We start from the raw sequence: 67,292 nt of genomic DNA on the forward strand, positions 1-67,292 counted from the left end.
AAGGACACCCCTGTACAGACCCTGCCAGCATTCCAGAGAGGCCAGCCAGCAGCTCAGGAGGAGGTGACAAGCGGCCCCCATCGGCCAGTGCCAGCGAGCTGGCACCCCCCTGGCCCAGGGCCCGAGCAGCCTGTCGGGGGCTGATATTCGAGCCTCCCAGCCTGGGCAAACCCTGGCCAGTGAGCGGAAGCTCCAGGGAGGCTGCCTCTGGCTGGAGACGGGGAAGCGCTTTCCAACAATTGTCTGAAAATAGAACGGCTGGCTCACGAGGAAATGAGTCCCCGTTGTCACGGGGAGGGGGCATGCAAGAGGGAAGAGCGCTGGGCAGGGAGGGGATCCAAGGCCTCTGACCCGAGAGGACCCGAATGCACCAGTCTCCCAGCCCCTGGCATCCCGTGTATCTGGGGATGCCGCCGAGAAGGTAGGGCAGGTGCAGGCACCTTGTCCCAAGGGAGCTGCCAGGAGGAGGTGGGTGCTGGGGAAGAGGGCCTCCTCCCCAGGCCTTGGGTGTGTTGGGCAAAGGACTGGCCGTGGGGAGACATTCTGGTCCCACCTGACAGTGGTGCCCCTCTCTAGGCCTCAGTTTCCCTGTGAGTTCTATGGGGGTCAGGCGAGCTGCTCTGGGAAGGCCTGCCATGCTCTGGCTTCCAGGATTCAGAAGCCCCCGCTCTGGGCCAGGTGTGGTGTCTCTCAACTGTGGTCCTAGCCAGGAGGATCACTCAAACCCAGGAGTCCGAACTGCAATGAGCTGTGATCGTTCCACTGCACTCCAGGCTGCGAGACATAGTAGACTACGTCTCTAAAAAAGAACAGCAGCCGCCGCACTGAAGACCCCTACACTGAGTGCCACACCTCTAGGGCCCAGGCTTGGTGCTGCTTCCAGCTGGGCCGAGGCTGCGTTTGAGCTGCCCACACATGGACTTTAGGGGAGAGGAAAAATGCATTCAACCTTGTTCTAGCATTTCTCTGTTTTTGAAAAATCACGAAGGTGCCGAATGTTCTTATCAGTCACAAAGTGCCGGGCAGACCAAAGCTGGGTGCCCCCAGAATGGGGGCCTCGGACCCCATGCCCAGTCCACGTCCACAGAACCCTGGGTTCCAGGGAACACAGTCTGAGAACCAGGACAGAGCAGAGAGGACTGAGGAGCAGGGAATCCTGTGTCCCCAATCCCACACGCCTGGCACCTCCTCCAGATTCCAAGGGTCTCCCTGAAAAAGCTGAGTCATGGTGGGGCGTGGAGGCTGTTTTCTGTTTTGGTGGCAGGTGGAAGTGCCAGGGCACCTTGTGACCAGTCAGCTTTGCTGGACAGAGGAGGGCAGAGGTCAAAGGCGTGGGCTGGGTGGGCCAGCCCTGGTTGGTCACAGCCAACACAGGGTGCCAGGCACAGCGTTTCCTCTGGGGCAAAGGGCAAGAGCCTTAGCTCCGCCCTGCTCCGGGTTGGTTGGGGCTGGAGGGGGCTGGGGGTTCCAGGGTGGGGCTAGGCGGGGGCTGGGAGGGGGCTGAGGAGACTGCAGAAGGTCAGGGGGAGCCTGGGTGGGGTACTAGTTGGGGGGCACCTCACCTCAAGTGCCCTGTCCTGGCCAGTCCTGATTCTACACTCTCTGTCTCTGTCCCCCAAACCATCAAAATGTCCCAAACACTGTCAGGCGGTTACATAGGATTTTGTGTCCTGGTTTGGAATTGTTCAAGTTTTCTGCAAAGAGCATATACTATGTTTGCAATGAGAAAAATAACCTCATGAAATTTTCTTTTTAAAAAGACCAAAAAAAAAAAAAAAAAAAGGCAAAGAAATGTCCCAGAAATTCCAACCTATGTCCCAATCTCAACAAAGTTCCCAGATGGTGTTTCTGTTACTGAGAAGTCCTGCCACAAAATCACACCAGACCCCATATCCTGACCCTTGGCTCAGAAATTACTCAGGGACAAATTCTCCCAGGTTGGATTGGTCCAGTGTGACTTTCTCAGGCTGAGGAAAGACCGGGGAGGGAGAAGAGAGTCCTGGTGTTTTGACATCAAGTGCAAATCTGCTGGGTTGACCAGGCTGAGCTGGGCAGTTCTTATAGGGGGGTGGGGGGTGTTCCACTGTGCAGCTGCAGACAGATGTGGTAGGCTGGCAGTGCCTCCAGGCTTCCTGCCTCACTCTGTGCTTATTGCTGCCCACAAGCTGGACCTCAGCGAAGGTCCACACGTGGCATGGGCTTCCTCACTACACGGAGCTGGGGTCCCAGAGCAAGAGGCCCGGGAGACAGAGCAGGGCAGAAGTCGTACTGCTAACCAACACAATACAATAGAAACATACATATTTGGTCTTTGTCCTGGGTTCCTGGCACAGGGAATGTCTTTTATTATTCCCAACAAGCCACTTATCTGAGTTTATGCTAAGAAGGTGGCTCAGGTTGGGGCCCTAGATAGCTCCAGGATGGGGCTGGAACCAACCACATGATTGGCGAGTTGGAACTTTCAGCTCTGCCCGAGTACGCACTCCCGGGATGGAGTTCAGTCATCAACAGCCCACGGTTCAATCGATCATGCCTGCGTGACAGACCTTGATACAGAACTCAGAACGCAGAGGGCAGGGAGCTTCTGGGGCGTACTGTGGTGCTGCAGGGCAGTGCACTGGAGAGTGCAGGGGTGCCGTGTGCCCACCTGCACCCTGCCTACGCAGCCCTTCCACTTGGCTGGTCTCGAATTATATCTTTTATAATAAACTGTAATCATAAGATTAGCCCTTTCCTGAGTCTGTGAAGTGTTCTATTACAGTGAATTGTCAAACCTGAGTGGGCAGGTCCTGGGAAGCCCACATCTGTCATCAGCCCCCTCCCAATCTCGGGCTCCAGCCCAAGGCTGGGGTCTCCACCATCAGCTCCGCTGCTTCTCAGGCTCGGACTCAGCTGAGCCACCCACCAGCCTTCCTGGGTCTCCCACCTGCAGAAGGGAGAGCTGCCGAATTGTGTGAGTCAATTCCTCCTCGTGAACCTCCCCATACACCTCTCTATACATCCTACTGCTTCTGTTTTCCTGGAGAACTCTGACTAATACAGTTGGTGTTTGGAAAAACCAAGCAATTGCCTTTCATGATCTGGTGTGGACGTCCCATGACATCACTTTCATTGTCCTCTGTTGGCCAAGGCTGTCATAAAGGTCTGCCCAGGTTCATGGGGAGAGGACCCAGACCCTGCCCTAGGAGGCATGGCAAGGTCACACTGCAGTGAGGACAGGAGGGACAGAGAGACTGTTACAACCATCTCTGGAAAATGCAACGTGCTGCCGTCGTGAAATGGTGACTTGGCTACAGTCACACTCTGGACCACAGACATCTGGGGACAAGCCCCATAACCAGCTGATGGACACATGGGCTGTTTCAGTTTAGAGCGACTATGAATGAGGCCAGAGTAAATATCTTTGTACATGTCTTTCATTTAGACCTGATGTCACCTGTGTACACAGATGCAGGCCATTGTCTTGGTTCTCTCATCCTCCTTAACTTGGAGACAAAGCTGTCACTGAGTTCTTCACAGGAGTCTAATGAATGCGTGCGAAGCACTGACCCAGTGACCGGCACACAAAAGCAACTCAATGTTGGCAGCTATTAGTCTCTAGGCTGCTGTTGTTGGGGATGAGGGGCAGGATGGCTGTCACGCCGTGACTTGCATTTTCCTAGAGCAGGTGTTTCAACCACAGCACTTGGTTGGGCAGTTCTTTGTTGTTGGGGCTGTCCTGAGCGTTGCACGGTGTTCAGCCGCATCCCTGGCCTCCACCTACTACCACATGCCTGTAGCAACTCCCTGCAAAGAAAATAAAAATTATTCAATGTTGCTCGTTAAAGATGGGAAGGCAGACTTCGCCCAAGGGGGTCTATCTCAGTAGGTACACAGGGGCCTACTGCAGTGGGGTTTGGTAGCAAGGGGGAGAGATCAGGCTCAACTCTACCCCGAACACAGCACAGGCAAGTAAAATTCACAGCGTAGGAGCAGGTGGGGGTCAGTGGATGGAAAATGACCAAGAGGAAACATCTGGGATGAGGCGGGGTTCTGGCTAAACTGACCTAACAGGACCCTTGCTGAAGGCAGGCTGGGGTGACCAGACACCACCCGGGGGGTGGAGGGTATCTCAGGCATCCAAGATGCTGTAACAAAGTACTTTAAACTGGGCAATTTATAAACAACAGAAGTTTATTGCTCACAGTCTTGGAGGCTGGGAAGTCCAAGATCAAGGTGCCAGCAGATTTGTTGCCCAGTAAGGGCCCGTTTTTCATAGATGGCACCTTTTTGCTGTACCCTCACATGGTGGGATGGGGAAAGAAGCTCCGTCAAAACCTACTTTTTTTACAGTCAAGGTCTTGCTCTGTCACCCAGGCTGGAGTACAGTGGCACGATCATAGCTCACTGCAACCTCAAACTCCTGGGCTCAAGAGATCCTCCTCGGCCGGGCGCGGTGGCTCATGCCTGTAATCCTAGCACTCTGGGAGGCTGAGGTGGGTGGATCGCTCGAGGTCAGGAGTTCGAGACCAGCCTGAGCAAGAGTGAGACCCCGTCTCTACCAAAAATAGAAAGAAATGATTTGGACAGCTAAAAATCTATATAGAAAAAATTAGCCAGGCATGGTGGCACATGCCTGTAGTCCCAGCTACTCGGGAGGCTGAGGCAGTAGGATCGCTTAAGCCCAGGAGTTTGAGGTTGCTGTGAGCTAGGCTGATGCCACGGCACTCACTCTAGCCTGGGCGACAAAGCGAGACTCTGTCTCAAAAAAAAAAAAAAAAAAAGAGATCCTCCTGCCTCAGCCTCCCGAAGTGCTAGGATTCAGGCTTGAGCCACTGTGCTTGGCCATAAATTTTATTTTTTATTGTGGTAAAATACACATAATGTAAAATTTACCATTTTAATCATTTTAAAGTGTCCGATTCAGTGGCATTTAACACATTCACATTGTTGTACAACCATCACCAATATCCATCTCCAAAACCTTTTCATCATTTAATGACTTCTTTTTAAAAATTTTAAATTCTGGATCCATTTTAAATGTATACTGGTATACGGTGTGGATACAGTGTGGACCCAACTTTAACTTGTTTCTAGTTATCAAGTGGTCCCAATGGCATATATTAAAAAGCCCATGTTCACCACACTGTATTAAGCCCATTTTAAAGTTCAGGAAACTGAGTCCAAGGTATGAAATGGAGAGACCCCCATCCCCTGCCAAAGGTCATGCCTGAGTGGGAGCTGCCCCTCTACCTCTGCCTGTTTTCACTCTTTCCACATCCTGCTCTCAAGGAGCTCACAGGAAGAGTAAGACAGTATTACTAATAACAAAAACTCAGCGTGAAAAAACTGTGGTCGGTTAGGGAAACGACACTATAGGAAACTGAACAATCCCTGACCCCAGAGCCAGAGTCCTGCCTCTAAGGACAGCGGGAGACACTTGGGGGTGTCATTCTGGAAACATCCCAGGAGGCGGGGCCAGTGGCTACTGCTGCTGGGATTGGTCCATTGGCAGTCGCTCATGCTGAGGTCATCACTCGCATCAGTGCGACTGGGTTGGGAGAGCATTTGGGAGCAGGATGGTGCAGGAGGGAGCCCACATTCTCCATGGCAAGAGGTCACAGGGCCATTTCGTAAACACTGAGCCACGCTGTGGCTGAGGACACGGAAGATCCACAGACTTCGCAGCACGTGCTCCTGTAGTGTCCCAGGATACGTGTGCCCTGTAAGCCCCTGAGCCCATGAAAACAGACTTTCCAAGACCCTTGGGCAGACTCTGTTCCTCTCCAGCCTGGCCGTGTGGCCTCTTTGTCCCCACTCAGGTGAGGGTGTGGCCTCATTAGGGAGTTCTGGGAGCAGGGTCCAGAAATGCAGCCAGGGGCTCACCCTCACATCCAAGTGATTCTGAATGGGTCACCCCCCCAGTCCATCCTCCACCGGTGAGAGGAAGAGGAGGTGGCTCCTCCTGATTCCTTGGCCAAGCGTGGGGTAACCCTGATGTGGCCCTGCCTTTGCTGGGCCTGTATGTCCCCACGGCAACCGTGAGCTGGGGCTTCAGATTGTGGCCTGTGTCCCCCCTCAACACCAAGGCTGTGGCCAATAGCCATTTGCCACCATTTTTATTGTTTTTATTTTTTAAATTTATTTTTTTCCTAGCAACCAGACAATGTGGGAACTGTTTCATCTTGTCTTTCATAAAGAGGAAAAATGGTTCTTGTTACCCATTTCTTGGTCAAACACGGGAAGTCAAAAGGCAGAGGATGGGCTGGTCAGTGGGGCCTGCCAGGCGCCCCTCCTCATTTGCAGGGCCCCCTGCCCTGCGCAGTGGGCTATGCGACCCCTGCCCGTTCCCCGCACCGCCCCCCGCCCGGTGACAAACCGCATGCCCTGTGACCTGGCCGAGATTTCCAAAGCACTGTTACCAGCGAGCAAACTCCCGCCTTCCGCCCGCGCAGAGCCCTGCGCACCCAGCAGACACCCTGGGACCGCCCGCGGAAGACGCGGCCCCAGCTGCGCGTGTGGCCTGCGCAGCTTGGGGCGCAGGCACCGGTGCCCGCGGCAGGCCCAGGATGCGGCCCCTCCTGACACCTGCGTAGATCCGAGCCCAGGTGCAGGTTCCGCGTTTGTACAGGTGCACTCGGCTGGTGCCGGCCCCGCCCGGCCGGGGAGGGGGCGTGACCTAACAGAGGGAGGGGCGGGGCCGCACGGGGGCGTGGCCGGCAGCGCCGGGAGGGGGCGTGGTGGAGGCGGGGAGTGGGCGTGACCGACATGGGCCGCTGGGTGGGCGGGGCGGGCCCAGGGGCGTGGCATGGCTGGCGGCGTAGGCGTGGCGGGCCGGCGGTGTGGGCGCGGCCCTCGGCGTGGGCGTGGCGTGGCCGGCGGCGGGGGCGGGGCGGGTGTGACGCGCGCCGACGCGATCCCGGAAGCGGAGTCAGATGCTGGGGAGCCCGGCGGGCGCGCTGGCGGGCGGGGGGACTTGTTGTTCTTCGCGAAGTCGGAGCCCGAGCGTCAGGCGGCGGCGGCGGCCCAGGGGCAGCGCGAGGGTGAGCGCGAGCGCGAGGAGAGCGCGTGCCCGGAAGGAGCCGCCGCGCGCGCCCGCGCCCCACGCGCGACGCCAGGTGAGCAGCGGCTGGCCTGGACTGGGGCCGCGGGGCCGCTGAGTCACGGCCGCCTGGGCGCAGGCCGGGCGGGGTCGGCGCGCCCGGGACCCCCGCCCCCCGCCGCGCACCTGCCCAGGTGGGCCGGGCCGGGGTCCTCTTGCCCCGCCCCTGAAGGTGCGGCGCTGCCCGCCCGGCGCCCACCCCAGACCCGCGGCCGGGAGTGCGGGGCGCGGCGCCACGTGCGGGGAGCGCGGAGGGGCCCGGCCGTCTGCACCTCGCCGCTTCCGCCCCGCGCTTCCGCGGCGGAGCCGGGCCTGCCCTCCTGCGTCCCGCCGTGACGGGCGCCGCTCCCGCCCGGGGGCAGGGTCCACGCCGCGCCGCGGGACGAGCGGGACCGCGCGGCCTCCCCGGAGGCGAGGGGCCGGGCTCAGAGTCCTGCGTCCCGCGGGGCCGAGCTGCGCGGGCACCGGAAGCGGTGGGTGGGGAGGCGGCAGGTGACAGTCTTGGCGGCCCGAGTCACTTGGCTCACGTGCGGACAGGGTGAGGGCTCCTCCGGCTCTGACCGTGTCGGTTCTCTGACCTCTGTCTAGTTCAGGAAACGCTCGAGGTGTGTTTCTGTACAGTCTCTGGAGCCGGGAGAGGGACCCCTCGTGCTCCTGGCTCTGAGTTGGGTCCACTTTGGGAGAAGCAGGTGGTCCTGCCCTGCTGACTTGTCGCGGGGTCTCCTGAATACCGGCAGACTCCCCCAGTCCGTGGAGCAGCAGCCTCTTTGTGATGTTAATGATTAGGGTGCAGCCTCTGTTAATGATTAGGGTGGTGCTTACTCTCCACGCGCTCTTGTAGCCTAGGCAGGATCGGATCCGCTAGCCATTCATTCTGCGATGGACCGACAGACAACCCCTCTGTTCTGCCAGGCGCCTGGCCGGGCGGGATGCTCCAGAAACGCCGAAACTGCCACATGACATACCTGATAGAAATCTGTGTGGTTTGGCTTGGACTCAGCTCTTCCCTCACCTTTGGTTGACCAGGGTGGGCTGTGGGAATCTCTTGATTGGGGAGGCTTCGCTGTGACAGCAGCGCTGTAAAGGCATCTCCATGCGGTGCAGGCCTGGGCTGCGATGCCTCTGGAGCTGCACTCAGCAAGCACGATGTTTCCAGGGACGTGGAGCTTTAGAAAAGGTGCTAATCTAAGCAGGTGGATGGGGTCTAGAAAGGTGTAGGTGGGCTGTGCAGGTGCGTGGGACATAGCTACAGCCCATTACGTTGTGGGCATCCAACACTATTTATGAGAACTTCCCTCCTTAGGTAACCCAATAGGAATGTCTGGGAACTTGACCTTTTAGAGGGAGTCAACTTTTATAACTTAAAACTAGACCTCTCATTATTCCAGAATAAAACATTTATTAAAGCAAAAACCAAACCTGGCTTCTCTGGAGCACAAGTGCCATTTGTACTTGAACTTAGCCTGGGCTTGGCAGGACTGGTTCCAAGTTTAGTACTGCTTACTCCCCAGGTGGTTGCTAGAATCAGGACTTGGAAGAGGGGACTTGTGGAAGGCGGCTCCCACGAGGGTCCAGCCCTTTCTCCAGCCCCCGCTAGGCTGCTGTTGAGTAAGACGTTTTCCTGGCCATTGCTTGTCCTCCGAGGTGCGTGCTTTCGCTCTCAGGGCTCTGTGACGGTGGGAGGGTTTGTTTACAGTCTCAGAGCTGTTTGCCATCCGGCCCTAGAAGAAGTTATGCCTGTTTCTGTCCCGGCCGTTTCTGAGTCTAAAGGTTTCGGGAGTGGACTTTCTGGGTTTCGGGTCCAGTCCACACGGGAAATGGAAATCCGGCCAGCTGGGAGAATTCTCTGTGTGGCTCCTCGGAGCAGTAAACAGTGACTCACCGCTCTGCTCCCCACCCTCCCTGTTCCCTGCGAGTGGAAGATGCGTTTCTCCGGTATTTACTTTTGCTTTTTATAAGTCACAGACTCGTCATGTTTCCGCTTTCTTACAGTTTCAGGAAATTGAAAGTGTCACCTTAAAATTGTAGAATTTTGGAGCAGGTAGAAAACCTGAGGGGTCACACAGTCCACCCTGACTGCCCATGTTAGGTGGGGAAACTGAGGCCCCAAGGGTTCACTCACCCGGCCTGAGGTCGCAGAGGTGGATGGCTGGGAGTTGGGGTCTGGCCCAGCGCTTGCCGTCTAGCGAGGTGCTGGGGTGGGGGTAGCTCTCCGGCTCCCCTCTTCCTGCCTGGCTTCCCGGACCCCAGTGCTGGGCCGGCTTCTGTGTTAGGCGGCAGGAGCTGGCGTAGGGAAAACACGTTCCCTGCCTGGAAGGAGCTCACCGTGCAGTGAAGCACCACCTGTCCACAGAAGGATCTAGAATCAGGTAGATGTGTAGAGGGCACTTGCTTTTCACAAGGAGGATATGCCCAGCGTAGAAGCCTGAAATGGCAACGGGGCAGGGAGTGGTGGCTCAGGAGAGACTTGAGACTTCCACCCACCTGTGGGACCAAGATTGAGGCACCAAGACCAGAGTGAGGGTGTCTGGTATGGCCAAAGCTGTGGTCCAGACAGGAGAAGCTGGATGAGTGGATTAGAAGGAGAGACAAGGGGTTGGGGTGATGGTGCATGAGTGGTATAGTGGAGGGCTGATGTCCCCTGAACTCTGGACTCAGAGGGGAGGATGGGGAGTATCTGGGTCGCTGGGCTTTTCCAGGGGATATCCCTGCTGGATGTGGAGGCTGGAGCTGGGGCTAGAACAGAGCCCTTAGCCCTGACGAGAGCCGCAGGCAGGGGGACCACTCAGCGAGCTGGGACGTGGGGAGGGCTGGGGGGTGGGGGTGTGGTCTGCAGCTTGCTGTCAGCCACAGCAGCTGCCTGAGTCACCTCTGGATGTAGCTGGGATGACACAGCTTCCTCAGCCTGCAAATGCAAGGTGACCAGACGTTCTCCAAGCAGGGCAGACAGTCGTGGCTTGCCGGAGGGCGGCTGGCCAGGGCCAGGCTGCAGGCTGGTGTGGCCCCGGCTGGGGGGTGTTGAGTGGGGTGCTGCAGGACGCATCCTGCAGGCTGAGGGGCAGGAGGGGCGGTGGGGAGCCTTCCTAGTCCGGGATATCTCCTCAGTAGGATGAGTCATCAGCCCTTCTTGGGGACCAGTTTGGGAGGGCCCTCTGGGTACCAGTGCCACCTCCGCCCCACCCATCCCCCGGGCCCACAGGAGGGGTACCCATTTTGTGTCCCTTGTCAAAAGCCTCCTGGCAGAAGCAGCCATGTCCTCGGCGGTTTCTGGTTTTGTGGATTTGCATCTGTGGCAGGAATTGCTGCGAGGAGGGCAGTTGCTGCCTCGCTGCCTGGATTTTTGAACCTGCTCCTCTTGGACAGAACTTCCGCCTTCCTCCCACCACTGCTCCATCTTCCCGTATCCGACGTCACCTGTGGGGAACAGGAGTGGGAAGGGGTGCTCCCAGGAGGCCTGGAGGCGGTGGGGGTGTGGCGTTGCAGTCCCCAAGAACTGGCGCCTCGAGGGGAGCCCACCTGTGCTAGCTTCAGAGAATGGGATGGCTGGTCTGGGTCAGTCACTTACCTAGGAATGAATGAGAGCCCTTTGAAACTGTGAGATGTCCTCTCTCCTGGGTAATCCATCCCTGGAGCCGTCCAGGCAGGCTCTGGCCAGCTCTCCACCTGTCTTTGTACAGAAGAGGTCCCCTCCTGGGCCCAGAAGGGTCTTTCTCGTTGTGTGCCAGCACACAGAGAGATTTCGGAGCTGTAAACCCCCCAACGAGCTCAGTCAGAACAGCAGATGACAGCGACTACTTGCTGGGATTTAAAAAGGGAAAAACAAGCCTCTGGCTCACCTGTTTTCTGAAAGGGCAGTTTCTGGACTGGTGCCGCCAGCTACATGCCCTGCCCTCCGGGGTACCCAGGCACCGATTCTGAGTCCCTGCCACGCCCTTCCTGGGCAGAGCAGCCCAGCCCTGTGCCTCGTGGGTCCCTGCGGCACCGGCTCCCGAGTTTGTCCCACGTGGCAGACGAAGAGTGGACTCGATGAGGCTGCTGGTGTGTGTGTGCTGCCTGTTCCAGAGGAAATGGTTTTTCCTGTTGAGCCTTGTTTCGAGGGACATCCCATTGACGTTTCTGGCTTTGGGTTGAAAACCCTACGTCTTCAATTAGAAAAACAGTCACCTAGCGGGTGTTCCAAGTCACAGGTGCCGACCGAGGCCACTCTGGGGCAGCGTGTGTTCAGGGATGTGGGACGTGACGCTGTTGTCTCACGCAGATCGGCGAGTGTGCACCTCGGAGACTCAGACCCGCTGTTGCAGGATCCCAGCCTTGGCACTGGCCGCTAAACCTCTCTGGTGACTTTACTGAAATTCAGGGGACCTCACAGGGCATCGGGGCCCACGAAAGGCCTCGCTGAGATCTGTTCACTGATGGGTGAGGCGTGTGCCGAGTGGGCTCTGTGGAGCCGACTGGCTGCCCGGGCAACAGTGCTCTTGGGGAACACAGGAGCTGGGAAGCACCTTCTCGGCTGTTCTGTGACAGAGGCGTGCGCTGCTGCCGGCGGCCTCCTAAGGCGCGTCTCCAGCCCGGCTCGGAGCAGGGTCCTTCGTGGGCGCTCTGGTGGCGCTGAGGCTGCTGGAGGTCTGGTGATTTACAAAACCCCTTTTAAAGCAGCTGTTTTTAAATGAGTTGCTTTACAAACTTTCTCACACGTGCAAAGCTCTCCTCTGAATTTCTTTCCAAAAGTAGATTATCACTTTTCTTGCGTTTGGTGTTGGAAGCGACTTCAGGTCGGTGCCAGGTGGGCTCGTGTTGGGTGTTTTGGGTAGAGGTTAGTACCAGTGTCAACCTTTCCACGCGCCAGGTTCACAGAAGCAGCGCCCTGCCCGACCCGCCCTCTGCGCCTGGCACCAGCCTGAAGGGCAGGACCCCGGTCTGGGGCATCTGGGCCCCGACTTGGCTGGGGCCGTCCTGCCTCACCTTTCTGAGCCTACAGGTGTCTGATTCTTGGGCTCTGGTACAGGTGCGCCCGGGCCCTGGGGGCATGGGGGAGCGCAGGCATCATCCACATCCTTAAGCTCGTGAAAGTGGTCAGCTGACCCTCATGGGGGTCACTGGTGGGGGCCTGAGCCCCCGTCCTAGCCTCCTGGTCACCTCGGCATCCCATCTCCTTAATGGAAAGATCTCTGCACTGAACTTTGCCCCCGGTGTCCAGCCAAGCTCAGGACGTCACCTGGGGGTCCAGCCAGTGGGCCCGTTCACTGGACCTCCCTTTTCCTCTTGGCTTTGCGAGGCAGGCGGTGGCCCTGTGGGCCCCAGGGAGCGGGTCCTCGCCGGGTGGGAGGGGCCTCGGGTGTGTGGGAATGTGAGCTCCGGCTCTGTAAACAGCTGGTGACTCACCGCATAGCTATGTCACTGGCCGCTGGGCCCTGTGCACTGACGTGCTCTGAGTGTGAGCTGGGAGAGCCTGAGGCCCTCCCCCTCCGACACAGAGACCTTCTGGTGCCCCCAGGCCCGCTCAGGTGTCAGGAGCCGGCTGGGGCCCAGCCCCCCAAGTGTCGGCTTCACCCCAGCCCGGGGTGGGAGTGTCAGACCCGTGGGGCGCTCGCTGGTTGGGTCTCTCCCAAATGACGGGGTTCACCGCAGCTTTCTCCCTCCCTGTGAGGGTCACCCCAGACCACTGCTTGCTGCCTCTCGGGGTCCCTGTGGGGAGTGCCCGGTCCCTCCTGCCCAGGAGCCCGGAGCCCACCAGAGGCCTCCGGAGTCCTGCTCTGCCGGCCAGTGCCGCGAGAATGCTGGGACCCTGTCTTGGTTTGCAGCCCTCTGGTCATGGCCAGTGGGGACGCGGCCCAGGGGCCCCCAGCAGAGGCCGGGCCAGAGGGTGGGGAGGGCCAGGCCAGGGCTCACCAGTGCAGGCCCCGGGTCCTGGGTGTGCAGCAGGTGCAGTGGGGTTGTCCACGCAGGGGACTCGCACTGGGGGAGACGCTTCGCCGAGGGCTGCCCTCTGGACCTGAGGACCCCTCTCTGTGTGTTTCTCTGACGTCCCCTCTGCTCGGCTCATCTCGTCCTGCGCTTGGAGTGTGGGTAGTGGGCAGGGGGCTGGTGTGGACCCACCCACGGCTGTCTTGTGTCCCCCGCAGCCCCCTCCTCATGGGTGGGGGCGCCTGTGTTTGTTTACTGCCTGACGCCTCGTGATGTCTGAGCACAGGCCTGACCTGAAGTCCTCATTGCTTTTGGGCTTCTCCGTTTCCATGACGACTGTGGGGGGGCTGGCCACTTCCCAAGGTCGCCATGGCAACTATCAGAGGGGAATCATGCTTGGGATGGTTTGGCTGGGTTTTTCATGAATGATTAGAATGTGTGACACAATGCAGACGGAGACTGGGCAGGGCGGGCGAGGCGGGCGGGGGTGGCGGGGACAGCTCCCGCCAGACGGCCCGTTAGCTGGTGAGGCGGCGGCGGCTCCCCACCTCTGGCCGTGGCCTCTAGACCTGCTGTCCCCCAGGAGCCCCTGCCCATCCCTCAGGCCGCAGGGTCCTGGTGCGGGGGCCGTTTTTGTGGAGGTGGTGATGTCACAGCCGCAGCGCCCTTGGCCGTGGTAGGTGTCCCTCAGGCTGCAGAGAAGGTGGGGCTGGGGGGGTGGCAGGTGCTCTACCCTGGCCCATCTCTTGGGGTGAGGCTCCGCGAGGGCAGGGGCTCCCCTCTCAGGAGCCAGCTGGGTATGGAGTGATGGGCGCTCTGCCAGGCAGGGCCACCGTCCATTGGGGCCAGCTGTGCCCCTGGGTGCTGGGCAGGCTGTTCCCGGGAGGCCTTGCTGCTGGACACTTGGGTATCCAGGACAGAGCACCTTGAGCCTCTCGGGTGCAAGTGTCTCGTCTGAGTTCAGGAGGGGACTCACAGGAGGAAGCAACAATTGCTGACACCTGACGTCCACCCCACAGCCCTGGCAGCTCCAGCATGGGGAGGGCAGCAAGGGGCAGCGTGTGGCTGTCAGGCCCTTGTTGGGGGCCCTGGAGCGGGGGCCCAGCTGTTCTGTGGGCCCATGCTGATGCTGGAGTGAGGAACGCTGGGGGGGCCCCTCGCAGGGCTGGGGTATGGCAATGCCCCGTCTTGTTTTCCGGGTGCTGTGACCAGACAGCACGGGCCGAGGCGCTGAGTCTCCCTGGGGCAGCTCTGCTGAGAGAGGAGCCGCCTGTCCCCAGCCTGCCAGTGCCTAACCAAGCTCGCTTCCGTGTGCTCTTTTATGTCTTTCTAGTGACGATTTCCAAGCAGTTCCGTCCTGGTGACCGTGCCCAGGTTATGACGACTAATCCCAAACCAAACAAGGCATTAAAGGTAAGGCTCTGGGCGGCTGCTCTGGGCAGGGCCGTCACTGTCCCCGACACAGGCCTGGGAAAGGTTCTCTCAACCCCGGAGCCGTTTCCTTCCCAGGCTGCCCTCAGGATGTGATAAGAGCCTCCCTGTCACCAGGACTAGGGGGCACTGTCGGCTGGGGGGTGTCAGTGGGAGGGGGGGTGACAGAAGTGGGGACTCTGGCCCTGGGAGACCCTGGCCCTGAAGTCCAGGGAAACGACTCCCAGGCTGAGGGGGTGGCAGGGTGGGTGCCCACTGGCTGGGGCTGCATCCGTGAGTCCCCAGGCCCAAGTTTGCACCCAGCATTGGGTGGCAGTGTGGCCTCTGGTGACCGGGGCTCTCTGGCTCTGTCTGTGCTGGTGCTTGCTGCCTCCTGGCCCTGTCAGTGTCACATGTATGGACAGTAACCAGGATGGACCGAGGTCACTGCTGCCCTCCTACAGGGACAGCCCTAAACTCTATCCTGTTCTAAGAGGGTCGTGTGACGGTGGTAGTTGTCCTGGGGGCCTCCTGTGGCATGATGTCAGGCAGCCCGAGAGAGCGTGCAGAGGGTCACACTCAGGGCTTTCTGCCCTGGATGCCGGGCTCCTGACTACCGTGTTGGGTGTCCCTGTGGCTGCCAAGCTGTCCCCAGGCCTGGCCCTCCCAGTGGTGACCGGCTGTCTGGCCCGCAGGTCAAGAAGGAGGCGGGCGAGAACGCCCCGGTGCTCAGCGACGATGAGCTGGTGTCCATGTCGGTGCGCGAGCTGAACCAGCACCTGCGGGGCCTCACCAAGGAGGAGGTGACCCGCCTGAAGCAGCGCCGGCGCACGCTCAAGAACCGCGGCTACGCGGCCAGCTGCCGCATCAAGCGGGTGACGCAGAAGGAGGAGCTGGAGCGGCAGCGCGTGGAGCTGCAGCAGGAGGTGGAGAAGCTGGCGCGCGAGAACAGCAGCATGCGGCTGGAGCTGGACGCCCTGCGCTCCAAGTACGAGGCCCTGCAGACCTTCGCCCGCACCGTGGCCCGCGGGCCCGTCGCGCCCACCAAGGTGGCCACCACCAGCGTTATCACCATCGTCAAGTCCGCGGAGATCGCCCCCTCCGTGCCCTTCTCCGCCGCGTCCTAGTGCCTGCTGGGGCCGCGTGGGGGGCGGTGGGCCGGCGCCACCCGCGTGCCTGTCGGAGGGTCCTTGGGACCCAGACTGTCAACATCCAAGTCAAAGTGCGGCCCCCTGGGCCACGGCAGCTCGCGCCAGGGCGAGGTTGCAGGTGCGGGATGCGGAGCAGGCTCTGGGGAGCCCCCGCCGCACGCCACCCACACTCATGCGCACACGCGTGCACACACACTCACACGCCCTGCCCGTTCTCCCCCGCGTATGTGCCTGGTTTTGGGAGTTGGTGTCTCGCACCCGAGGGAGTCAGGATGTAGGGCGGGAAGGTCCTGGGAAGGGAGGTGCTGATGTCCCCTGCAGGGGCTGCCAGAAGCAGCAGCTGCCCTTGCAGCCTGGCTGGCAGGGGCTTGTCTTCCACGTCCTGTGGGCAGCCCGCCAGCCGCTGCCAGAGCCCCACTGCCCTGACCCGGCTCTGGCTGCCCCGAGAGGGGAGTAGACGGAAGGCGGTCGGCCCTTTGGTCTTCCAGCCATCCCTGTTGAGATGCACTGTGATCTGCTTCAGCCCTGAGCATGTGGCCTCCACCACTCGGGCATAGATGGGAGGGCTGCCCATGTGGGCTGGTGCCTGTGTATGCGCACATGCACGGGTGTACGCGTGTGCACCTGCATGCCTGTGTACAGGCCTGCCTGCCATCACTGCACCCGTGTGCCGGCAGCTCGGGGGGCCTTGGAAGAGCAGCTGGTCCCGTGGGGAGGGCCTGTGGGTACGTGTGCTGGGGGTGTGTGTGTACGTCATGGTCCTGTGTCGCCTGTGTAGGTGCAGTAGCCACCTCCCCGCAGGAGCCGGCCCGCTTGGTCACGAGCCTGTGGGCCATTCCTGGGTCTCAGTGCAGATAGGCAGGTCTCAGGCCGGTTTCCTCGGAGCTGCCTCTTGCCAGCTGTAGGGGGCGCGGGAGAGCGTGAGGGTCTTCCTGTGGCCTGGAGGGCAGGGCTGCTGCGGCCCAGGTGGGGCTGTGGCCTGAGGGATGCCAGTGGATGTGGAGGTGGAAGGGGGACGTCCTGTGTGGAGTGGGGGAGGAGGTGGGAGCAGTGCCCGGGAACATGAGAGGTGGGCCTGGGACGCAGGGAGGTCAGAGGGTGTGACGGGTGGGGAGGGCTGGACACTGGGCCAGGAGTGGCTTGGCAGCTCTGGCAGGAGGCAGGCTCTGCGACCCTGCGCCTTCTTCCTGGAGCTCACAGTGACTGTGTCTTGGCCGTCCTTGGGCTTCCTTTCCCAGGGAGCCCTGAGGGCTCTGGTGCCTGTGCATGGGAGCGGGTGGCCGTCCTGGGGCCCCCGGCTGGGGCGAGCTGGCGAGATGGAGCCCCAGCCACTGGCCAGAAGCCGCCACGTAGGAAAAGCTGAGGCGATGCCAGGACCCAGCCCCTGGTTCCCTCTGAGCCGTGCCCACCCAGGGAGACCCCAGCAAGCGGCACTGCCCCCTGTGGGTGTGAGCTGGGCAGGAGGGGGCAGGAGGGCAGAGGACGGGCGGCCCCAGGGCTGCGACACGATTCTGTCTGCTGTTAGAGCGACCAGGAAGCTGCAGGCCCAGCCGGCGCCAGGGCACACGGGGCCCTGCCGGTGCAGAAGGCCGGTGTTTCGAGACAAGGTGGTGACGCCACAGCCATGGTAGGTAATCCATATTGGATATCGATAAGGACCATGGGGAATATTTAAAGAGAGAAAGATAAAATATATATATATATATATAAAATTATATACACATTTTATCGTATAGATTTTTCGTAGCGATTTTCCTTTTCCAGTTTGATACTGTAAATCTTTATCAGAGCAGAGCCGCGGTGGGCGCTGGGCAGGCGGGAGTGGGGGCGGGTCGCCCTCCCTCCTGGCCTCTCGGAAGAGGCCGGTGCCCGCCGCCTCCCCCGTCTTCCGCAGCTGCACCGGCAGGTGTCGTGCTCAGAGCCACGGTGGGTTGCACGTCCCCTCCAGCCTTGGGGTTCTTGGTGTCCCTGTCTTATGGGACGTGGACAGGTGGGGGACCATCGCCGTGGGCTGGGGAGGGGGCACCCCACCCTCGGCTCTGCCTGCCCAAGATGGCGCGTTCTGCTCTTTTCTGATCATTGAGATTTCATTGTCATGATTTAATATATGGATTTTTTATTTAAGAAAAAAGACGAGGACCTCTTTGTCGTGTGGGTTTGTTTTCTATCTCTGTGCCTCAGGCTTCCAAAGAAGGAAGGTCTTGGCTTCTCCCAAGGCGGTCGGGACCCTCCGTGTCCCGCGTCTTCACCCAGTTTCTCCTGCCTCTGCTCCTCAGCGGTTTCATTTCAATATTTATTTTTGTGCTGCTTTTTACGTGATATAAATTATTGAGGAGAGATCACATGTGTGGACCCTCGCCTGGCACAGGCCCCCACCCGCCACCCTGCCCTGTCCCCGTGTCGCGGCTGCCACCTGATTTACTGCTGTACATCTTGCTGCTGTGACTGCTTTTGTACCTTTGCAATAAAGATTTTTCTGGTTTCAGATCCTTCTCATTGCCATGTTGGTGCTTTGGGCCGGGGCTTTCTTGGGCCAAGAACCCCCGTCCTGGGGGCTGCTGGGGTGTGCTAGGCCCCTGCATGTCCTCTTATGTCACCTGGAGAAGCAGCTCAGGATGGGTTTCCAGCACTTGCGACTGTGATGCCGTGACAGCCGTGGGAGTGGTGTCAGCCGGGCAGGATGCAGGTGGCTGTTGACGCCTCCACATCCTGGGCTCACTGCATGGCAGCGGGTTCCTGAGTGTCCCCACCTGCCCTGCCCAGAAGCCTCCTGTGCACTCATGTGGCCTCTCCTTTCCCGCTGGGTTTCCCAGGCAGGTGCGGGGGCCGGGCATCCCCTCACGGCTTTGTCTGGGGGACTCTGAAAGGAGCCCGTGGCAAGTGAGACAGGTATGTTGGGGAGCAGAGAGCAGAGCTCCGCACAGTGGCTAAGTGGTGGCCCCTTCTGAAGAGCCAGGGCCCGTCCTGACCTGTGCTGCCCCTGCCAGCCCTCATGGTGAGCACCCCCGCCCCACTGTCCTGTCCTCAGACCTGGGTTCACGGGGCAGGAATGCACTTTGGTGCCAGACCACTTGGGCTGAAATCCCAACTCTGTGTGTGACCTTGGGCTGGTTCCTTCCCTCTCTGAGACACAAGTTCCCATCTGTAAATGGTGTGTGAGCAGCGATGTGGACAAAAGGCGCCTCGGCAGATTGGGGTTTGAATCTGTGCTGGGGCCGCTGCGCCCCAAGCTCGTGACACCAGCAATGGCAATGACAGGTGTTTTCCCAGCTAAGCCAGATATCCCTGCAGCCAGCTCTGGGGACCTGGTCCCAGCCTGCCCGTCGAGGGGAGCTGTGGGCACAGAACCCCTGCCCAGCCTCGGGCTCCTGGAGGCTGTGGGCAGACAGGGGCGTGTCGCAGGAGACCCTGTCCTGGCCAGCTGCTCAGCTGCCGCAAGTCCGGGCCGGGGTCCCCCAGGGCTTCTGCCCTTGTGTGTGGATTGCTGGGGATTTTCTGTGGGGCATTTCACAGACGAGGCCAAGAGAGGTTACACCACTTGGCAGGAGCACGGGGCCTGCTCCTCGGCCCCTGGGTGGAGCCTGGAGAGCCCCTTCCTCATCATCTGTGTTCTCCATCCCTCCTCCCATGAGTGCACCCACAGCCCCCCAGGGAGGCGAGGTGGCAGCCTGGACCCCCCCCCGCCAGCCGCATTCCATCCGCACGTGGCAGGAGCACTGGGTGTCGCACTCAGCCCACATGGCTTTGGTGTTATGTTAGAAAGAAGGCAGTGGGGCCTCGTCCGCGGGGCACAGGTGTCTGGCAGGGTGGAGAGAGTGGGCCTGTGGAGCCAGCTCCCCGGTGCCCAAGTCCCTGTGCTGTGACCTCAGGCAACTTGCTGGATCTCTCAGCTTGGTCACCTTCCCGGCTGTCCTGAGAACCGAGCGCATGTCGGGTTCCTGGCTCGGTCTTTGCCACACACAGCGGGTGGTCAGTCGATGCCAACTTCTCCCCTCCCCAAAGCACGGGCCTCAGGCACCATCTGGCAAACGAGCCTGTCCTGTGGCACCTCAGCCCCTGCAGCCTGGAGCCCACGCGGCGTCTGGGCTTCCGGAAGGGCCATTGCACACTCGCCCTCTGTGCATAGCTCTGGGCAGCTCAGGCCCCAAAGGAGGGGCCCTCTCCAGCGCAGGGGCAGAGCAGGCCCCCACCCCCTAGCTCAGCAGCGCAGCCCGGTGTCCTGCCTGCCCCCCGATGCCCCCTACTGCAGCCTCCAGACCACCTGCTCCTCCTCAGCAGGTCTCACGGAGCACCAGACCCCAAACCCGCTGACCGGTGGAGACTCGGGCCTGGCCACAGGGCCCCTATGTCTCTGCCAGCTGCAGAGGGCGCGATAAGGCGGGTGGTGGGCTTCCCACCCCGGCATGGGGAGGGGCTCAGCCTGTCTTATCAGACGGCCCAGCTGGGCCCTGCAGAGGCCACCACCTCTAGTCCCCTGTGTCCTGAGGCCAGGGAGTGGCCCACTCTGCCCCTCAGAGATCCCAGTTTGTTTTCCCCTTTCTTGGGACCCTGGGAGTGGGTGGGCAGGTGGCAGGGGAGAGAGCTGGGGCCGCGTGGTGCCTGCTCGGCCTTCCTGTCCACTGTGCCTGCTGGCTGCCGGCCACTCCCCATGCCCAGCCCCAAAGCCCCGGGCCCTGTGTCTGCACCTGCCCCAGCCCCACCCCTGTGCTGCAGCCAGACATGCAGGACTGACCGAGATGCACACAGGGCCACCACAAGAGCTGACGCCCCTCCCCCTGGTGGCCCCCGCCCCAGGGCCCAGCCATGTTCCTCCAGGAAGCACTGCGCCCCTGGGCTGCTCCCTGCCCTCCAGCCTCCTGTGACAGGGCCTGTCCCCATTCAGCCCTCCCAGAACCCGGGCCTGCTGGGCACACAGAGGAAGAAGAGGAGGAAGGAGAGAGGGCAGGCGCCCCTCTGTGCCCCCAACTCTCTGGGCTGTGCCCACATGGTCTCATCCACCTGCCGTGTGGGGCTGGCGCGAGGCCCGTGTTATGAGGAAGCTGAGGCTCCAAGGACAGAGGTGGCTGCTCTGGCCTTGCCAGTGGCACAGACTCAGGCATCGGGTCTCAAAGTCCCAGCTCTGTGCCCTGCGCAGCTCAGAGCAACAGCTGGTCTCCCCCGGCCCCACTCAGGTCAGGGGGCCTCGTCTGACCACCCCACTGTGGCCCACTGCCCAGGGCACTGGCCCTGCAGGATCGGAAGCCAATCGAGTCATTAGAAAATCCAAGGTGTTTACATAAATAAGAGTGACTCCCGGGGAGGCAGCGAGGGGGCGCCTTGCAGGGTTGCCTCTCGGCTGGAGTGTGGGGGGCAGCGTGGGCTTCTCCGATGAGCCCTCGACCACAGCAAGGCTCAGCTGGCATCACCCCTGCCCCGGCCAGCCTGCGTGGACCCCCAGCCTGCAGTGCCCAAGCTGCGTGCTGTCTCGCGCTGGGCTGCCCAGCTCTGCCCGGCCGTCCTCCCCGCAGCTGCATAGCTGGGGTCTGTCCACCGTCTGCCTGCTCGAGCCGCGTGCAAGGAGGGCCACGCTGCAGCTCCCTGAGGCCGATGTGGCAGCTGGAGCTGACGTTTTGCTCAGGGGCCTCTCCCTGGGGCGGCGGGCCCACCAGGGATGGTGTGGACCCTGGACGCCTGGCAGGGCCACCAAGCACCTGACCACAGGCTGGAGGTAGGACGGGGAGCAGCTCCACGGGCCTCGCCAGGCGGCTCTCAGGAGAGGCCTGACCTTTGTCAGGAGGGTTGGGGGAGAGACAGGGACAGACTGGGTCCCCAGCTGGGTACCAGCAACCCTGAGGCTCCTACAGGTCCTCCAAAGGGATCAGCATCCGCTTCTCCACGTTTCGGCTCTTCCTGCCCCCGCCAGAGCCACCAGCCGTGTCGGGGTGGGTGCCGGGTGAGGGGTGCCCATCCTGGGCGGGCCTGGGGGCCTCGTGCGTGGCCTGCTGCGTGTATTGCTGGTAGGCGGGTGAGAAGTTGTGGATGGCATCTTGCACGATGTCCTGGGGGCTGATGGTCTCCCTGAGGCTGCTGGAGATGCTCTGCATGGGTGCCGGGGGGCCTGGGGCGGGCGGGCAGCATGTGAACACCTCCCCCACACCCTATCCCACGGCACAGCCGCTGCGCCCCGCCTCCCCAGTCTGCCTGGCGCATCTGCCCCCACTGGCCCCTGGGCTGCCCCGGGCTGTGGCTCCTGCATCTCCAAGTCTGGCCGCAGTCAGCAGAGGGTGGTCCCGAGCCCATCTCCCCGACCCCAGCCCTGGGCCCTGTCCCTGCCCAGATCCCTGCCAGGGGCCGTGTCCCCCTGGAGTTCCTGAGGCTCTAGAGAGGAGCCTTGGGCTGGGCGCGGTGAGCCCTGCAAACCTGTGGCCCCAAAGGGCCCCTCACTGGGATGCCAGACCCCACCTGCCCCTGGGGCTGGTCCCAGTGTCGGTGTGTGGGGCAGGGCACACCTGGCTGGGGCACCAATCCCCTGCCACCCCTCTGTCCCACCAGAGCTCCAGCTCACTCAGAGCTCAAGCCTCTGCCCACCTGGCCCCCCTGCCAGCCGGCCTGGGCTACACGCAGACGAGGTGCTGGTCCTGAGCCAGACACCCTGGGATGTCTCCCTGCCCGGCGAGGTGACATTCCTGGGCCTCCTGAGTGGGATGGACACAGCCCCGGTGCCGAGGGCAGGGCTGTGACATTCCAGGTGCCCTGGCTCAAGGGCCCAGCATACCTGGTGCGTTCTCCTTCTTCTCCGAATACACCTGGCAGGTGAAGGCGCAGCGCAAGGCGATGGAGGCAAAAAGCATCTCGATGCAGACGATGAAGTTCTGGTAGCCGGCAGCCAGCGTGCCAGCCCCCACCGTGCTCCCATCCAGGGTCTGGACCTCAGCGAAGACCCCACACCTCTCCAGGATGGCCAGCAGCATCCCTGGGGACAGCGGTAGCCACTCAGGCACCAGCCCTGGACGGGAGGCTGGGCTGAGCCGACCCCCCCAGAGTCCCCACCAAGGCTGGCCCCAGGGCTTGGGGGTCTGCAGGGGAGGAAGAGGTGCAGCGGGCAGGCACCCCCACAGGCAGGGTCTTGGCTGTACCCAGCCCCAGTCCTGGGCCCCAGCTCCCGGCTAGAGGTCGTCCTCCTCTGCAAATGGGGGCCAACTGCCCATGGCCTGGTGGGGACCAGGACTCAGGAGATGCCGGCGTGGCCCCCCTGCACCTCTCTCCACCAACCAGGGGGCCACGCTGGCTGGTGGGGACCTCCCCACTTCCCTTGGGCCCCGGCACTTCGCTGGCTTCACGCTGAGAAGGCCGTGTTACTGACCTGTGCTACAGGTGGGGAAACTGAGGCACACAGGAACTGGGGATGGAGGTTCTCTGGACTCCAGCCCCTGCCTCAGCAGGCCCTCCCCCTACCCGGCCCCACACACCCTGCCAGAAAGACAGGAAGATGACGGCTTTGATGGTGAGGAACTTTAGGACAGGCTCGAAGGGCTGCAGGAGCTCCCTGGTGGCGAAGTAGAAGAGGAACAGGGCGTAGAGGGCCAGGCTGACCGAGGCGTTGTAGACGAGGGTCACGTACAGGTAGCCGCTGCTGACGCTGGGCCAGGGAGGGGCAGTGGTCAGGGGGCTGGTGGCCCTGCACCTTCTGCTCCCCTGCTCACCCCAGAGCCGCTGAGCCTGGGCCCTGCCGGAATCCAGGCAGGACCCGCCCCAGGGCCTGCAGGGGAGCAGCTGAGGGGCCAGGTGGGCACAGGTGGGCCCTCTCTCTCCTCATGCCAGGACCCCATCCTCTCTAACGAGTGACCCCTGCCACCCTGTCAGAAAGCCACCCCCAACCTCTGTCACACACGTGCATGTGCATGTGTGTGAATGCACTTGTGTGATGCCTGCATGTGTGTGTGACAGTGTGTGACCCGGTGCAGGGCTCCTTCCTGCAGGGGCGACTGCCCACCTGCTCGGCCGGCAGGTCAGGGTGGACCTTGGTCCCCTGGGCCGTGCACCCTGAAATCCAACCCCTGTTCTCCTTGGGTGGGTCCACTGCAGGGGGGTCTGGGGCCATCACTGCCTGAGCTGTGCAACGCTGGGGTCCTTGGCCTGCTCGCTGGGACGGGGCCTCACCCTGGGGTTTCCCCGGAGGAGGCAGAGGCCCGAGGTCTTGGCCTTTGCTGACACTGGAGTCCTCGTGGTGAGGACTCGGCCCCTTGCTCAGCTGGAGACTGTGCCCCACCTTGGACAGCCTGCTAGGCCCCTCCTCCTGTGCCCGGCCTTACCTGAAGTCCCCATCACTGTATTTGTCAAATGCCTGGAGGCAGATGGTGACCAAGGCCATGACGGGCTTCACAACGCAGAACTGCAGCGTGGCCTGGGTGGCGGGGGGCGGGAGTGAGGGCAGGCACCGGCGCACGCTGGGCAGGCGGGCACAGCTCTGGCCATCCTCCCTAGTGGGAAGAGCTGGCGGGTGGCCCCACTCACCTGCTTGCAGAAGCGCAGGAACCCGATGGAGTAGGACATGCCCCGGAGGCAGCAGGTGCCGTAGAAGCAGCTGGACCTGTGGGTGACCAGTCCCTGAGGCAGGGCGCGGAGGATGTGGTCCCGGCGCCAGCCTGGTCGCCCGTCCTGGGCATGCAGGGCATTGGTGGGGACCCTGGGTGAGGGGCTTACTTGATGGGCTTTCCCCGGATCTCAGTCATGATTGTGCTCTCGCCCCCCAGGTACTGGAAACAGAGGCTCAGGAAGCTGTAGATGACAAAGGCTGCGGGGGTAGGAGCGGGTGAGCCCTACACAGAGGCTCCTGCCAGACCCTCCCAGGACTCCGTGGGGCCCATTTCACAGGGCTCCACGCACAGGTCTGGCCACTTCCACCCAGGCTCTGGCAGTCCCCCTGCAACGTCTCCCCGGGCCTGCCAGCATTGCTGGTCCCAGCCATGGGGGGCAGAAGGGTGGGGGTCCCAGGGGGTGGCCATGTGTGTTGTGTGCAGGCCCCTGGGAGCCCCCACTCGGCTCAGCCCCCTGCCCAGCCGCTCACCTTCGTAGCAGTCCCGCACGGAGTCCAAGTAGATGTAGTACTGGTGGGCTCCCAGGAGGAGGAGGCTGAGCCAGGAGTCGAGTGCATAGATGGGCACAATGAGGAGCAGGCGGATGATGTAGCGCTGCTCCTGGGGCACGGTGTAGGAGCGCAGGTGCAGGTAGATCTGGGGGTGGAGGTGGGGGTGGGGCTGTGGGCCACCAGCTACCTCCTATTTTCCTACATTTTCCAGTTTTCTACAATGAGCACGCTTACTATAACTAGAGACAATAAATATTATTCCACTGTAATCAAATACATATTTAATATATAAGTATATAAATATGCATTTCTGATTACAACAAAATAAGATGTATTTTTAAAAATTTATTTATTTTTTTTAGAGACAGGATCTCACTTTATTGCCCAGGCTGGCCTTGAACTCCTGGCCTCACAGGATCCTCCCTCCTTGGCCTCCCAGAGTGCTGGGATTACAGGTATGAGCCACTTCCCCCAGCAAAATTTATTTTTTAATTGACAAAAATTGCATGCATCTACAGTGTGCAATGTGATGTCTTGAAACACATATTTGCTGGGGAACGTGAAATCAAACTTACTAACATCTCCACTTCCTCACATACTTACCTGTTGCTCGTGGCGAGAACATTTAACATCTACTGTCCCAGCAGTCGTCAAGCACACAACACATCGTTACTTATGAGAGTCACCGTGTTGTTCAACAGAACTTTTATTTTATTTTTTTTTGTAAATAACTTCCTTGGGCATGACATACCCCCAGCCCACAGCAGCCCCATTTGTCCTTCGTGAACGCTCTGGCAGTGGGCTCACTCACTCATTCACACATTCATTCATTCATTCAGCAAGAATCTCCGAGGCTGCGAAGTTCAGACCTGGGGAGGAAGAGAGTGCGTCACGGCGCCTGGCCGGCACCGACACTCTGGGAGTCGGTTTGGCTTTTGTCCCAGGGACATTAGAAGGACTTATACCCTTTGCCTCCTCCTAGTAACAATCTTCCCAGAGATAAAGCAAAAGGTTTGTGTACAAGGACGTTCATCACAGGGACACACAGTGACCGACCGTCAGGGTCACGGCGGGGGCCGGGCTGGTCACACTGCGGCGTGACCGTGCAAAGGGATCTTACACAGCCAGTGACAAGGACGCTGGAAGAACACGCCCACGTGGGGAGATGCTCTGCTAGACTGCAGCACCTAAAATCACGATGGCAGACCAAGTAGAGCCCAAATGTGTTAAAAACGCCTGGTAAAATCCATCACTGTGCTAGCCCTGGGCAGCGGGTGGTCGCAGTTTTTGCCTTTAAGTCTTTCTAGATCTCCCATGTTTTCTACATGGACATGACAAAACAACAGGTCTTTAAGGGAAGCAGCTGGCTGTTGTCCCAGACCGGGGTGCTGGGGGGAAGGCTTCCTGGAGGAGACGCCGTGAGCGGAGGCGGGTGGAGGGCAAGCTGCACAGAGGGAGCCACATGTGCAGAGCCACGTGCCCCCGGCCACCTGGGGCACGGCTTGGGGACCGGGGCAGGCTGGCGTCAGGGACCAGCTCTTTATCAGGCACACACTCCCCCCGCCCTGGTGCAAGGGACAGCATGGCATGACCAGGCACGAGGAGACCTCTCCCGGGCCTGGCACCTCCAGGCTGGGCGACCTAGGCAAGCCACTGTCCTGTCTGGCCTTGGTCCCCAGCCCCAAGGTGAGGGCACCAAGCCCCTCTCTGTCCCATCTTGGGCTCCTCGTGCAAGGGTGGGCTTGGTGGTGGGCTTTGGAGGCAGAAGCTGCAGCCCAAGCAAACTCCACGAGCCCTGTCCTGACTGCAAGGCCCCAGGAAGCCAGGCTGCAGCCACCCACAGCTGGTCCCCAGGTTTGCAGCTCAAACACTGCCTCCTCTGGGATGTCCTCCATGATGGCCCCACAGGAGGGGCCTGTCTCTGAACTGCCTGGGTGGCTCTGTACTCTACCTGGCCTGCCCTCACACACGTCTGCCTGTGCTCTGCTTATTTGAGGCCACACCTGGGCAGTCTGCTGACTGCCCCACCCCTGGATCACCTGCCAACCCACCCCCACCCCAGGGCCACGTGAACCACCCTACAGGGCAGCTCGCCCCTCCGCAGCCCTCCTTGGTCCCCCAGTGCCTCCTGCAGCTGGCATTCAGGGCTGTGGCCCCTCACGACCTGTGCACGAGCTCCTCTGCCCCACTGCCCCTCTGCTTAAGGGGTCTCCTGGCGGTCTCTGAGAGCTCCACAGCTGTCTGCCCTGACCCTGCACTTAGGGACGGCTCTGGGCCGGGGGCTGTTGTGGCTCCGGGCTTGGGAAAGTTGCTTCCCACGCGAGGAGGCTGAGGGGAGCCGCCCCTCCTGGAGTCCTGGCTCCTCCAGCCCAGCTCCTACCCTGCTCCCGGCTTCCGGCTGGCTGGCGGCTCCCTGCAGGGCAAAGTCCAAACCCTGCCAGCCCTCCCCAGGACCCACGCCTCTGCAGGAGGCCCTCTCCCCTCTGGCTGTGTGAGCTGGGAAGGACTGTGGGTGTCTCTGAGCCTCGGTCTCCTCGTCTGTGAAATGGGCCATGCTGCTCCCCTCAGTGCTCAGGGCGGGGAGGGATGACGCAGCCTGGGAGGTGCCCGGATCCCACGCGCCATGTCCTGGGGGAAGCCTGTGCTGTCCGCCTGCGCCCTGGCCTGATGCCACCTCTCAGGGCCCTGGGCACTATTCCTCCCACCCGGGTAGGCCTCCCGTCTCTGGATCGAGGGCTACCCTTGAAGTTCCCCGACCCCAGCAGCACCCGTGGGGCCGGGCTGAGCTGTGGCCATGTCCCGGGAGATGGGGGTCCAGAAAGAGGCTCAGGGGTGGGAGGGCTTACCTGGTGGCAGGTGAGGACGAGGGCGGCCCACACAAAGATGCCCGAGACCCCACGGGCCAGTGCGGAGGTGAGGAACAGTTGGGAGACACCCTGGGAGCCGTTCCCCAAGAGGTCCACCTGCAGCCCAGCTGGCAGGGCCGGTGAGGGGCTGGGCTGCGTCCAGGGTGCTGATGCCAGGGGCACGCCGGCCGTCCCCAGGAGCCCCGAGGCGTTGCGCATCTGCAGAGGCAGCGAGGACAGGACAGGGTGGAGGGCAAAGGTGCGGGCTCCAGGGGAGGAGCTGGCGCAAGGATCGGATGAGGCCGGCGGGACGCCAGGAGCGAGCTCCGCCAGGCCGTGCCCACCAGCGACACCAGCCCGGGGCCTGGCTTCCTCCCACCTGGGGCTCAGCCACATGTGACTAGGGTGGTCCCACTTCACTTTCCCCGTCTGATGCCCTGGGCTTGGGGGCAGCTTGTTTTTTAGGGGTCAGAGACTGTCTTCCAGCTGGATCTGAGAAAGTGGGGAGCCCCGTGTCTCAGCTGCCAGGGGAGTGGCCTCAAAGGCACGACCCCAGCAGCTGCGGGAGGAAGAGTGCAGCCCTCGCCCTGCTCCCACCGCCTAGAACCCACCGGCTCCCTGGCACCTGCCCGTCCAACGGGGCCCCGCTGCCAGGTCCCTCGGCCTCCCCGAGACTGTTCCCTAGCCCGGGGCTTGCTCTTCCGTCTCTTGCTGACCTGCCGGGCACTGGGTCTGTCCCTCTCCCACACTGGGAGCCTGTCCGGCCTCCTTCCCTCCCACTGGCCTGCGTCACAGTCCCAGCACCTACCCCTGCAGGCAGGAAGCTCCTCTGCCCAGCCCTGGGAGGCCCAGCCTCCGGGGACGCCCGGCTGGTCATTCTCAAGACCACGTGGCCCCCACTGGCGCCCTGCTGTGGGTGGGGCAAGGCCGCTATCGGAAGGGCTGCACCTGGCCGAGTGGGGTGGCCGCCTCCCCAGCGGCCCACCTGAGCTCCCAGCTTCGGGGAGGGCAGAGAAGGGGCAGGGGAGCAAAGGCCTGTCCCCTCCTGGCCCACTGTATCCCTCCCTCCTGCCTGTTCCGAGGCAGCTGGCGCCCAGGAACCTGCTGGCCACCAGGTGCCCTCACCTGCCTGCGTCAGGTGGCCCGGCAGCTGCTGCGGGTGGGCGGGGCCTGCGGGGGAGGGGGTGGGGAGTTAATGGTGCAGGATGTCTTTTTGAGGGGCAGAGGGGGTGGGTGCACAGCATCGTGGGTGTGCTTACTGCCACCGAATTATTCACTTAAAAGAGGTCAATTTATGTTATGTGAATGTCCCCTGAATTAAAAAGAAAGTTCAAACCCCAAGAACTGTACTGGAAACATTTCTGTTTTTGTGGGGGGATTTCCGGGAGTGTCAGCCTGGTTGTCACCCCCACGCCAGGGGCCCCTGCGGAGACAGGCTCGTCAGGCCCTGGCTTGGGAGGGGCAGTGGGGCCCTTAGCCCCTGTCCCCCCTCTCTGGTGACCGGTGGGTTCTTGCTGCTATGGGGATCATTGTGAAGTTCCCTCCGGGTGCCCGTGACGGGGCTGCAGGCTACTTGTCCTTCCTGTTATACACCTGACCCTCCCACTGCCTGGGACAAACAGGCTCAGAGGCAGAACGACTGGACGGCTGCTCCCCCTTTAGAGGAGCGGACTGGGGCGCATCAGTGTGTCCAATGCCCTGAAGGGTACGTAAGGGACCAGGGCCCATCCACCTGGACACCCCACCTGCTCTCCCCATCCCTTACCCCCACTGTCCCGCCCGGGAGGCCCTGGCCAGGGACAAGCTCGGGAAGCGGTGCCTGCCTCACCCCACACCTGGAGTGCTGCCTGTTCCCCTGCCTGGGACTTTCTGTACCCACTTTTCTCCCAAGTGATGCCTCGTTCCGAAGTCTCAGGTGTCACCTCTGGAAAGAACATTCCCTCTGTCCCATCACCCTCTTTAAATTTCAGCTGCCACTCCCTGTGCACCTGACCGTGTTTGCCATCTACCTTCCCCCTACGGGAGCTTCCAGAATGTGGTGCCAGGCCCCAGTCTGTGCTGGGGAGCGCTGAACACGTGTCCTGCCCTGTGGGTGGCCCTTTGGCCGTGGGCCTCCACTCGGTCCAGGCGGGGGTGTGCAAGGTGGTCTGCAGCACCTGCAGCCAAGGTGAGCTCCTACCGTGCACAAGGTGCTCCCCCCGAATCCCCTCCCCTGCCCCGCCTGCCGCACCTGTGACCTGCAGAAGCAATGGCCCCGTGTGTGGGACCAGCGCTCTCTGGCCTTGGACACACACGTCACCACTGTGAACAGTTATGAAAACAGGCACCATCACTGCCGGCGAGTGACAATGGCTCGCGACTTTGAAAGGTGAAGACGTCAGCGTTGGCTCATGAGCAGGGCTGGAAGGGACCAGGAATCACTTCGCCCAGCCCACTCATACTGTAAGTGGGGAAACTGAGGACCGGCCCCCAGCACAACATGAGGCCTGAGCTCCCTGGTAGCTCCCTGCCCTGCCGTTGGCCCGGGGCCACGTGCTGCACACCTCTGAGCACCAAGGTCCTTCCCAGGCTAATGTCGGGAATGACTGAGGGCACAGCAGGAAGCACTGAGGCCAGATGTCAGAAGGACCTCCCTGGCTGGAGCCGCCAGGGCCAGGCTTCCAGGAGGGCTCTGACGGGCTCTGGCTTTGCAGATGCTCAAGGCCTGGGCCCTAGACACAGACCAAAGGCTTTTCAACGCTCAGACCTTTCTTCAGAGGCAGATCCCACTGTGGGCAAAGGCGGCGCTTTCTGGCAAGGCCAGGGGGGCCTGGTGACCTCCTTGGCCCACAGCTCTGCCAGCGGCGAGTGTGGGCAAAGGGCCTTTGGCATCAGCCTGAGCTGACTCATGGCCCCTGAGGGTCCCTGATCCTTGGAAGCCCTTTCAGCCAGGGCTACCCCTCGGCTCTGGTGGTGGAGGCCAGGCCCAGTGTCACAGTTGTTCTCACAGCTGCCCCACGCTGCCATGTTCTTGTTTAGCCACTGCCCCTAGGAAAGCTTCTAGAGAGCCTGGGCTCTGGCCCCAAATCCTACCCACTCCAGAACCTCCTGCACACTCTGGGGAAATGACTTTGCCTCACGAGACAGATTTGGCTACGCCCCACTTCCTCCCAGCATTGAGCCTCGTAGGCATTTTACAAACCCAGGGCTCTGGGAGCCTCCTGCCCTCTCTACCCAGCCTTTCTTTTCTGGCTTCCTGACTGAGTCACTCCCAGAGGCAGCCTCAGCCCTCAGCCCTTTGTCCTGCCCATGGCCTTGGACACCGTGGCAGTCTCTTTGCCTCTCTGGGCCTCTGTTTTCTCACCTGTAGAATGGGTTTAGTCCAAGGCCTCCCCAGTGCAGGAACTGGTGAATGTTAGCCTGCCTGCCCCTCTGCCGGGCCACACTCTGCAGGGCCACACTCCGCACCAGCTGGCATCTGCCTCCCGCCCCACCACCTCACCCACTAGGCACTGCCCTATCACACATGCCAGGCACTACCAGGCTTTCTGCCAGATCCTTGCCCGATAGGCTCCTGACCCTTCAGCAAGGCCAACCGTTTGGGGTCCTGGGTGAGAAGCCCAGCTCTGCCATTCCCCAGTGCATGTCCCTGGGCCTTGGTGTCCCCACCTGTAACATGAGAGCAGCAGTTCCTGAGCGGACACAGTGAGACACACAACACGTGCACGCACCAGGTGCTGAGCAAGCACTGGCTTCCCTCTCTCCCACCTCCCGGGCACGCAAGTCCCCTGGTTCCTGAGTCCCCTAGGATGGGTCCTGCCCTCACGCCTCTGGCTCTGAGCTGGTTCTGCCCCCGCTGGGTCCTGTGGGTCCAGCGTCTCCCCGGAAGGAGCCAAGATTCTCTGAGACCTGGACTGCATCCCCCACCTTCCTGGGCCTCCAGGCCTAGCCCGTTCTAGAACAGTGAAGGACACCCCTAAGTGGGCCAGGGTCCCAGGTAGTGTCCAGTCCCCTGCCTCCCCCTCCCCAGAGGGCCCTGGTCCCAAGTCCCATGGAGACTTTGTGGGGGCCTGGCTGGGGCCTTCCTCACCCCAAGCTGCTTGTATGCTGGATATCTGCAGTGGGAGAGGGTGGATCTGTTAGCCCATTTCACAGATGAGGAAACTGACGCTCAAGGAAGTGACTTCCTGAGGAGGGTCCCACAGCCCATTAGGGGACGAGGGAGGACGGGCTGTTGCCCCCGTCTCCCTTAGCCCAGCCCAACCGCACTGGGGCAGGCCCAACACAAAACCGGGTCATCATCCTTGAGCCTCACTCTGGCCTCAGAGGCAGGGCAGAGCCAGGCGAGGACTCACTGTCCCTGTCCCTCCTGGCCAAGGCTGGCCCCACCATCCACAGCTGATACCTGCCCAGGTCTGGAGGTGCGCGTTGTGCCTCACCAAGCCCTTCCTGTGCCCTGGGGCCCTGGAACAGAATCCTCCACTCCTGTCCTGTGCCAGGGACGGACCCCATGTCATGGCCCCGAGGCCCCAGGCTCCCTAGAGGATGGCCCTGACTGAGCCCACCCACTGTGGGCACTGCCAGGTGGTGCGGACCCCTTCCCCACTCCCAGCAGGGCCTCTGGAGGGTGTGTCGGGGGGGCCGGGCTTCTGGTGTGCACACTCAGTGTGGGTTTGGCAAGCAGGTCCCTGCCATCGTGGGGGCCTGGGACAACCTGCCCTGGGTTGGGGAGGGCTTGTCACCTCCCAGCAGGACCCCACGCCAGGTGTAGCCCCAGAGTGGGGGGCAGAAGCCAGGCTGCACCAAGCTCTGGCAGTGAACCCAGGGGTCAGGACCAGGGTCCCCAGGGAGGGGCAGGTGAGAGGCTGGCCGTTCTGCCACCGCTCACGGGCTCGCTCTCCACTCACCAGTGGCAGCAGGGCTGGCCCTGGCAGGGGCTGGATACTAACCCAGCCCATGTAGGACAGACCTGCCTGCCCAGGTCCCTCTGGCCATTGTCCACTGTGACCGGGAGACCAGGCTCCTGGCAGCTCCCAGCAAGCCCCAGCTGAGAAGCCGCCTGGCCAGTCCCAAACCTCCACGCCCTCGTCCCTTTTGCCATGGCCCTGGCACAGCTGCCTGCCTTTCGACCCAGTGCCAGCCCCTCCCAGACTGCCTGCCCGGCCTGACGGGGGCCTGGGGCAGGGGCCAGGCCTCCCTTGTCTCGCTACCTCCACTGCTGGGCCTGAGAGCTGTCTCCCCTGGACCTGCTAAGGTAGTGTCCCCCGCCAAGCTGCACCACCAGGTGGGACGCACTTGGGACCTGCAGAGGGGACTGGGAGGTGGCAGACCTCAACACTCAGCTTCCCCAGGCCAGCCCCACCAGCTCCTCTGTCCCCCCTTGAGGCCCTCCCCTTCTGGGCACCCAGCAAAGTGCCAGGCAGCGTTTGCCAAAGCAACAGCCCTGCCTCAACTAACACCCACCACCGAGGTGTGGGCATGTGGGTGTCTGGGACCCTGGGAGCCTGGCCGTGACCCCACACACAGGAGTGGAGGGAGCAGGGGTGCGATGGCCAGGCTGTGGGGCTATGCGTCCCCTAGCACTACCCTGCAGGCCAAGGCAGGCCTGGACAGCACGTCAGCCCAGCCACTGCCCTCCCTGGAGACGCTGGGGCCACTTCTCCCTCCCTTGGCCACCTCCCAGCTCTAGCTCTGTCCCTATCCACGGGCACACCTTCCTGGGAGCCAAGTTCCATGTCCTGGTGGGCAGGCAGCATTGCCTCCTGGTGGCCACGATTCCCATTGCTCACCTGGGACAGGAGCAGCCCTCTGGGTCAGACACGCTGGTGGGAGCCCCAGCTCTGGCCTCCCATGGTGTCTGTGACCCTGGGTAAACCCTGCTCCAACCTGTGCCTCAGTTTCAATGGCAATCTGAATCCCTGCGTGCCGTGCCTGGGCCGGGCAGTCCGAGCAGGGACTCAGGCTGGCCTCCCTGTTACCTGCCCTTCTTGGGGGCTGCAGGCTGCTGCAGCATGGGAGTGCCCACCCTCCCAGCCGGGCCCCTGGGACTCAGAGTCAGCCTGGACTCCCGGCACAAGTGCGGGTGGCCCTCCTCTCAGCTTCTGGCCCTTGCCGACCCGGTGACTGTCAGCCCAGACCCCAGGTGGGGCTGTCTTGGGGACACAGCTCTTCTTCCTGTAGGTCTCCTGCCCTCTGTGCTGCCAGGGCCACCTGCAGCTCCCTGTCCCTGTGCCTGTGTCTGTCCTCCAGGCCTGTAGCCTCAGTCCCCAGAGAGAACCTGCCAGGGCCTGTCTACACCTGCCTTTGCCCCAGAGAGAGCTGCCAGCCCAGGTGTACATCCTGGGGAGCACCTTCCAGCTGGAGCTGGGACAGGGGGTGCTGACCTGTCCCTGGACTTGCCAGGCTGGCCTGAGACCCTTTTCTTGTCACCAGGTATCATCCTTGGGCTGACAGGGGGCCTGGCCTGGAGGGTGGAGAGGGTATGAGCAGTGGAGGGACTTCAAGGAGTGGGCTTTCCCCAGGAGCCCTCACCTCACTGTTGTGCACGGGGCCCCAGCCCGATACCACACCCCCGTGTGCATCCCCCACGCACACAACCCCACACACCCAGCTCACCTCCCTGGCGGCTCTTGGCTTGGGGGCAGGTTTGCTGCAGGTCTCCAGGCCTGAGGGGGTGGCCGAGAGGGTGCCCGCCCTGCAATGCGGCCTGCAGCCCTCTTGCCCCCTCCTCACGGCAGCTGAGGCAGCCTGGCCTGGTCCTGTGGCTCCTGAGAAGCCCTGGCCTCTCCCCAAACCCAGGACACTCCTCCCAGCCTTGCCCTGCCCCACCCCACCCCGCCTGGCCGGCCCTACCTGCCTGGGTGTGGCTGATGGACCACACCCTTTGCTGTCCCCCTGCCCACTCTGAGACCAGCCATCTGTCCCATGTACCATCCCCCTGCCTCTCCCCTACATCTGCAACAAGTGTCAAGGCCTGGGTGGGTAGGGTCATGGCCATGTAGCCCATTTGACACAGTGCAAGGGTCCAATGGGGGCTGCGGTGCCTGTCCCCATCCCCTGGCCCTGTACACTGTCCTCCCTTTCCCTCCTTTGGTCCTTTGGCCCCTAAAGGGCCCCATATCCAGGATCCTGGGGTGGGGGACCTCACGACAAGCATCTCTGCCAAGCTCCGGTCCCCGCCCAACACACCGCTGACTGATGTCTGGAAGTGAGCTCTGGGTTACAAGAGCAAACAGCTGGGAGGCGCAGGGCTCCAGCTAGCAGGCGGGTGCTGCGTGGGAACCCTGGTCTATCCCACCTCTGTGGCAAACCTTGGGGAAGCCCTGCTTCCCTCACTGTGATGCTGAACTACAGAACCAAGGTGCCAGGGCCCCCGTGCTGTCTTTGTCCCCCTCGTGCTGGTGCTGGTTTCTCTGACTTCGTCCCCATCCACCAGGCCCTCGTTCTAGTCACTCACCCAGGGCTCCTGTCCTGCTTTCTAATTTCACTCCCAGGCGCTCAACAAACTAGCCAAGGTCGGCTTACCCCTTGGGTCCCTGAGGTGCCGCTGTCTCATTCCACAGCTACCATGATTGGTTCAGGTGGGTCCAGGGCTCTGTCAACCCCCTGCAGAAGCTGCTTGAAAGTGATGGCTGAGAACAGCCCCCCACCCTGGCCCTCCCTGACCTCCAAGGCACCCACACGCCCTGGCTCTGGGCTGGAACACAGCCCCATGTCCACTTAGGACCCGCAGCAGAAGGAGAGGGAACATTTGGGGGACTCCATTTGTAGCTCACAGAAAACAGCGTTGGAGTCACACTGCGTTGGCAAAGGGCGCTGCCTTGAAGCACGAGCTTCGTCCACGTCTCTGCTGGACAGTGGCAAATGAGCCCCGTGTTCATTACTTACATGCAGCCGTAAATTGCTGGAAATTTTAATTACAGTGTGATCGCTGGGCAGGCGCCACATGCAGGCTTTCCGTCGAAGGGAGTAACACCCTCCACAGAGCAGACAGCCCTGCCTGCGGAAACCGCCAGCTTTATAGATCTCTTCACCGGAGCGTGGCTCTCTCCTCCTGAATTATGGCGCTGGGAGCGAGCGCCATGGAAAGCAAAGGGCCAGGCGCCTTCTCACACCAGGCACGAGCCTGAATTATAAGGCAGAGCAGAGAGGAGCTGGCTTAAGTGATGGAAGCGTTTAGTCCGTATTTTTAATAGCTACCAGACAGCTCTGGGCAGCTGCGGAGAAGCATGACTGAGAAAAGGCACCAAATACCAGCAACTATTTGGGCCCCAGTGAGAATCAGTCACGACTCCCCCAAGACACATCCTACTTCTCCCCTCCATCCACAGATGACATCAGTAACCAGCGTAAAGTCTGCCTAAGACACGAATATTTTTTCTGGCTTCGAGGGCTAAAGCCAGATAAAGTTCCTCCCTCTGCTGGGTCAGAAGGAGGATCTTCCAGTCACTGAATGCGTGTTTGAGTTTCCACGTGGTCCCGCCGGGCAGCACGTGGCTGCTGACTCCAGGTCACCACACCTGGCACACCCGGATCACCTCCTTCAAGGCCTTCACCCCCTCCATGCTCTTGTCCTTCATGGCCATGGCTAGCAGGACTGCTCTGTTTCCAGCTTCTTGAGACACAAACGCTACCAGGTTCTTTGCAAAGACGTGGATGAGAGGCTGGTGAAGGGAAGGAGAGGAAACCGTTTTAAGTGCAAGAAACCTGCTTTTGTTCTTAATGCTTTCATTAACTATCCCCCAGGAACCCAGGCTGGCTTCCCACGCCAGCACTGAATCACCACCCCGTGAGTAGAGGCAACTGTGATCTGGAGTTCCAGGAGACGTTCAGAACACTCCAGTCATACACAAACTGCTAGAGAGGCATTATTACATTTATTTCCTTGGTGCCTTCTGCTTCCTTTCTCTAATCTGAAAGGACTCAAGAAAGACAAGCTTGCAGAGGGGAACTCTGTCAATCTCACAGACGATCTCTCCAGAGAGAGCTCGGACAGCCACTCTTTAACATAATGCATCATGACAGGGTCATATGAAGGATGCCCACGTTACAAAATCAATACCTCCCCTTGTCTGCGCACTAGAATGCTGACGGCTGGGAACGGACCGCCAAGGGCAAGCGGGACCTAGAAAGCCCAGGAAAGTGTTCTTGGAGGCTCACCCACTAGATGCCCCTGTCCTTACTGACAAATCACAGCCATGGAAGAGGTTTGCCCTCCTCCCTGGGGGTCTTTCCTGACCACTTTACCTCATCCTGTCCCAGAAGGACTTTTGTAGTAAGCACCGGCTTGCTGATGTCGCTGGCCACATTGCTGGGCTCCAGGGAGACCAGGGTACCCATCTTCCCAAACTGGGTCACCACCACCAGGATGTGACTGCTGAAGGCTGTGCACACCACCTGGGTGGGGACCCCACACACCACTTCAGTCTTCTGCTTCGAGGTCACCAATGGTTTGCTTTCCATGGCTGAGTCTCTTTAACAGCAGCTTTAATTTAGACAAAAAGAAGGGAAAAGGGAGTAAGTCGATCAGTCAGATACACCCTGCGGCTCCCAAACAAGCATCATTTGGCACAAAACAGAAACACAAGTAGGTCCCTTCCAAAGGGAGAGGCTGCCCACCCGTACAGCTTCGCCTGGAGCTTTGTGGATCGGCGCGTTGACTTAGGACGTCCCCACAGACACGCCGGGCAGGGAAGGCGGGTCCCGGGCGGCGGCGAGTCTCCCACTTCCCAACCCCAGGCCCTCCCGGCCCCCCCAAGCTCCCGCGCCCCCCAGGGCCCCGAGCTCCTCGATCCCCCCGACCCCCAGACTCCCGTGCCCCCATCCCCCGGGTCCCCCAGAGCCCCCGCCGCTGTCTCGGCCCACACCGCCCCACGGCACTCGCTGGCTCGGGCTGCCCCGCTCGGAAGCCCCGCCGCCCGCGTCCTGCTGCATCCGGGTTGGAGAGGCCGCCGGTCCCGTGCGGACGAGCCGTACCCACTAGCGGCGACCGAACCCCGCACACTGCAAGGCTGGTCCCAGCAAGCAACCCCACTCACCCCAGCCGTGCCCGGAAGTGGCTCTGCGTCAGTGACGCGGGCCCGCCCTCGCCTCAGGGCCCGCCCACCCCGGAAGTGCAGGCGGGGCTTCCGGTCCCCGGGCCAGGAGGCTCCGGGGGGCCTGGGGCACTGAGATGCTGGGGTTCCGCGGTGCCGTGCGTGTCTCGGGGCGCCTTAGGGCTGGGCCTTAGGCCCTCAGTGAGGGACCTTCGGCTTCTCCAGAAGTGGGTTGTCGGGCCCCGGGACCCCGGCGGCGCCGGACTGGGCCCTCGGCTCTAGTGTCCTCCCGGGAAGCCCCAGGCACCTTGCGGTCCTGGGCTGGGCACAGCAAGAATAGCGTTAGGGTGGGTGGGGACTCAGGAGGATCTCTCCGGCGGGTTGGAGGAAGAATTCTCACACCAGGAGTAGAATAGTTTCAGGAAAGCAAGTTTATTTTACTTCCCAAAGGTGGGAAGGGCACGACACGAAAGAAGGAAAGGAAAGTGCGAGGAGGATAGGAAGTTTGGGGCTGTTATTTGGGGGCAAAGAGAAAGTAAGTGATTGCAGCCAACTGATAGCAAAAACGGCTGTGAAACTGTGCTTGTGCTTTTTAATTTTTTTTTTTTCCTTTTCTCTGTGAGGTCGACTTTATCAAAGTTCTCGGAATCTGGCTTTGGCAGGCACTGAGGCAGAGAGCTGGAGTGGGAGCTTGCACCCCTGTTGTCAGCTTAGGGCTCTTCAACGCTATGAAACAAACTCTTAGAGTTAACAAGTTAGGCCTAAAGATGAGTTGAGTCCCAGGTGTTTAATCGAACAAAACAAAGGGCAGTTGTGCTATGAGTTTTCTCTTCAAAGGGGCAATTATGTATGCTGAGTTTATTTCTCTTACTTTCTGTTAGATAGTTTGTTTTCCTGTTAGCTACTTGATTAACAAGGCCACCTTTCAGATAGCTGATGCTCCTTTGGCACTTAGTGTGCGCCAGGCATTTTAGCAAGTGCTTTATGTATAGCAGTTCATTTAATCTTAACCACCCCGTTTTACAGGCAGGTGTTCACAGTGACAGCCCAAAATAAGTGACTGAGGCAAAGACCTCAGTCAACGGAGTTTATTAAGCCAAGGTTTGAGGCTATGTCTGGGAAAAACACAACATATCTGTGACTTTTTCCAAAGGGATTTGGGAACTCAGGTTTTAAAGGGGATAGGGCATAAAGAAGAAAAGAAATGGAAGGGGGATGGGCAGTGAGACAAATGGTTACATTCTTGTGGGGCCTAGGAAGTCTACATTTTACATAAGATAAGGCAAGTGTTAGAAGAAGGAAGGGAAGGAAGCATTAATTATACAGATGTCTTGGGTAGGTGGAAGAATGATCCTGTCTTGTCTCTGTTCTGCACCTGGGAAGATGAACTTGTGGTTCATCATTACCCTGGAATGGAACAGACTTTAGTTTTAGGAGCTAGACTTTCCAGGCATACCCAAAGTTACAATTTGCATGTCCTTGCTTATGGGAGGCCAGCAAGAAATTTTCTTAGGAATGATCTGTGGGGCCAGATCCTCACAGGTGCCTGAGGCCTTCACCTTCCCTTCTGCTTAAGGAGTTGGGGAGGAGAGTAGTCCTGAGATTTTTATTTTCCTTTACAAGAGATCTTGCCCAAGGCCACACAGTGGCAGGGCTGAATCTCGCCTTCACACGCTCACCTTTAGTCTCTGCTCCCACTTGACACCCAGGTAAAGGGGAGGTGGAGGGACCAGTGCTACCCTGTGGCAGGATGATTTCCTGTCCCTCCCAGGGATGCAGGAAACCCTCACTGCTTATCCTCAATTTCTCCAAACAGAATGTTTTATTGGCAGGTGGGGGGATCTTGGGCAGATGCTGAGAGTAATTTGAGCCTTGAGACCCTTCTTTGGGGGATTAACACCCTTTCAGAGCCCCACACTCAATGGCCGTCTGTCCAGTTTCCTAACAGCCATGCTGAGGCGTATTTTTTCTGTCTACACCACTGAAGCCCTTAGAAAGCCTTGGTGTCCCTAGTGTCTACTCTCTTTTGTGATTTAGTGACTCTTTATCCAACCTGAGCCAAGTCAAATGAAATATGCTCCTCCCAAAATGATTTCTGCTGGCTTAAAGTAAAAGGCATGCATATGAAACATGATCAAAATAGACATAAATCAAGAGGAAATTCATTTTTGAGCATTCTTGCAGCCAGCCAGTACACAAACGGAAAGATTACGAGTTTCATGGTTCTACTGCTCAAAAGGCAGGAAGCATATCAATTTCTCAGTAAAGTCTAAGTTTTTGCTGGTTCTAAATTTAAACACATATCCACCCACACATATCCCAAAAGCAAATTGCCAATGTGTTGCTTTGCCACGTGACATCTTCATTTGACTCACCTATTTGTGCATTTTCTCTCTGTAGACAAACGGACTCAAGAAATCTGACCCCCTCCTACAAATTCTCTGAAATAAACTTATCACCTTTATAAAAGGGATGTTGAAGAATAATATGGATGATGTTTTGATGACACTGTTAAGCGCATTGTAAGGGATTGTCATTGGGCTGGTTCTGGTCTAGATCTATGATAAAGGCTGAGTATGAAGGAAACGAGAGGAGCAGGTTGTCCTAGGCTGAGGTGGTGTAGGTCCAGGGAGGAGACGTTCTAGTGACTTAAATAGATGTGTGGGCAGAAATTCTATTCCTAGACAAATGAAAGATCTCACTGCACAGGCTGGGAAGAAAGACCCCTTAAGTGGTTCGCTTGAAATGGGAATCACATAGTCACAGTGTCAATGGTAGGGCAAAGAGTTTAATTTGGGTTATTTTGAAAACTGAAAAAAAAAAAAAAAGGAATGTATCTTGAATTTGTCTTACATTCAAGAAATTTTGGGTTTTGAAAGCAATTAATGCATTAATTTGTAGAACCAACAAAGAATTAATCAAGTGCTCATTTGGTAGGGTCCTAATTTTTCCAACAAATTGTATGAGTGCTCAACACATTACCCTTCCCATTGTGTGTGATTTTCCCAACTCCGTTATGAAGAGGATTGGTTTTTACAAAAATTGCAAGGGCGTCATCGTTTTCCCAAGAGCCTCTCTGAATCATTTGATATGCAAATCATTTCTTGTTGAAGTGCCATCCAGTCATTAGCCTTGGCAGTTTCCTCATTCTCAGATGCCTGTCTGTGTAGCTTTGCCAGACCCCCTCCCAACACTTGCCGATGCCTTTGGGCCCCGTCTGTGCATTCCCCAACATGACATTCCTGGGCTTCGAGAAATCTTCCATCTTTTGGAAGATGTACAGTTTGGCTTTGTGGTTGGTGTGCATCGTACTTCCGCAGCTCCACAACACCTCTCCAGACCTGCTCCGACTGGGGAAAGATTCTGGAGCTACGCCGGGAGGGATGTTTGAGTGGAGACCAATTATGTAAATGGTCAGTTCATTAGTGAAACTTTTTGTGTTGTGATTGTTTCTGTTTTCTGCTACAGACCCGCAAGAGCAGGGACTTAGTTAACCTAATCTCAGATGATGATGACTTCCTGGGTATGACAGGAGGTCTTGGACTGGGTAAAACTTTGGGCTTCAGAATCTTTGGCCCTTACTAACTCTGATGTTGGACAACTGGCCTCAGTTTCTCAGCTGAAAAAGGAAGATAACAATTGTGTCTGTCTCATAGGATTTAGTGAGGTGATCCATGTACAGTGAATCATGGAACATCATAAATTTAGCTGCTAGGTTTATTGTTAGTGAACTGTCATCCCCATCCTTGGATAAATAGACCCTTGCTGCTCTGCACCAGACGAGGAACAGCTTGAGTGCAAACCAACCGCGGGGACCCGGAGGCCATCACACTCAGGGTGCTGTTGTTGCTCTTGACGGTGTGGCCAGAGCGTTCCAGGCCAGGCGGGAGGCTCTCTGCAGGTGGCTGGGAGGGGGACCATCAGGCCTTCCTTAGGGTACCCCAAGGGCTGCTTTAATAACAGCCTTGTAGACACAACATTCCCTCTAAGTTTTTGTGTGGTGGTCATGGGTAGAACCATCTTATTTATACAAACTAATCATTCTCACCTCTCTCAGCCTGTCTTTTAAGGAGATCTGATTAGCAGACAGAGATTATATTTGGGATGCATACCTGAGACACAGGCATTAGATATAGATATTTTATTGTATTTAGATAATAGAGATTTTGGAATGAATGAGGGAAGATATATCCATTAGGATTTTTTAAGTGCAGGTGACAGAAACCCATGTCAAAGTGTCTTGTGTCCCTGCTGGGCTCACACAAGTGAAAACGCCGCAGGCTCGAAGGGTTTCTCTCTCCCTGTCTTAACTCCACAGTCGCCGTGTTGGCTTCATTCTCGGATGGGCTGTCCCTGGGTTACGGTAAAATCCCCCCACCGACCCCGGCCCTAGGTTATACCTCAGTAGCTTTTATTGCGTAGTAATTCCAGTAAAAGTCCCAAGATTGAATCTCCTTAGACCAATCTGGGTCACATGCCTGTCTCTGAACCAACCACTATTTAAACAATAAATTAATGTAAAAGCAACTTCCCATGCAATCGGGAGTTAAAAAACTCTTTCTAGATTATGCACGTCAAAGAAGAAATCACACTGGAAATCACGTGATACTTAGAACTCCCCATTCTCACCTCCCCATCCCTGAAACACCCCATTCTGCTTTCTGTCTCTGTGGGCCTGCCTGTTCTGGGTATTTTATATAAATGGAATCACACACTGTGTGGCCTTTCATGTCTGGCTTCTTTCATGCAGTGTCATGTTTTCTAGGTTCATTCATGTCGTGGCATGTTTCAGTACTTCATTCCTTTTGGAGAAAGCAAATCTTGCTTGCTGAGAGGGTTCAAGGACATCACACGTGCAGAAGGGCCTAGTTTAGGCCCGACACATATGAGGTGCTTAATAAAGTTTCCTTCCCGTCATGGGTCATTGGAACCCCTGGTGATAGCAAAGACGGAGACCCCCATTGTGATGAAGGGTCCCAAGCCCTCTGCACTCCCAGGCTTTTGCAAGCAGCAGAAAGACTAGAAGTGGCAAAGTAACCAATCTGCACACTCCCCTGACTCTGCTCGATGGGTGTAATAAGTGCCAGGACAGCCTCGATACCACAGTTCTGCTTCAAGACAGGCAGTGAGGGACTAGGAGCTGGACAGCGACCTGGAGGCAGGCGGAACATGCACCTGCAGAGGACACAGGGCCAGGCGGAGAGGCCCCGGGCCAGCTCCACCATCCCTCTGTAGATCTTTCTCTCCGGCATCCCTGCGGCTGAGGCCTGGTGGACGCTGTGCTCTGAGGACTCTGGGTTTTACACCTGCCTCATTACTGCCACTGCTTTGCCCTCAGCTGGATGTGACTTAATCTTGTGGCATTGCTGTGCCTGCACACCTGCTGTGTGGTAGTGTCCCTGCACACAGTGGTTGCAAAGACCCTTGCGTAAATAGCAGCATGGAAATATAAATAATTCCAAGTAGGGTACTCTGTAAGGCAGAGATTACTTTTCACATTACCCAGTTATCCAGAAAAACATAATGAACCCTTTATTTTTTTTCCAAATTCTGATAATCTGAGGTTGCGGTGAGCTAAGATGACACCATTGCACTCTAGCCCAGGTGACAGAGCAGACACCCTGTCTCAAAAAAACAAAAATGCAAAAGCAAAAACAAAAAGAAACGTATTTTTTGCTGAGGTTTTTAGACAGAAAAAAAAAAAACCATTAAAAGCAACCAATTTAAAATTACACATATTTTATCACCAAAACAAAACCCAGGGTTGTCTATGTAAAATTAAAATTTTTCCCAAAGGCCATTAATGAACGCTATTAAAACCAGATCCAGTTCACAAGGATCCAGGGAGAGGTTCATTCAGAAAGGGAATAAAACCTCCTCCCAGGGAACGTTTAAAGATCATTTCTGGGGAGCTCCCGCACGGGGTGGGGGCCGGCACGGCAGTTCCCGCAGAGACCGGCACAGGCTCGGCTCAGCCGGGGCAGCTGGCGCCCGGTGGCCCCTCGATGCCCCGAGCTTTGGAGGTTTATGTCAAGTGGAGTATTTTTATTTAGCACCACACAGTAAACACAAAGAAAATCCACTGTTGTTGGGCCTAATTCCGCCGTGGACTGGGAGTTTAGCGTGTCACTTGTTTTCCACCGAACTCAGTCAAGCCGAAATATTACAATCTTTCGTTCCCAGCATGAGGCTTCCTGCCCTTGTTACAAATATTGAAAACTGCCGCTGCTCGTCTCGCACTATTTGTTTAGTTCTTTGAGAAATGAAACCTTAATCCAAGCACAATTTCTGAAAGCCTTTATTTCAATATTTTAAGAAGTTATTTCCCCTGGCAAAGAAGCCAGCCCGTTGCCCTGTGTCGCGAGAAATGACAGAGCCCATCAGCCCACATGGAGGCCCGGCCCTTACTGCTCGTGCTGCATGTCACAGTGCCTGGAAAATCATTTGTTTGAATTGGATCAAGTTAAAAAGGCTTGCAAAGCGGGTGGTTCGGAGTGACTGGGGGTGGTGGCGTGGGGAGGGGAGGAGGAGGGACCTGGAGGCAGGACGGAGCAGCACAGCCCAAGTCTTGCCTAACTTGCTGACGACTCGGAACTCCCTTGCCCTCTCTAGGCCTCTGTTGTCATCTGTAGAATGGGCAGATTGATCACGTGCCCTCCAGGTCTCTGCTTCTGTGATCACCACGTTTCCCGGGTGCCTCCGATCTCCTCCTATGGGCTCTCAACTGGGGTGGGGATGGGAGCTGGGGAAGAAGAGGTGGCCCTGCGATCCTGCCTCGGGGGAGGCAGAGATGGATCTGGAGTTGATGTCATCCAAGGATGGTGGGGTGCTGTGGCTGGGAAGGTCCTTTCTGTGTCTGGGGGCCGGTGCACAGGCCCGAACCACAGGGAGGGTCTACGAAGGCTCAGCACAGGACTTTCTGACTGCCAGGACTTTCCGAGGCTGTCCCGGGAGGTGGTGAGAGCCCTGCCTGTGGGGGAATTGACTGGTGGGCACGTCTCAGGTAAGGACTTGTAACAGGGATTTCCAGATCTAGGAGGCTGGACTCAGGGTTTAGGTGGCTTTTCCAAATTCAAATATCTATAGTTCTATAAGTTAAGGAAGAACTGATAACCACAAGAAGATACTATTAAATCCTCCTAAAATGTCTAACACACACAGAAAAACATAAAACTAAACTAAAGACACGCTGACAATGCCAAGTGCAGGCAAGGATGCAGAGCAATTGCAACACTGCTGTGTTGTGTTGCCAGTGGGAACACAAAATCGTGCGGACGCCCTGGGAGGCAGCTTGGCAGTTTCTTACAGAATAAAACACACACCTATCACGTGACTCAGTGGCTCCATTTCTAGGTATTTACCCAAGAGAAATGAAAATTTATGTCCACACAAAAACCTATGTAGGGTGTTTATAGTGGCTTTATTCATAGTGGCCCAAACTGCATGCAACCCAGATATCTTCAACAGGTGAATGGATAAAGAAACTGTGGTACGTCTGTCCAATGGAATGCTACCCTGCAATAAAAAGAAATGTATTGCTGATGAGTGCAACAACATGGTTGAATTTCAAAACCAGTACACTAAATGGCAGAAACCAATCAGAAGAGGCTATACACTGTCTGATTCCACTCATAGCACATTCTGGAAAAGGCAAGATTAGAGGACGAGGAAAGTGATCAGTATTTGCAGGGGTTACGAGTCGGGGCTGGTTGGCTACAAACAGCATGAAGAAACTTTTTGGGGGGATGGAACTTCTGTATCTTGATTGCGGTGGGTACACACCTGTGTGCATTTGTCTGCACTCATAGAACTGAACTTCAGGAGTGAATTTTGGTGTTTGTAAGAGTGAATAAATAATCCAACCAACCAACCAAACAACAACAGGTGGAACGGTTAGAAAAATCCCACCTCCAGCCTGGAGCAGGCGTCACCTTATATTACGGCCCATCACACTCACCTGTGAAACTCACTGTGCAAACAAACAGATAGTAACAGGTGTTGATGAGGATGCAGAGACACGGGTGCCCTCGTGCACTGTGGGTGGGAATGTGAAATGGCATAGCTGCTTCGGAGAACAGTTCGGCTGTTACTTAAAAAAAAAAAAAATACACATAGAGTGACCACATGATCCAGCAATTCCACTTCTGGGTATAAACCCCAAACAATGGAAAACGGGGTCTCGAAGAGATGTTTGTACACTCACGTTCACAACAGCATTATCCACGACAGACAAAAGGTGGAAGCAACCCAAGTGCCCACAAACATAAACAAACAAATGGGGTCTGTCCAGACAATAGAATATCGCTCAGCCTTAAAAAGGAAAAAAATTCTGACACCTGCTACAACTTGAATGAACCTCGGGGACATTGCGCTGAGTGAAATGCGCCAGTCACAAAAGGACAGACACTGTGATTCCGCTCACACAAGGCACCTAGAGTCGTCAGAGTCACAGAAACAGAAGCAGGGAGTGAGAGTTTAATGGGGACAGTTTCAGTTTTTCAAGATGAAAAGAGTTCTGGAGATATGGAGGTGGTGACAGTTGCACAATAACGTGACTGTGCCTAACACCACTGAAAAGTGCACGTAAAAATGGTATAGATGGTGAGTTTTATGTTATGTGCACGTCACCACCATTAAACAAAGGGAAATAGCTCACTGAAGAGGCTGCCACTGGCCAAATGTGGGACAATTTGAGCATCAAAAAAAAAAATGATGATAGTAACAGATGGAGAAGAAATTCAGGGTGTTCCCAGGCCTCCTGTGCCCCCAGCCCGACCGTATGGCTGTCTGTCCTCTCCACAGACACAGGCTCTTGCCCTTCCACCTGGCCCCACCAGCCCTGAACACAAAGAGGACTCCTCAGATCTATTTTTTATTTCCTGCCACCAAGAAAATGCATATCTTCCCCTTTTTTCTTTGGGAAGTCTTGGGGAAGGGTGAGCAAATATCCACTATCTATCTTTTCATCCATACTTTCATCCATCCACCCACCCATCCAGAAGAGAAATGTTTGGTCATTCACTCGAGTCCACTTTCTGCTCAGAGCAGGTCCAAGGGCCCTGCAGATGCCAGGATCTCACTGCAGACACAAGACAGGCGATGGAAAAAGAGCTGCAGGTCAAGGTGGAGTCGGGCAAAACAGGAATCACCCCTAACAAGTGGAAAAGGCAGTGATTTCAAGGGGGGTTGGAAGGAAGGAAAAATACTCCCAGGAGGACAAGCTGTGAACAAGGATGAGATGGGGTTGTGAGCAAAGACGTCCTAGAAATACAGGTGGAAAAGGCCAGTGGTGACCCATGTCACGGAGGTGGTTTGGGTGGCAGGTGGGGGCAGCATTAGGTAAGACTTCCAAATTCCATGACCACACATTTCTGCTCTATTTGAATCTTCTACAGCTAACATTTTACTTTTGCAATTTTAGAAACTAAATAAGAAGGGAAAGAATGAAAACCGTTTGCAGTTGTCGCCAGGGGGACCAGAGCCCCAGGTGCACCCAGGGAGGGTGGGAGCTGGGTGGCGGCTGGCAAGGGTTAGGGTTAGGGTGAAAGCCGGTGGGGAGGGCTATTACCAGCGAACACCTCTGGGGGGCAGCAGAGGCCGCAGAACACTCTTGCCGTCAGCGCTGGGACCTGCCAGGGCGCCCGGTGTGCAGAGGGATGGAGCATCATCTTTTCCTCACTCACTGCTGGGGAGGACGTGTCTCCTCCTTCCCCTGCGTTCCCACCGCAGCTTCGGGCAGGGCTGACCCCGCCACCACTGAGGGATTCTGCACCTTCCGGGGACCGGAGGCACATTCATTTCCTCTCTCTGTCTTTCCGTTTCTCTCCCTGTTTCTCCATCTCTGTCTATCTCTGTGTCTCTCTCTGTCTCTGTCTGTCTTTCGTTCTTGCTCTGTCTCCCTTTCTGTCCGTCTGCTTGTCTGCCTCTCTCTCTTCTCTCTGGCCCCATCCAGTCACCTAATGGCAAAGCCATCTGTCTTTGAAGGTGCTGACATCTGTCATTTATGTCACGCGCACCTGCTGAGCCTGCCCTGGGCCCAGCCCGCTCTGCACTGCAGCGGTGGTGAGGAGAGGCCCAGCCCACAGCCCTCTGGGCAGACTGTTCGGTGCGCACAGGAAATAGGATTATAGACCCGGCCACAGCAGCCACTTTGAAATCAGGACCGGGAAATACAAGCTGCAATAGATTGCCAAGATGACGGTGGAAACACAAAGTGTGAGAGTGCTGGCCACTGGGTCCTCCACATTGCTGTTATTAGGCCTTGGGCTTAGCTTTGACCTTCCTGGTAGCCCTAGCGAAAAGGGAAACAAGACCATTTCCCTAGATGCCTGTCTCACTGTCCCCAAAGCTTTCTGGGCTCCTCACACCTGCTGGTTCTCTCCAGGCTTTCTGAGGGGACTCGGGGGCGTCAGGACAATGGGCGGGCACTCTGCCTGGCATGTGAGGCCGTGGGCTTACACTGCAAACCCGCTGTCCCCATGTGGTCACTGCGTGGGCCTCCTGCCAACCCTGCCCCCAGCCTCCCCTGGGTCTCTCTGCCTCATGCCCCCCACTCCTTGAGGGAGGCACCCCAGCCCACTCACCCTCCTCCTTCCTACCTGCCTTTCTTGGCCACACCCTTTTAAACTTTTAATTTAGATTGTGGCAAAATGCATACCACATAAAATTTACCATCTTAGCCACGCTGATGTGCACAGCTCAGCGGCATTAACCATGTTCACACTGCGCAGCCGTCACCACCCAAGTCCAGAATTCTCCATCCTCCCAAACCGAAGGTCTGTCCCATGAAACGCCCACTCCCAGCCCTGGCACCTCCGTTCTGCTTTCTGTCTCTCTGGGTTTGATGGCTCTGGGACCTCACGGAAGTGGAATCACACAGCATTTGCCCTTTTGTGACTGGCTTATTTCACTTACCGCAGTGTCCTCAAGGGTCACCCTGTCGTAGCAAGTGTCAGGACTTCTGCCCTTCCAGGCTGAGTAATATTCCCTTGTAGGACGGGCCCCACTGCTTCTGTGTTCACCCACCCATCTGCCACCGACACTGGGTGGCGTCCACCTTGGCTTTTGCAGAGATGTTGGACACAGACGTCTCCCTGAGACCCTGCTCTCGGGGACTCACCCATGGTGGAACTGCCGGATCCTGTGGTCACTGTGTCCGATGGCTTTGAGGCACTGCCGTGAGCCGTCTCACGTCCCCTCCAGCACAGCACAAGGTTCCGGTTTCTCCCCATCCTGCCCAGCCTTGTTCTTTCTTTCTTTTTGTCCCCCAGTAGCAGCCATCCTGACGGGTGGGGGTGTCTCCTCCTGGTTTGGGGACACACTCTCTAACCACGGAGTCCCCACTGTGCCAGGCAGGTCCACTCGTTGTCCACATTCACTCAGTCCATGGATACCTATGGAGCATCTGCAAACCCGGACCCTTCCAGGAAGAGACTCTGGATGAAGGGGGGGTGTGTTGTTAGGGTCATTGGACGACCCCAGAGCACAGCCTGAGGAAGTAAGCACAGAGATGTGACTGGCGGGATTTGCTTCCCTCCTGCCTGGGATTCCATTCTGCCTGGAAGGATATCCCAGGCACTGGCTCTGGGGGTTGTGCTCAAGCTGCCTCCTCCGGGAGGCCTTCCAGCCTGGCATCCGTAGGTGGCTGGGTGCCCACTGTGCGGTGCCCACGACACCTCCCTTTCTGAACTGCTGTGTGTGGGTTCCACTTTCCTCTGGCTTTTGGTCCCAGGTGGATGGTGGCCTCTTGTGTTCAGGGACAAGGAGGGGAGTGTCCTTACATGCCCGCAGCGCCAAGACAGCACCCGGCTCTCATGCCCATCAGGTGCCCAGTGAGGCCTCGGTGACTCGCGGCTGTGCTGCTGTCTGTCCCACCTCTCCATGTCTGCAGGTGGCCATCGTCCCTCGGCACCCATCATCCTGTCCTGCACGCGCCACGGTAGACTCGAGTCCCTGGGAGTTGACGGCTTACAGCCTCCGCCGTCTCCTGTCGAGCACAGCCACTCACAGGTGACACTTGAAGGGACCCTCTCCCCCTCCCACCTATGGGCACCACCTAACAGCAGCCCCCAAACCGGGAACAGGTGTCCCCCAGCACCACTCCCAGGGCGCTGCAGGCACGACTTTCCTAGAGACGTATGGAGGGACACCTGGAAATTCAGCTGTGACATTGGGACCTTACTCAGAGTGGCCCCTGCTCTGGGGCGTCTGTGTCTCTGGCTTTGCACGTGTCACAGCAGAGCTGCCCTCACCGCTCTCCTGGCTCCTGGCACGTGGGATTTCACTGTGAATCTCTTCGACAGGAGGGAAGTTGGGTCTCTAGAACGTGGTCTTCGGCTGCCAGTCGCTGGGTGGTTCTTTTGGCCTTTTGGATTCAGTGAGGTCAAGGTCCTCCTGGACCCGCCCGGGCCGTCAACTGCTACAAGCAAATGCCCTGTGGCAGGACGTCCGGGCTGACAGCCCAGCTCACATGCCCAGGGAGGACAACGCCTTGCTCAGTTCCAGAATGGGCTTCAGGGAGCACTGTGCTCTGAGTCCTCTTCCTGTGTAGAGTCCAGGCAACACCTCCGTGGACCTGTGTCAGCCTGGGTGGTCAGTCCTGTGTCCCCCAGCTGGCCCCTCACTCGAGCAGATCTGGGTGATGGCCCATTTCGGGTTCTTTGCCGTCCTCTGGGGCTCACCTTCCCGCTGCAGTGTCGGGCGCAGGGCAGGGGACACTTTTGTCAGGGGAAGGGGGAGAGGCCAGCAGCCTTGGGAGGCAGAGACCCACCGCCAAGTACTCTGTTCTTCTAAAAGTGATGTTGACCTGCGCATCATAGGCAGCTGGCAAGGCGGTGGCTCCGTCCGTTGATAGCCTTGCACCATGGCGGTCGCCCACCGAGGGGGTGTCTCTGTCCACCATCGGCCTGGCGGGGGGCCCCGGCGACCTCTGCACAGGCTGGGGCAGAGGTGGGGCTGGGGGTGAGAGAAGGTGACCCTGGGCTCCTCCTTGGGGTCGTAGGCCTGGGTCTAAAATGCAGGGGGCACAAGGGTGGCGCCGCTGGGCGTCCAGGGGTCAGCGAGGAGGGCACCACTTCCGACCCGAGCACCTGGGCATCTCCTTGGCGACGGGCCCGGCGTCAGCACCGGGAAGGCCGCCTGCAGCCGCCGCCCTCACTGGCGTGGAGGGGTGTCTCCCTGCTCCCCGCCGCCCCTCCGCGGCCTTCTCTCGCCGGGTGTCTGGTTTCCCTCTGTGGCCCCCCAGGGCTGTGGCCCCCGAAAGGCTGCGCTCTGGGAGCAGAGTGGCCTGAAAGCAGAGGGAAGAACGCCGAGGGATTTGGCTTAAACTCGTTAAACCCAATGAACCCTCCTGCCGAACGATCCCCGTCTGCGCCGGGCCTTTTAATCTCGTTGGGGCCTCGGGATAATTTGTTTAGCTGTGCTGATCAGTTGAAGGTTAATTCAATTGGACTTGGGTTATTTATTTGTGCCCGGATTTGCTAAGTGTCATTGGAGGTACATGAGGTCTTCATTATGGCGGCGAGATGGCTTCATTAGGGCGAGGCCACTCCTGCCGGACCCTCCCCCCACCGGCCTGCTCCAAGCCGGGGTCGGGGGCAGCCTGGGGACTGGGGCAGCGGGAGGCTGAGTGTGACACTCCACTCCCCGTGCAGCCGGCCGGGGGGACCGAGAGCAGTGTGCCGGGAGCCCGGTTCTCGCCCAGCTCTGGTGTGGCCTTGTCGAGTGACCAATCCTAAACAAGTCCAGGTGGTCTGTGCCCCTGGACACATCCTCTCAGGGTCCCGAGGGGCACTCGCCTCCCGAGTCTCAGTGCTCCCATCCGCACAGTGGGGACAAGGACCTTCCCTCCTGTGGCCTCCCAGGGTGGGCGTTGTAGCTGGGCAGGCTGAAGAGAGCTCAGCCCCCACCCCACCCCTGACTTGGACGCTGAGGTCGCGGAGGGGACCAGCCGGTCAGCTGGGTGGGCAGAGTTCCCTGCCCAGGGCTGGGATCCCTCCCTGGGAAGCTTCAGGTGGCAGATGGCTCTTCGATGCCGTGGAGGATGGGCGGGACTTGGCAATTTGCCCCTGTCCTGTCCCGGGATCTGAAGCCCCGGCTGGTCTCCTTCTCCTGTCCCGAGTCCTGCCAGCCCTGGTGGGACGTGGGCAGGGGAAGGCGGGTGCCTGGGCCGCCAGGAGGGGCTGTGCCCCGCTGCTCTGCTGGCCCCTGCCTGCCCGGCTGCAGGCTCTCCTGGCGCACGGGAGGCGCACTGCCCAAGGACCAGGAAGGTTCCGGGTGGCACAGAGGCACCAGGCAGAGGCTGAGGGCGATGAACCAGGGATGGCAAGTGCCCCCAAGGAGTAGCCCGGGCCCCCCAGAGGCTGCCAAGAGAGCTGGGGGCGCTGACGCCAGGGCCAGGAGAAAGGCTTGTGTTTATTCACTGTCTCTGTGATGCAGGAGCCCCCAGCGGGGCAAGGAGAGGAAAGGGTCTGGGGCAGAGATTCCCGCCCACCCTCCTCCACCCAGGCGGCTTCTCCATCCATCCCTTCCAGGACAGAAACCATTCCACAGGTCCAGAGCGGAGGAGCCCCTCTGGGGGGAACTTCCTAAGCAAATACCCTGGATTCTAAGAGCCCAGGGGGCTTTCGCCATCTAAGCCAATCCCTTGCTGAATCACGGAGGAATCAAAGGCCCAGAGAGGGGAAGCGATGTCTCCAGGGTCACACAGCACATCAGGGGCAGAGAAGGGACCAACGGGAGCCACATGAGGGGACAGCAGTAAAGGCCCAGCAGCCAAGCCCTGCATCTACAAATGCCAACTTCACCCTTGCCACACCCGTAGGGGTGAGGAAAGGGAGGCTCAGAGAGGTTAGGTGACTTGTCCCAGGCCACACAGCTGCCGTGTTGTAGAACTGCAGCTCACAGAGCCCAAGTTCTCGCCTCCCGGACCATCTGCTCCCATGCTCAGCCTCCTCCCTCCCTGTGAGAGACGGCATCGGCCGGCCTTTAGCAACCTTGGGGCTAGTCGAAGCCGGCGTCTTAGACAGGGCTCCGCAGAAGCATGAGAACCTGCGCTGCCCCTGGGAGACCATCTCAGGGAACTGTAGGGGGGCGGGTGCATTGCCAGGGCTCTCTGTAGAAACAGCCAGTATAGTAATAGAAAAGGAGATTGAGTATGAGGAGTTGGCTCATACCACCTGCGTCTGCACGCTGGGGACCCGGGAAGCTGGGGGTGTAGCTCAGTCGGCGCCTGAAGGCCCAACACCCAGGCCCAGTCCCAGGGCAAGAGAAGATGAGAAGACGTGTCCCAGCTCCAGCAGCGAGGGGCGGAACCCTCCTGCCTCTGCCTTTTGTTGTATTCAGGCCCCCAAGGGCTGGAAGATGGCCCCCCCACAGTGGGGAGGGTTGTTCTCTTCCCTGAGCCCACTAGTCCCGATGCAAGTGTCATCAGAAACCCCTCACAGACACGCCCGGAAACAAGGCTTGACTGGGCACCCCCTGGTGCACTCGAGTGGAGCCATGACACGAACCCCCCAGGGAGGGAGGATGGCCCCCAAAGGCCATGCCACGTGTGGACAGCGCAGCCGCCTGGAGCACACCCAGGTATCCCCGAGAGTGAGGGGTCTCTGCACACCGGTTCTGCCCAGCATTGGTTGAATGTCCACACTCCTAGATCATCTCCTCTCATCCTCATGACATCCCGTGGTCCTCATTCCACAAATGGACAAACTGAGGCCCTGAGAGTCTGGATGGGGCTGAGGCCAAAAGTCGCCCCCCCCCCCCCCGCCAGGAAGCCCGCTTGGCTTTCTCCAGCTGGCTTGGGCCCTCCCGGCTCCTGCGTGGCCCTGTGTCTCTGCCATCACTGCCCAGTGACCTTGTGCGATGGTTGCCTGGGGACTGCTGCGTCCCCACCACAGCTCCACAGAGGCAGGGCATGTTCTGGGCTCAGCTGAACCTCCCCAGCTCCCAGCACACTCCAGGTACTTGGCAAGCATCTGTCGTGCCCTGGGTGAGTGCCTCAGCTGTCCCACAGGGGGTCCAGTTATCTGTGCTGCACAGAGAACCATCCAGAGGTGGCTTCGTTATGGACCGTGACTTTGTGGGGAGAGAATGTGGATGCAGGCCAGGTGCGATGGCTCACACCTGTAATCCTAGCACTCTGGGAGACCAGGAGTTCAAGACCAGCCTGAGCAAGAGTGAGACCCTGTCTCTGCAAAAAATAGAAAAATTAGCCAGCTCTGGTGGTGCACACCTATAGTCCCAGCTACTCAGGAGGCAGAGGCAGGAGGATCACTTGAGCCCAGGAGATGGAGGTTGCAGTGAGCTAGGCTGACACCACGGCACTCTACCCAGGGCAACAGAGAGACTCTGTGTTAAAAAAAGAAAAAAGAATATGGATTCGGCTCAGCTGGATGGTTCTTCTGTTCCAGGTGCCCTTGATGAGAGGCCACATGGCGGTACCCAGCTGGGGGGTGGGCTGGTCTGGAGGGTCCAAGATTCGCTCACGTACCTGGCATCTTGGCAGGGACGGCTGCAAGGCAGGGCTTAGCTGGGACTGTCCACTGGAGTTCCCGCCTGTGGCCTCTGCAGCATGGTGGTCTCGGGGCGGCTGGACTTCTGACATGACAGCTCAGGGGTCCCAGAGTCAGTGTCCCAGGAGATAGGAGATAGGAAACTGCTAGTCTCCTAGGCTGGGACAGAAACCAGCATCACTGCATTTCACCATTTGGATTGTGGTAAAATATACATAACATAATATCTATCATTTTTATGATTTGTAAATGGCATTAGATACATTCACAATGTTGTGTAACCATCCACCATCTGTACCTAGAACTCTGTCATCATCTGCAACAAAAACTCTGTACCCATCACTCGGCCAATTCCTCGACCTCCATAACAGCCCGAGCCAATTCCCATAATAAACCTCTGCCCCTATATGTACACACACACACACACACACATGTATGCACATGTGCACACACACATGTGTATGCACACATACATACATGCACACACACATACACATGCACATACACATACACACACATATCCTGTTGGTTCTGTTTCCCTGGAGAACCCTGACTGGCGCTCGGGTTCACACTAAGAGCCGGGGGCCTGTTACCCCCACGTGCAAGGTGTGTGCCGGCGTCAGCTGGGGGTGGTGAGAGGCCGGGGCCGGTAGACTTGCTTTCTTGGTCCCAGGGCAATGTGAGGTCACAGTCTGAGAGGAGTGACATTCGCTCGCTGAACCCCTTCCCAGAGGACAGGGGGAGAAGCACCCAGGAGGCGAGTCTGAACCCAGCGGGCAGGGGGGCGGCTGCTCTCCGGGGCCACGGTCAGGAGCCCACAGTGACACAGACGGCCACGTGGTTGGCTGTTCCTGCAGGGGTGTCACTGGGCCCTCCCTGGGTGGTGGGAGGTGCCAGAGCCTCGCTCCCCTCGCAGGGGCTGAGGACACAGGCTCCACAGCTTCCCCGACTCACTGCGGTGGCACAGGGTGTGGCAGGGACATCCGATGGGAGCACACTCGTGGCGTGATGGATGGGGCTGTCACTCTCTGTGGGCATCCCCAGGCCAGCTGGCTGGCAGTGGGGTCCCAAGGTCCCTGTGGAGGCCTGAGGCCTCAAGGGCACCCCACTGTGCCCCCCACATCCGGCCAGGGCTGAGCTCCCCCGCCCGGCCTCCCTCCCGCAGGCCCACCTGGCCTTCATCCCGCCCCTCGCGCCTGCCTCTGCCTGCGTCAGCCAGAATCGATTCCCCAGAGACTCAGCTCATCAAGCTGCTCTCATCACCGTGATTTCCCACTTGCAGGTTAGGTGCACCTGCGCTTCTCGGGGATCTGCTCTCTCTGGCAACACGCTGGGCTCCTCATGTGCCCATCACCCCCACCCGCCTTTGGTCTCAGCAGGTAGCCCGTGGGGGTGGGGGGACAGCGGCCAGGAATGCGTCCTCCAGAAATGCTGTCCAAGACCACCGTGGCGGCAGGGATTCAGGCTCTTCCCAAGAGTCTGTCTACCTGGAAACAGGTGATAGTACTCTGTCCTCAGCTGGAGGGAGGCAGCGGCCACCCACTGCCTGCATGTCCATCTGTCCCTCCTTTCCAATCCCTGGGGATAGGCTGGCTTGGGGCTTTTCCACCAGGAAGAAGCAGCCAACAACTCTGGTGCCCCCCACACTCTCTCGTGCCTCAGTGGGGCTCACTCGCCTAACGCTGAGGCTCTGCACCCCCTGTGGTCCCTGTTTTGCCCCCAGGAAACCAAGGCTCAGAAGGTATGTCACTGGCCAGGTCACCCAGGCAGGTCTTTGGGATTTCACTTTGGTTTGGAAGATGCCACGTGTGAACAGGAGGCTACAGTACAAGCTGGCAAACGCCAGGTCCTGGGAACAGGCTCCCGGGATTTGCTGGGGGTTCAGAGGAGAGAGAGACGCCTTTCCCTGGGAGGCAGCCTGGGCTGTGGCGTTGGGGACAGCCCTGGGGGGCACAGCCGGACAGAGACAGGAGGCAGAGCAGCTTGGGCACACTGAGCAGATGCTGAGTGTGTGTGTGCATGTGTGTGTGTGTACATGTGTGGCAGAGTGCACCGGGGGGCCGTGCCGGGTGGTCACCAGGGCCCCAGTGTGGCTGAGCTCAAGAGGTGGGGAGACAAGCTAGAGCCCTGCCCAGCCTTGGCTCCGTGGGCCCCGCAGGGTGGGCAGGAGACCCCAAGCCGAGAGCACTTTTGCTGGTATTTCCTGAGGTTTCCTGCCTTTCTGAGGCGGTCCCAGGGCCCAGCCCCCAAGGGGAGGGTCAGAGCCCAGGCCAAGGGTGCTGCTCTGCCCCCTCCCGTCCTCCCCAGCCCCCAGCGGTCCTTGTCTTCGCGGGGCAGGCGGGGGCTGTGCAGGCTCCGGGGATGAGCCGTGAGCAGGACGGCGGTCCCTGCTCTCATCAGCCCACCATTTAGTAGGAGAGGAAACAAAGGGGCGACATGCACACACCATGCTCTTGTGTCCCGTGAGTGCTGTGCACCTCGAGAGAGTAATGGGACCAGTCTGGACCGTGGGGCCCAGGAAGTCTCCAGCGAGAGACATTTGGGTGGGGGAGACATTTGAGGCAGGGAGGGTGGGGGGGTGGCTCCTCCAGAGCCACCTGACCAGCACCATGTGCCTCCTGGTGCCGCCCTCGGGGAGGCCAGGGGTGGGCACGACCCAGGGGGCCCCCCCTCGTCGCTCTGTCCCCTGGTCCCTTCCCCAGCTGCTGTCCCGCCCCCAGCCACTTCTTCCAACAAGTCAGGGGCGGCAGGGCACAAAGACAAAGATAACCCCCTCTCCCACGTTATTTTAAAATTCCTCAAAGAGCTTCACCTCGTTACTGGAGAGGGGGCTGTCTCTCTGGTTTCCCCAGCGAACCCTTAGGGATCGGGGCTTTATCTATTTTTTAACCCATTATACAGATTATTATTATTAATATTTCATTAATGAAGTCACACCGTGGGGACCACGGGGCCTTTCATCTGTAAAAGGCCGTGCAAACACGGATCACTAAAAATTAATTAAACGTTTTAATCTCTCGATGCCGTGTGGCTGCAGCTCTCCGTGCGGCGTCCGCCGAGGGAAACAGCTGGTTTATCTGCCGGCTGCTGGAGACGGAGCCCCAGCCTGAAGCCCAGGTGCTACCTCTCGGGGACAGTCTGTAATGCATCATGGCAGGAATCAGATATTTGGGGGCATGGAGCGATGGCTCAGGATTAGTGGGGTCCAGGGTGCCCCAGGCTCCTTGCTCTGTCCCCCGGGCTCAGGTGCAGCAAGAGGGGCATGTATTGACCCGGAGGAGCTGGGAGCCAGAGGCATCCATCAGCCTCCTGGAGATTGAAACCCAGGAGTCTCTCTCCCTGTCACAAAGGGAGGGGACGCAGAGAGACAGTCTTGCAAGCAAGCCAAGCTGTGGCTTCCCATGCGGATGCCGTGCTTTTCCCCAGAGCCGGACTCTGTCCTCCCGGGTCCTTCCGCTGAGGCCACTGAGTCCACACCCGCTTGTCCGGCAGGTGGCCTGTGCCAGGTACTGTGTGGCCTGGGGTGCCCTGGGGCCCTCGCAGGGTTCCCATCTGGCGGGAGACGGGCAGGAAGAGGGGCGCCGGTTGATAAATGAGCCCCTCTTGCATGGCGGTCAGTGTCACACAGGCGCCGACGTGGGTAGGCAGCTGAGGAGGGACGTCTCCGTCGACACTTGAGTGTTGGGCAGAGGTCGGGCAGGTGGGGGTCGGGGAACAGCGTTGCAGGCGGAGAGAACAGCCCACGCAGAGGCTCCAAGGCGGGAAGGATCTCGAGTGTTTACCAGGAGAGGCAGTGGTTGAGTTTTCCGGGGCTGCTGTGACAATCGCCCGAGACTGGGAGGCTTAAAACCACAAAGTTGTCTTGCGGGTCGGGAGACCCAAGTCTGACACGGAGGGTCAGTGGGTGGCTCCTTCCTGCATCCCAGCCTCTCTCCAGTGTCCAGTGGCTGCCGGCAACCCAACCCTCGGCGTTCCCTGGCTTGCAGATGCTCCGCTCCAATCTCTGCCTCGTCACGTGGACCCTGTCTCTGTGTCCTTCCTGTTCTCACAAGGACATCTGTGGTTGGATTTAGGGCACCCCCAATCCAAGATGGCCTTATCTGTGATGTCCTAAGTGCATCTGCTATGCATTTTGGGGAGGCCACCATTCAGCCCACAACAGGCAGCGTGTGGCCGCGGGGGAGGTGGCTCGTGGTACGGGGGGAGGGTGTCGGGGTGAACAGGGGCCGGGCTCTGTACGACCCGTGGGCCTGTGAGGAGCTTGCTGGGTTCCAGGGGGTCTCCAGCCTGCAGGGTTTGCAGGGGCTAGGTGTAGGCGCAGGCAAGGGGGTGCTGGTTCTGCTGTGGGGCCCGTGGGGGGGGCCAGGGCCCTTCCCCCTTTAGTGATGGGAAAGTGGAGGAACCAGAGCTCTTGTGGCCTTTGGGGAAACAGAGCAGCGACAAAGGAGGAAGAGCACTGCCAAGGGAGGCCCACAAGGAATGCAGAGGATGCTGGTGCCCAGGTGAACCTGGGCCGGAGCAGGGACAAGTGCGTCCTACAGCCTGGGGCTGGACAGGATGTTATCTTAAGGTTTTAAATTAGTTTCATTTAAAAAATAAAACTATTTGCCAACCCTGAGGGGCTGCACCAATTTGGTTCTGATACATCCCCTGGGGGGATTCGAGGGGACTCGAATCTTTGTCACCCCTTTGTGTGTCCGCACCTGGCGGACGGCTCCCAGAGTCTGGCTGGACGTGGGGCCCAAGAGCACTCAGAACCGGGCAGGGAAGGGCAGGGTGGGGTCCCTGTCAAAGCTGGGGTCCCGGGGCTGGCTGTGGGGCTGCCTAACAACAGGGAGGACAGGCCGGGGGACCTCTTCGCTGGTGTGATGGTGACACTGAGGCCAGGGTAATGACCTGCCCGACACAGAGAAGGATGGAGGGTCTTGGGAAGAAGCCGGGAAGGTGAACCCCCAGGGTCCCAGGTGTTTGGGGCATTCGGAGGCCCTGAGAGCTCCGGAGAGAGGACAGAAGTCCCCGAGAGGCTGGCGGATGAGAAGGAAGAGGCGTGGTGGCCGGAGCAGACGGCCTTGAGCGAGGACGTGGAGAGCCATCCTCGTGAACAGGGCGGCGGGGCAGAAGCCGCCCTCCCCGGCTGACGTCCCCACAGAACCCGCTCTGCTCCTGAGCTTGGTGAGCATCGCCCAGATTTTAATTTGTGGGAGAAGTGACCTTTTATATTTCAGATCACATGAAGTTAATTTGCACTCCAAGTTCAAGAGCTCCTGAGAAGGTACAAATGTGATTTCGTAACAGCTGTTACCGTAGGGCTCAGCATGACAGAGGGATGAGAAACAGGATTGTTTTAGGCAGAAGGACGCGCATGCTCTCTCCTGGGGGCCGGCCCAGGACTGCAGCCATCAGGAGGGAACGGCCGAGGGCCAAGCATTCACCTCCTACGGTGTCCTCGACCCATAGCTGCCCTGCCTCTGTTTGAATACCTCCAGTGATGGAGAGCTCACTACCTGGAGAAGCAGCCAATCAGGTCTGGCTGTGAGAAGGTCTTTCCAGGGTTACGTAAAATCTGCTTTTGTGGATTCCTCTCTGCTCTCTGAAGAAACACGAAATGATCCGTTCCTCGTCCTAACGCCGGCCTTCACACAGCCAGAACGTCCATCTCCTCTGCTGCTTCTGAGGACACCCTCCGGTTCCTTAACCGTGTGCCCCTGGGCTGATCCCTAGGAGCACCCTGGTGTGCCAGCGTCCCAGAAGAGGGCACCTGGGACCAAACACAGAGCTCCTCTTTCAGACTGGTTTGCCAAGGTGGCTGTCACCTTCCTGCTTCTGGACACACACCTCTAACAGGACGGCGAAGGTCACAGTCACGCTCATCTTCCGGCACTCGCCAGCCTGCTGGGGCATCGGGCTGTCGCTGCCGTCTGCCGGGTGCTGTGCGACCGCTGTGGGGGACGGGTGGGAGCCGCAGCCTGTCGGGGGCAAGGAGGCCGGAGCAGTGGGGGCCGGTGGTTTTAGGGTGAACCCGCCAGTCCTCGGTAGCCCAGCTACTGCCCAGAGGGGCCCCACGCACCCCTGCCAGGTGACTGGACAGGGCTGGTCACCTGACTGAAGCAGAAATGACCAGGTCCTCTCTGGAGTCACTTGGGGGAATTGGGGACAGCGGGTTTGTCCCTGCAGGTGGCTGGGGGGAAGCTTTGGGGGGTGTTGGAAATTCAAAGTCCAGTTTACAGAGGAGGGAGGAGGTGCATGGGGTCAGGGAGGTGGGGAGGCGGGGAGGGCAGGGCAGGGGGCGGCTGCAGAGGGAAGTGGGTGCACCGGGCCGCTGTGCCACCACCTCTGCCTGCCGCCCAGACCAGAATGCACAGGCCTGGGGTCCGGCCCTGAGACCAGCTCCAGTCCAACCTCAGCTCCCGGCGCCAGGCTCCTCCAAGGCCACTGGGGCCCCCCTCAGCGCCGTGGGGTGATCAGGCCGGGCCCGGTGCCCAGCTGCTGCCGGACGAGACAAGTCAGCCAACCACGGGGGGCCCGGGGCGCCTCTTGTCTGTGCCTTCCTGGTGCTGTTGGTAGTTGTGTCCGGCCATATCTTGAGGATGTTTATTGGCTCCTGGGGCCGTCTGAGCCAGGGGCAGGGCCACACGCAGGGCCGGTTGAGTCTGCAAGTCAGGGGTGGCTGCCCAGGCTGAAGCATCGTGGGTAAGAGCTTTGGCCAGAGAGTGTACAAATCCCTCTTGGGCCCCTTGCTAGGGAGAGCAAGTGATCTGCCCTCCCCCAGCCTCCGTGTCCTCCTCTTTAGAACGGGGACAGTGGAGTCCCCACCTCACAAGGCTGCTGTGAGGTCGGGCTGGCTGTGGCTGGGAGCTCAGCTGACACCGAGGACCGGAGGCTTTGGTCCCTCTCCATGTGGCCTGGGCCCCCCACGGCGTGGCGCCTGGGCTCCGAGGGCAGGTGTGTTGCCTTTTATACCTCACCTTGGAAGTCAGGTGGCACCCAGGGTGGGCTGAACTGTGTCCCCCAAATTCCTGTACTGAAGGCCAGACCCCCAGGGCTTCAGAATGTGACTGTATTTGAAGACGGGATCTTTACAGAAGGAATCAAGTTAGAATGAGGTCACTAGGGTGGCCCTAATCCAACAGGACTCGTGTCCTTATAAGAAGAGGAAATTGGGGCCGGGCTCGGTGGCTCACGCCTGTAATCCTAGCACTCTGGGAGGCCAAGGCGGGTGGATTGCTTGAGGTCAGAAGTTCGAGACCAGCCTGAGCAAGAGCGAGACCCCGTCTCTACTAAAAATAGAAAGAAATTATCTGGCCAACTAAAACATATATAGAAAAAAAAATTAGCTGGGCATGGTGGCGCATGTCTGTAGTTCCAGCTACTTGGGAGGCTGAGGCAGGAGGATCGCTTGAGCCCAGGAGTTTGAGGTTGCTGTGAGCTAGGCTGACGCCACGGCACTCACTCTAGCCCAGGCAACAAAGCGAGACTCTGTCTCAAAAAAAAAAAAAAAAGAGGAAATTAGGACACACACACACACACACACACACACACACACACACACACACACACAGGGCAACCATGTGAGGACACAGGGAGGGGACAGCTGTCTACACTCCGGGGAGAGAGGCCTCAGAAGGAACCACCCTGCGACACCTGGTCTCAGACTTCCAGCCTCCAGGATGTGAGAGGATCAACATCTGTTGTTGAAGCCACCAGTGTGTGGTGTTTGTGGCACCTGCCATTCCTGGGAGTGAATAAATACAGCCGCTTTCTGGCCTTGTTCTCTCCCTTGAGACCCTCACAATGGCTCATCCAGGTTGAGGAGGGGGCACAGGAGACCCTACCCTTGGTAAGGAAGGTTCTGGGGAGCATGCGCCGCGGGGACATTGCCACGGCTGTTTGTGAGAGACCGTCTGTTCCGCTGCCCCACGGGGACTCCACGTTCTGCCGAGAGCCCAGGAGAGGGGACGTCCCGCGTGGGACTCAGGCTGGGAGAGGGCAGGGAGCCTGGCTGGTGGCTGTGGGGAGCCCCAGGTGCCCAGGACACAGGGAGGGGGGCAGAGTGGCAGCTCTGGTGGGCTGAGGGTTCGGGAAGCCCGGCCTGGGGTGGGGACAGCTTGCCCGGGCCCTGGGGCCACACTTTGTAACCCTTCAGAGCAGGTGCACTGGGCGGAGCCTCCGGATGGCAACAGGTGTAGCCCGGGAGGCTGCTGAGTGGTCCCTGCTGCTCAGAGCTGGACAACAGCCCCCATCCGGGCTGCAGCAGCTTCCACGGGGCCAGTCCTTGAAGCTCCCCGGCCGCAGGGCCAGGGCCACCCTGGGGCCACCTGCTCACCCGGCCTGGACATCTCCCATCTCCCGCCTGTCGCTTTGACCCATGTGAAGCCTCTGGACTCCAGGCTGGACGACATCGAGATTTGTGTGCCGGGTGGGCCTCAAGGTCCCGCGTCTCAGCAGGTTTTATTCCTCCCATTATTTTGTTTAACGGGCCGTTACTGCTGCCTCAGACAGCATGGAGGGAAAAATGACACTTTTTGGGAGCTGTTGTTAGAGAGAGAGACTGGAGGAGAATGACTCAGTGGGGAAGGAGGGCGTGCGGCGCCCCGACGGCCCAGGGCAGCCCCGGCTTCCAGACCGCGAAAATCACAACTTCTCCTTTCTCTTTGCTGTTTCCTCTTCTCCCACGACTCTCAAATCCCCTGGTTCATTCATTCATTCATTCATTCATGGAAAGTCTCTTCGGTGCCCGAGGACAGAGAAATGGATGAGAAACAATTCTCATTCTCCCGGGGCCAACAGATGTGGGGGTGCCCTAGTGCTGCTCTTCCGCTTCCTTTATTTCGCCTTTAAACGAAATTCAAGTGGGCAGAGTTACCATGTGACCTGACAATTCCACTCCCAGGTCTAGACCCGGGAGGAATCGGACATGCGTCCACGCAAAACCTTGCACACGAGTGGGCACAGTGGCATTGTTCGCAATAGCCAGAAAGCGGACACTACCCACACGCCCATCAATCAGTGAGTGGATAAACAGACGTGGTCCGTACACACGATGTAATATTGTTCAAAGATAAAAAGGAAGGAGGCTCTGACACACGCTATGACACGGATGAACCCTGAAATCATTGTGTGCTATGTTTAAAAAGCCAGCCACGGCCAGACACGGTGGCTCACGCCTGTAATCCTAGCACTCTGGGAGGCCGAGGCGGGAGGATGGCTCGAGGTCAGGAGTTCAAGACCAGCCTGAGCAAGAGCGAGACCCCATCTCTACTAAAAATAGAAAGAAATTATATGAACAGCTAAAAATATATATAGAAAAAATTAGCCGGGCATGGTGGCGGATGCCTGTAGTCCCAGCTACCTGGGAGGCTGAGGCAGGAGGATCGCTTGAGCCCAGGAGTTTGAGGTTGCAGTGAGCTAGGCTGATGCCACAGCACTCTAGCTCGGGCAACAGAATGAGACTCTGTCTCAAAAAAAATAAAAATAAAATAAAATAAAAAAAATAAAAAGCCAGCCACGAAAGCCCACGTTTGTATGATTTCACTTCTCTGAAGTGCCCAGAACAGGCAAATCCTTCGAGAAGGAAACCAGATCACTGGTCGCCAGGGCCTGGGGATGGGGGAGACAGCTGAGGAACGCAGGGTTTCTTCTTGGAGTGATGAGAATGTTCCAAAATGGATTGTGATGAGGGTGGCACAACCCTGTGACTACTCTAAAAATATTGAATTGTGCACTGTAAGTGGATGAGTTACACGGCATGTGAATTATATCTCAATAAAGCTGTTAAAAAATAACAGTGCCTACCTTCATGGGGTTGTTAAGAGTCTTGGTGTTATTTTTTGTAAAATATTTAAAATAGGGCCTGGCACATGCTGAATGCTCAATAAATGTTAGCTATTAAAAAATAATAAGTTCCTTTTAAGCACCTGAAGCCCTGCCTCCCCCAGGAAGCGGGTCTCCTCAGCAGCTCGTTCGAGACCTCGGCCACCCGCCGTCCACCACGGCCACGCACCTCTCTGCCTTCTCGCTTTCTCTTATTTTTTTTTAAGCAACTCATGACAGGTAACTGTATTTCTTTTTAATGTTTGAGTTTCAGACACAGACACCTCTGTCCATGGTTTTTAATAGTCACCCTGGAGGAGACCCAGCAGTGGCCTCCTCCTCCTCCTCTTCTCCTCCTCCTCTTCCTCCTCCTCTGCCTCTTCCCCCTCCCCTCCTCTATACCCAACAGAGCCCAGCCAGTCTCTCTCTTTCTCACACACACACACACACACACACACACACACACACACACACACATACACACACACACACACACCGGCTGCCACTTGCTCCCTGCAACAGGTAATGTGGACGGACAGACGTCGTAGATGGTGACCTTGAACCCTAGGGGCTGGGGGCTGCCTCCACGACGCATGTTGCTTTCTGAGCTGGAGGACAAGATGGCAAACCCATCGACGAAAATTTGCAGTTAACATTAAACCGACAGAATGGCTAATAATTTAGATGATATTAAAACTATCCAACTTTGTCTGAATAAATTAGAAGAATAAAATGAGATTTATTAAGGGCAAAGCCAGAGCAATCTAACAGAAGAGAAAGAATCAGAAACAGAAAAGGCAGGAATTTGGAACAATGGCCACAGCAAGAGGGACCGGGCAGCGATCTCATTTGAAGAATTAAATATCAATCCTGGTAACGGCCCCTGATTCTGCTCTTGGGGCTCAAGGCACCCGATGGCGTTAGCTGAGCCCCCTGGCCAAGGCCCTTGGGGAGAGGTGCTGGCTGGGGCTGGGCAGGGGCCTGGGAGACCAGGGAGTCTGAAGGTAAATAGACTCCTTCGAGCATGTGCACCAGCAGCAGCAGCTGCACCCCATGCATTTATTGAGTGCCTGCTGTGTGCCAGGCACAGAGCTGGAGCACTTTCAAATACATCGTTGGGCACTTACTGTGTGCTGGGTGTGGTCGAGGCATTAGGAAGTGCCCTAAATGACTCCGTGAGTTAGGTGCGCTCATTCCCATGCTGTGGGTGAGTGGCCAGGCTCAGAGAAGTTCAGCAACTTGCCCACAGCCACACAGCGAGGAAGCAGCAGAACCAAGGCTTGGACCCACAGCTGCTGGGTTCTGGAGCCAAGGATTCTTCCCAGTGTTCAACAGCTCTGTTGGCCACTGCTGGGCGGAGGAGTGGGGTGGAGGGAAGGGTAGGTCCCTCCTGGAGAGGTGGAGCTGAGGGGGAGAGCGGGCGAGGCGGCGTGCTCTGATCCCACAGTGTGAGGTCCTCTGATGGGGTGAACCCAGGCCCGGGGGCACATGGGGTGGGCTGGACCGGAACAGCCAGGGGTTAGCCAGACCACGTGGGTGTGGTGTGGGAAGGTTCCAGCGGATGAAACAGCCGGTACAAAGGCCAGCGCCCGGAGAGCTGCAAGTCGTTCCTTCTGACCTGGGCCTTGGGCCTGAAGGGGACAGTGGGGACAGATGTGGCTCAGAAGCCGTGGCAAGGAGTCTGGATCATGTCCTGGCACTGGAGGCCCTGGAGGGGGGGTCACCAGGCAGGGGGAGGGGCTCAGACTTGTGCTTTGACAGATCTCAGTGGCCACATGAGGGTCAGAGGGTGATGGAGGGGTCATCCGGGGCAGGGGCTCAGCTGTTGGGGAGGACACCCCTCAGGCCTGGGAGTGAGGACAGCACGACTGCCTTGCGGGGGAGGAGGGAATTCAGCAGCTCACACAGCTGGGACATCCAGGATGTCAGGTGTGGCTGGACCCAACGGTGCGATTGAAGTCTCTCTTTCCCTCCCTCTCTTCCTCTCTCTCTCTGAGTTTCTCTCTTGCCAAGGATGTTTATTTTTTAAGATTTTATTCAACTTTATTAAAAATTACACTAAAGAAACAAAAATGGAATGTATAAACAATAAGAGAATGGGGATAGGTAAGTGGGAAAAGATTAGCCCCGATGAGGTCACTGGAGGTTCCAACCCCGAGTCCTCCCAGCACCAGGGAGGTGAGAGCGGTCGCTACGTCTGGAAGACAAGCTCTGGTGAGAGAGTCGCGTGTGGTCCCCAGCTGGGCAGGGTGGCCAGGAGGTCGGCCGTTGCTTGCTCAGGTTGGGAGGGGTTAAGCAACACGCCCGGCAGCTTAGCTCGGGCAGCTGTGCCGGGGGGTGCACGGCGTCCAGCCCGTGGGCACGGGGAGGGGGGGCACAGGCAGGTGCTGGCACGGGGGCTGCAGGGAGAGAGCGTCACAAATGTCTTCTGGAGACATTCAGAAGGTCGAATTGGCGGGACCTGGTGATTGTCCAGTGTAGGAGGAAGATGGGATCAAAGACTGAGCTCTGGGCTCTGGTGTGATCAGCTGGGTGGACGGTGGTGGCATTCCCTGGGGGCGGGGACCGCATGGCAGGAGGTTTTCAGGGAAAGGTGGTGAGTTTCAGGCACCGATAGGACATCTGGGGGGTACTGGTGTCCAGAGAGACGTCCAGGCAGAGAGACACCCAGGCTGAGGCCCCTGTGCCCATGTGTGGCCCTGTCTCGGGTGTCCCTCCAGGGGCTGGTGGCAGATGCAGAGGACGATGGGCCCCTGGGAGGGAGGTGGCCTCAGGCCTGGCCGCGGTGAGTCCAGGCAGGTGCAGGTGTGCGTCTTCCCTGCCAACCTTCTCCCCACATGCAGACAGGCTCCCGGTCTTCCTGCCGGGCCCCTCAGGCTGGGGTGTCACTGGGCTCAGCCGCTCTGGTTGGTCGCCCAGGGCTCACTGTGACCAGCCTGGGCACCCGCAGCAGAGGTGGGCAGCAGGTCCAGACCCCCACATCCTCCTTCGTGTTCCACGGGAGCCCCTTCCCCACTTTGCACGGAGGAGACTGAGGCTCAGAGCAGGGTCTGGAGAGCTTAGCTCGCCTCTGAGGGAGGCGGTTCCTGGGCTCTGGACCCCCCTCCGGTACTTCCCACACACGTAGCGGGTGGGGTCTGCATGGGGACAGCCCTGGGGCCCTTCTGCTGTGGGCCCAGCTGGCAGACAGGAGCCAGGGAGGTGGGTCTGGGAGGCAGGGAGGGGGCAGCCGGCCCTCCCCTCGCAGACGCTGCACGAAGGGAGCTAATGACAGCTCCAGTCAGCGCTGGCCCTGCGTCCTGCCCGCGCTGGCGTCTCCGGCGGCACCACGCCAATTAAAGCTGAGTGGAGCATATCGTTAGTTTCCAAATCGTCAAGAATCCAATTAGGGGAGTCTTAGATCCACTGGAGCAGTTCTGCCAATTGTCCACGCTGGCGAGGGAGGGCGGGGGGTGGTGGTGGCTGCTGTGTGCTGACGAGCTGTGACAGGGCTTTGCCG

General features: G+C 58.8%; 4 protein-coding genes across 25 annotated transcripts; 1 reads left to right on the plus strand and 3 right to left on the minus strand.

Moving 5' to 3' along the window:
• Positions 1–3,359: 3,359 nt before the first annotated feature.
• LOC123632557 lies at positions 3,360–11,934 on the minus strand. 9 transcript variants are annotated; one of them, XM_045542979.1, is made up of 6 exons: positions 10,918–11,934; positions 10,647–10,748; positions 10,290–10,495; positions 9,951–9,986; positions 9,204–9,424; positions 3,360–3,786 (listed from the first exon to the last, which is right to left on the minus strand). In XM_045542979.1, exons 3-6 carry the CDS (start codon positions 10,473–10,475, stop codon positions 3,591–3,593), a joined length of 639 nt encoding a protein of 212 aa, XP_045398935.1. In that variant the 5' UTR covers positions 10,476–10,495; positions 10,647–10,748; positions 10,918–11,934; the 3' UTR covers positions 3,360–3,590. The 9 variants fall into 9 exon arrangements, 8 of the variants coding, with proteins under 8 accessions (XP_045398935.1, XP_045398931.1, XP_045398936.1 ...); XM_045542975.1 differs by having other exon boundaries at positions 10,647–10,826; XR_006733392.1 differs by lacking the exon at positions 3,360–3,786 and adding an exon at positions 8,467–8,802 and having other exon boundaries at positions 10,647–10,826.
• On the plus strand, positions 6,923–18,031 carry MAFK (MAF bZIP transcription factor K). 4 transcript variants are annotated; one of them, XM_045542972.1, is made up of 3 exons: positions 6,923–7,097; positions 14,319–14,398; positions 15,091–18,031. In XM_045542972.1, exons 2-3 carry the CDS (start codon positions 14,363–14,365, stop codon positions 15,520–15,522), a joined length of 468 nt encoding a protein of 155 aa, XP_045398928.1. In that variant the 5' UTR covers positions 6,923–7,097; positions 14,319–14,362; the 3' UTR covers positions 15,523–18,031. The 4 variants fall into 4 exon arrangements, with proteins under 4 accessions (XP_045398928.1, XP_045398927.1, XP_045398929.1 ...); XM_045542971.1 differs by lacking the exon at positions 6,923–7,097 and adding an exon at positions 7,882–9,016; XM_045542973.1 differs by lacking the exon at positions 6,923–7,097 and adding an exon at positions 10,142–13,661.
• On the minus strand, positions 17,547–35,533 carry TMEM184A (transmembrane protein 184A). Of its 8 annotated transcripts, none has more exons than XM_045542963.1 (9): positions 35,326–35,533; positions 27,460–27,678; positions 24,593–24,758; positions 24,229–24,319; positions 24,040–24,115; positions 23,838–23,929; positions 22,995–23,164; positions 22,301–22,498; positions 17,547–21,643 (listed from the first exon to the last, which is right to left on the minus strand). In XM_045542963.1, exons 1-9 carry the CDS (start codon positions 35,383–35,385, stop codon positions 21,384–21,386), a joined length of 1,332 nt encoding a protein of 443 aa, XP_045398919.1. In that variant the 5' UTR covers positions 35,386–35,533; the 3' UTR covers positions 17,547–21,383. The 8 variants fall into 8 exon arrangements, with proteins under 8 accessions (XP_045398919.1, XP_045398920.1, XP_045398925.1 ...); XM_045542964.1 differs by lacking the exon at positions 35,326–35,533 and adding an exon at positions 34,963–35,073 and having other exon boundaries at positions 24,229–24,303; XM_045542969.1 differs by lacking the exon at positions 35,326–35,533 and adding an exon at positions 34,963–35,019.
• A 79-nt stretch (positions 35,534–35,612) lies between these two features.
• PSMG3 (proteasome assembly chaperone 3) lies at positions 35,613–37,502 on the minus strand. Of its 4 annotated transcripts, none has more exons than XM_045542985.1 (3): positions 37,476–37,502; positions 36,685–36,922; positions 35,613–36,101 (listed from the first exon to the last, which is right to left on the minus strand). In XM_045542985.1, exons 2-3 carry the CDS (start codon positions 36,898–36,900, stop codon positions 35,949–35,951), a joined length of 369 nt encoding a protein of 122 aa, XP_045398941.1. In that variant the 5' UTR covers positions 36,901–36,922; positions 37,476–37,502; the 3' UTR covers positions 35,613–35,948. The 4 variants fall into 4 exon arrangements, with proteins under 4 accessions (XP_045398941.1, XP_045398942.1, XP_045398940.1 ...); XM_045542986.1 differs by lacking the exon at positions 37,476–37,502 and adding an exon at positions 37,414–37,448; XM_045542984.1 differs by lacking the exon at positions 37,476–37,502 and adding an exon at positions 37,305–37,405.
• Between the last annotated feature and the right edge of the window lie 29,790 nt (positions 37,503–67,292).

This window comes from Lemur catta, chromosome 2 (genome assembly GCF_020740605.2).
Source record: "Lemur catta isolate mLemCat1 chromosome 2, mLemCat1.pri, whole genome shotgun sequence".
Classification (NCBI taxonomy): domain Eukaryota; kingdom Metazoa; phylum Chordata; class Mammalia; order Primates; family Lemuridae; genus Lemur; species Lemur catta.

Bases quoted from the DNA above. Each gene is read 5' to 3' on its own strand.
- LOC123632557 (XM_045542982.1), bottom strand. From the start codon at position 9,694: ATGCACCATCACCCCAACCCCTTGTCTCTCCTTCTAATCCACTCATCC. The intron at 3,787-9,203 runs GTGAGTGAACCC...TTTTCTTTGCAG, and splicing joins CCTCTGCGACCTCAGGCCGG to GGAGTTGCTACAGGCATGTG.
- MAFK (XM_045542970.1), top strand. From the start codon at position 14,021: ATGGGGAGGGCAGCAAGGGGCAGCGTGTGGCTGTCAGGCCCTTGTTGG. The intron at 14,399-15,090 runs GTAAGGCTCTGG...TCTGGCCCGCAG, and splicing joins AACCAAACAAGGCATTAAAG to GTCAAGAAGGAGGCGGGCGA.
- TMEM184A (XM_045542961.1), bottom strand. From the start codon at position 27,855: ATGTGGCTGAGCCCCAGGTGGGAGGAAGCCAGGCCCCGGGCTGGTGTC. The intron at 24,320-24,592 runs GTGAGCGGCTGG...CTACCCCCGCAG, and splicing joins CGTGCGGGACTGCTACGAAG to CCTTTGTCATCTACAGCTTC. The intron at 23,165-23,837 runs GTAAGGCCGGGC...TCCCTGGCCCAG, and splicing joins TACAGTGATGGGGACTTCAG to CGTCAGCAGCGGCTACCTGT.
- PSMG3 (XM_045542985.1), bottom strand. From the start codon at position 36,900: ATGGAAAGCAAACCATTGGTGACCTCGAAGCAGAAGACTGAAGTGGTG. The intron at 36,102-36,684 runs GTAAAGTGGTCA...TCCCTTCACCAG, and splicing joins TCCTTCTGGGACAGGATGAG to CCTCTCATCCACGTCTTTGC.